General features: G+C 42.5%; 3 protein-coding genes across 4 annotated transcripts; 1 reads left to right on the top strand and 2 right to left on the bottom strand.

Annotated features, from left to right (window-relative positions):
* Window positions 1-1,816: 1,816 nt before the first annotated feature.
* SH3YL1 (SH3 and SYLF domain containing 1) lies at window positions 1,817-30,615 on the bottom strand. Its single transcript, XM_033143014.1, has 10 exons — window positions 30,587-30,615; window positions 23,225-23,335; window positions 22,084-22,197; window positions 19,594-19,658; window positions 15,562-15,674; window positions 13,856-13,984; window positions 11,825-11,984; window positions 10,980-11,040; window positions 9,228-9,284; window positions 1,817-2,597 (listed from the first exon to the last, which is right to left on the bottom strand). Coding segments are annotated over exons 1-10 (1,008 nt in total). The 5' UTR covers window positions 30,588-30,615; the 3' UTR covers window positions 1,817-2,400.
* Window positions 30,616-31,029: 414 nt separating this feature from the next.
* Window positions 31,030-40,385, top strand: ACP1 (acid phosphatase 1). Of its 2 annotated transcripts, none has more exons than XM_033143015.1 (6): window positions 31,030-31,135; window positions 36,842-36,915; window positions 37,463-37,576; window positions 39,168-39,229; window positions 39,985-40,090; window positions 40,218-40,385. In XM_033143015.1, exons 1-6 carry the CDS (start codon window positions 31,093-31,095, stop codon window positions 40,293-40,295), a joined length of 477 nt encoding a protein of 158 aa, XP_032998906.1. In that variant the 5' UTR covers window positions 31,030-31,092; the 3' UTR covers window positions 40,296-40,385. The 2 variants fall into 2 exon arrangements, with proteins under 2 accessions (XP_032998906.1, XP_032998907.1); XM_033143016.1 differs by lacking the exon at window positions 37,463-37,576 and adding an exon at window positions 37,633-37,746.
* Window positions 40,386-44,637: 4,252 nt separating this feature from the next.
* On the bottom strand, window positions 44,638-54,438 carry ALKAL2 (ALK and LTK ligand 2). The gene is made up of 5 exons (XM_033143017.1): window positions 54,099-54,438; window positions 48,664-48,717; window positions 48,487-48,567; window positions 46,430-46,495; window positions 44,638-45,269 (listed from the first exon to the last, which is right to left on the bottom strand). The coding sequence occupies exons 1-4, from the start codon at window positions 54,373-54,375 to the stop codon at window positions 46,431-46,433; spliced, it is 477 nt and encodes a 158-aa protein (XP_032998908.1). The 5' UTR covers window positions 54,376-54,438; the 3' UTR covers window positions 44,638-45,269; window position 46,430.
* Window positions 54,439-71,585: the final 17,147 nt, after the last annotated feature.

Consider the following 71,585-nt stretch of genomic DNA (forward strand, 5'->3'; position numbering starts at 1 on the left):
AAATGCTTTACAATAAGTAAGAATGTACAAACTTACTAGTTAATCAAGTTTTTGTTCTACAGGAATGTATAGTATCTATGGGCTGCTGGAAATATCCAAATTCTGAATTTTATAGCAACCAACACATCTCGGGTTCTTTGTGTGCTGAATTTCAACTTCCTGGGAGGCTTGCATACCGTAACCATTTGGGGATAACACTTTGGATGTCCTGTTATGAGTGAGAGGTATATACAAGGGACTCAATTTTTCTGGCAGTCAGGTAGCCAAAGAAAACCTCTTGGCTCTAGTTTATTGGGATTTACTCTTAACAAGTTCAGTGATACTGTCAGTCAGCGAGTGGGATTCAGTCATATGCATGGAGAAATGAATTTAAAATAAAATTAAAAACCCTCCCCATCTATCCAATGCTAAAATGTGTAAACGTATTATTCATTCATTTAATAAATTTATACATCACTTGGATGTAAAAAAAATCTCAAAGCAGTTTACAAAAAGATTTAAAAAATTAACATTTGTCTAGTGTTGCAGCTAATGTGGAAAGTGAAGGGTGATATTCTGCTGCACGGCAGTACACAAAGCTGAACAACCTGCCCCAGATACTCAATAACATCCGAGCAAATCCTTTCCCAAGGAAAACTTAAAACTTTGGTTGCCATCCATCTCTGAAAGGAAAATCTGAAACAACGAATGGTAAAATAAACCACAATCGACAGGCTGATTCTGAACATGCATGATTAAAAGGAATATACAATTCCTTAATGTCCTCCCTCTGAGAATTTCTTAGGAAAAATAAAATACGATTAACACTTGGTTTATACTCAAAATATGCCTGAGTACTGCCAGAGGAGATTAAAAAAAGGGACCACACTGTATAGAAGATGGGGAGAAAACAAGGGATTTATAGGAGTTAGAATTTGTCAAATAACCAAGGGTAGTAAGTTCCATGTGGGACGCAGGTGGCACTGTGGGTTAAACCACAAAGCCTAGGGCTTGCTGATCAGAAGGTCTGCGGTTCAAATCCCCGCGACGGGGTGAGCTCCCGTTGCTTGGTCCCAGCTCCTGCCCACCTAGCAGTTCGAAAGCACGTCAAAGTGCAAGTAGATAAATAGATACCGCTCCAGCGGGAAGGTAAACGGCGTTTCCGTGTGCTGCTCTGGTTCGCCAGAAGCGGCTTTGTCATGCTGGCCACATGACCCGGAAGCTGTACACCAGCTCCCTCGGCCAGTAACACGAGATGAGAGCCACAACCCCAGAGTCGGACACGACTGGACCTAATGGTCAGGGTTCCCTTTACCTTTACCTAACCAGTTCTATGGATAGGAAAAAAGACCACAAGGTTAATGATGCATGTCTTTGGTATGTAATGAAAGCTATACTTCTCGCGGATTTTTCTAGTTACTAGTTAAGGTCCTCTTTGGACGGTATGAAAGAGCAGAAAAGTAGGAGGCACAGGAGGATTTTACCACTTTGACTCATGGGTCTTCAATTGTGTACTGGGGCTTCCAGTGGAACGTCAAACTGCTGGAATCCAAGGAGCCACCTATGCTCATGAACCTGAGTAGCCTAAATACTTAGTTTGCCAAGGAACTGCTAACTTCAGGGCTAAGTCACCACACATGACAAAAAAACCCTGCCCCCCCTCTTTTTTATTCACCATGACTCTCCTGGAGCAAGTCACAGACAAGGGTGGTGATGGTGAAACAGCCAGAAGACAATTTCAAAACATGGAATGGCTTTGTAAACATTGTACACACTGTAGGTGCTTGTTGGTTTTAAGAGAATGCCGAAAAAAATCCAATTAGCAAGATTTTTTTAAAAAGAAGATTTTATTTGACATTATTAATGACAAGTGTTAAATGCAAAGCACGCAACGTTAAATCTAGCATCCCTGATGCAGCTCGTTGCGATTAGGTTCCATGATTTCACCCATTTAAAAATAAGTTACAAAAAAATATTATTAAAACACAAAATTTCTGAAAATATTAAATTAAAAACAAAATCTGTAAAAAAATATAGGGCTTGATCCAGCAGAAAGAAGGCACGGGCCCCTCACAAGGAGGAGCTGAATAAGGCTCAACAGAACCAGAGTGTAAGGCAGGGCAAGGAAGCACTGAAAGGAATGAGAAGCCCACAAACACCTCCCTTATCCACAGCCTAACCCTTCCAAGGTGCATCAATGGGCAACAGAGATGGCACACAGAGTTCACTCATTCTCTGCAATATCTGCAAGTACACCTGGGAGGGGAAGGGCAAGGACAGGTAAACAAGGCTCCCTACGGCATTTCTCTGCTTTGGCCAACACGCAACTGGATCAAGCCAAATATTTGCAATTAATATTTTTTTGTTGCATATTTAAGAGCAAGTAGTTAGACAAAAAGGGCAAGGCCGCTTGAATGTGCTTTAATTCATGGTCACATAATTAGCAGGGAAAATGCCAGTCCTGCCTTGCAAACTTCCTTCCCACCAATCAAACTGTGAGTCTGTTTTCGTCGTGATCTTGATCCTATCGCCCGCATTGAAAGTCAAGTCGCCTGGCTGCTGTCCTTCAAACGGATATAGCGCTGTAACGACTGTAGGGCTGGTGGCCTTTGAGTTTCCTAAGAAACAGAAGAAGAAGAAGAAGAAGAAGAAGAAGAAGAAGAAGAAGAAGAAGACAGTTCAGGACCTGGGTTTCACCTTGAACAATAAATTTCACAGAGTGCTGAAGTCCAAGGTGCCTTGATAACAAGTGAGCCACCATAAATCACCCCCAAACCACTCGACGAATGGAGACCAAATCCTGTTAGAAGTCAAAGCAGGAAGCCAAGCGTTTTCATGCAGGATTCTCCTCCAAGCCTTCTGGTCCAACTTCATTGTACAAAAGACAATCCACTCAATATGTTGGGAGATTGGAGCAATTGAGGGGGGGGGAGAAAAGGGGAATGTGGTACAGAGTAAGATATGGGGGAAGGTCTACACAGATCTTACTATGTTGGGTTAGAGGTACACACCCAAGATCTGTTGAGTTTCGTAAAATTCCAATACATATTGCATAAAACACAGATACAGTTTACAGAGATGGAGAGAGATAAAGTGTTCAGAGGCAATGGAATGCGATCGATAGGCAACCAATCCATAACTTGCTATCTAAACCAGTGTTTTTCAACCACTGTTCCGCGGCACACTAGTGTGCCGCGAGATGTTGCCTGGTGTGCCGTGGGAAAAATTGAAAAATTACTTTATATATAGTCAATATAGGCACAGAGTTAATTTTTTTAACATTTTCTAATGGTGGTGTGCCTCGTGATTTTTTTCATGAAACAAGTGTGCCTTTGCCCAAAAAAGGTTGAAAAACACTGATCTAAACAACAACTACAAGAGGAAGGCAGCCCATTTTCTTCATTCCCTTCTTGTATTTGGCTGGCTACTTCTGGGCAAGGTGGACCTTTGGTCTGAACCAACACTATAAGGCCTTTCTTGCATTCTCAAGACCTGGCAACATTTGTCTATCAAAATCCTTCCTGTGAACAAAATATTCAAGACACCTCCTATTGGCAGACTCAACATCTAAAAGAGGAAAATGTTGGCGTTGAATGGTTTGGGCACTTCCTACTTGTGTTGCAGGCAAAAGGGGCTAAACAGTAAAAAACAAACCAAAAAACCACTAGAAAGTTGAAATCTAAAGTCTTGCAGGAACTTAGATCTGAGCTATCTACCAGCCCAAGCATAACCAAATTATTTTTTAATTGGTGTGCAAGTAAGCCGCAAGGTTTTCTTCACAGCTTGCAGGAGAGAAGATATTGAACCCATTTTGCTCATACGAGAACTTACACGCACTTTACCTTACAGTTGAGGAAGCCAGAGAGAAGGCAAAAACTAAATAAAAAAACTGCAAACTTACAGGGCAAATTAGCCAAAGAATTGTGCACCTTTAATTCCAAACTAGAGTTGGTAAACCTATAGCTGGTTGTGTGTGGCATTTTGTTTATATTTAAGAAATCATTTAAAAATAAAATAAAATAAAGTGGCTTGGTTTACAAAAGCAGCATATCCGGACAACTCTTGTCAGCATTCCAGCCCTTTGAAAATACACAAGGACCATTTGTTTGCCTTTAGAGTATTTTAAGGTAGGTTTGTGGGAAACAAGGCCATGTAGTTGTTACATTGCAACTGTATTTCAAAAAGATTTAAAAAATGCTCAGTCTACACAAGATGGTGCTACAGTGCAACATTCAAATGACGAAAACACTACTAAGCCCTGTTCATCTGTTACTAGCAAACTCGTAGACCAAACATTTGATAATAATCTTGTCTTGTGTTTTTGTTATGCTATATCCATGTAGAATGGAGGAAGATGTTTGCTACTGAGAAAGTTCCTGTGAGCTGGGGGGTGGGGAGGAAGGCCTTCAACACATCTAGCAAATTTTTATCTTGGGAAACTGGCCAAGGTACTTACTCAAGAATGGCTAATCCGTTCAACATTGAGGCACTTGTAGCTTAGTTTTATAGGAGTCGGAAGCTCACCGGGCCAGCTTGTTGTGTTATGTGGCAATCCTAAATTACTGCTGCTCTGTTTGCTGCCTTGGGCACTTTGTGGTAAAAGCCAATTCCCGGGCTTGGATCCATACGGAAAGCCCTGCTGAATGATGCCAAGGTCCAGCACTCTCTTTTCACAGTGGCCAACCGGAGGCAACCACACCAATGTGAGCATTAAAGCAGTTGAGAAGGGGGGGGGGGTGAACCATCATCTGAGTTCACGTCCCTCATGCAGTGGGAGCCAAGGCAGAGAGAGAATTTCTCATGCAACCAGGAACCATGACTGTGCAGGTTCTCAACCGTGCCCATTAGACACGCAGAGGTGGAGCTGTGAAAACTGTATGGTGCATTTGTGTGCAGGCACACAGGCTTCCTTGCATCCATGTATGTGCAAGTGTGTGAGAAAGGCGGGTGGAGCCAGCTGTACTATCCCAAAGGTATTCATGGACACCCCTTCATGAAACAACATAGGGGAGTTTTCATATTTTACTTCAGTTCCATCAAGGGTGGAGATAGTTGCCAGATTTTTGCAACTATTGCTGAATTCTACGAGAGCCCTGCACTTACAAAGCAGAGAGCTACCCAGAGCTTTAAAAGCCCACTGTTCCCTGAGAAAGACGCGTACACCCCATCATTCGCTTGCCCGTCACTCTTGAAGATTACTCTTTTAATGCAGCTCTGAAGCAGGGCAAGATTGCACATGACTTACGGAGAAGCGTTGCAGAGAAGGGGTATGGTTGCGAAAGAAGCAAAATTCGCACTAACCAGTTTTGGGGGGGGGGGAGAGCTCTCAAAGCACCAACGTTGCCATTTACCCATTCCGTCGTTTCTATTAAGGAGACATGCCTATATTTTTGTGGCTTGCTCTGCACAATGGGTTGGCCCAGACTAACAAATCTTCCATGTGTTTACGGCGAAATGATTGCGAGAGTCAAGAACTAGAAGCGAGAGGTGCCCTTCCTCTATCCATTAGCTTTGGTAAGAACGTTCTGCCTCTGTTTCAAGCAATGCAACATTATTTAGGGAAAACAGTGTTCTGGGGCTCCTATGCACGGCACACACATTTTCCTGCCACACTACAAATGCTGATAAAGCCTGCTTACGTTGAGAAGTGACCTATAGTAAACCCAAAACATAAGCTTTGTCAAAGACCACATTTCTCTCCCTTTACCCTCTTACGAAACAGATGTTGGGAGAGAGGTTTAAATGGCCAGCAACAGTGACCTGGCAACTCCATGGCTATTAATCCAATTCATATAAAAAAGTATCTTTTTAATATATTTTTTATAGCTGTCTGTACCGGGAAAGTCTTACAGCGTCTGCCGTAACCGATCTGTCACAATCGCTAATCACGCTACCCACCCCTCCGTCAGAGGGCCGGGGGGAGGGATGTAGGGGTGGTAATATAATGCTCAGATCGTCTCCCACAGGATATTCGCTCCACAATAATAGCCTGCGACAAGGGGCTATTAGACCAACTCTCCCAGGTTGCAAAAGTTTGCTTACGGGCAGTTAATTATCCACCACTCTCTTAGACTCCAAGGTATGGAATCAAATTTTGAAACTAAAATTAGGATGAAGAAAACGAAGACATTAGGGGAGACGGCAGTGATGGGGATGTTTTTTGCACCATTTGTCAAGGCGGTGTGGTCTGCCACAGAGGGGAGACCAGAGGCATCTGATCCGAGTCCCCTACTTTGAGTCTGCTTTTCAGTGGCACATTTCAGATCCACATCAAGAGACCCGGTGGCTTTCTACTTTGGTAGCATGATTCATTTGGCTAAGAAGCTAGCCCTATAAAACCAGGCTGTCTCTGTCCCTGTGACATGCCCTGTTTAAAATCCATGTGCCTATTATAGCCTGGAGAAACTGAATACAACTGGATTTTGTATAGATTGATTCTTCTTACAAGTTCTTTCCAAGAAGCAAAATGAATTATATGCCTTTGTTCCTAGCCCCAAGCCTAGGGTGCTTTTGGATGGAGAAAGCTTAACTTAAAAAAAAATTCAGCCTTTAATTACTGCCAAAAAAACCTCCATTGTACACTAAATATTATGTGTTTCCTCTGTGAAAATGGCAAAGTTGCCATGTTGAGGATACTAAAAAGGCAGGCGCTCTTAGTGGCTGCCTATTACTCAAGTTAGTTTTTAACAAAATGGCATTGACCCAAAACACACATAAAACAAAGACCTCAATTTTCTAGTCCTAGCATGCACTGACCTCAATCTTTATGTGCCTTTGTAATCAGCTGGCTCAGCAGCAGGAGATGGAGTCGCCCCCCCCCCAAAATACAACCAGAATTCCACATGGTATTCTCTCTCTTTGCTCATTTCATGACAGCATAAGCCAAAAAAAGATGTTTGATCTAAAATGATGGCACAAAAGTGCCAGAAATAATATTATAACAGCAGAGCAATTTCAAAAATAGGAATTGTTTCCTGGGATTTCCTGTTTAATGATGAGCATTAAGACAGTTTATAACAACAGAGGGAGGTAAGCTGCTAGATGGATGTTTATTTTAGATGGAAATAAGCTACAAGCCTGACTAGAGAAACAGAACCACAAAAATAGGACTTTTGTTGCATTAAAACCCTTTAAAAGGGAGAGAGAATTCGCTCTAATGTTTCCAGTCTTGTACGTCACCGTGGCTTACGAATTTACAGAAACACATTATTCTCCTGCTTAAAGATCTGTTAATACAAATATCCATTAGTTAACCCTGATCTGATTTGCTGCTTTTTACAGTTTATAATCTGCTAAAGGTTTCTCTGTAACACAGCCTAGGCTCTTGCTGCCATTGCAGACATCTCCCTCCCCTGCTTAAAAAGAAAAAAAATACTTCAAGTCTTGCTTTAGTCTTGAGTTAACAACCAGCCATTACACATGCAGACTGTTTACATGCACGCTCAATATTATTTCTGTTACCAAAGAAATACAGTGGTACCTCGGTTTATGAACTTAATCCATTCCGGAAGTCCATTCTTAAACTAAAACCGTTCTTAAACCGAGGCGTGCTTTCCCTAATGAGGCCTCCTGTCGCCGGTGCCCTTCCACCGTTTGGATTCCGTTCTCAGACCAAGGTAAAGTTCACAAACCGGGACACTACTTCCGGTTTTGCAGAGTTCGTAAACCAAATCATTCGTAAACAGGACTGTTCTTAAACTGAGGTACCACTGTAGTCGAATATTCATTTCACTACTAAGCAGTGCTATCTCGCCATCTACAATAATCTCTTCTGAAGTCCCTTGAGAAAACAATCAATGGTTACAATTTTCTCTCGAGATATGCCATGCTATGTGCAGCAAGGCATTGCAATGCAGTCTTATCCATGTTTACTCATAAGTAGGCCCCATGGTGTTCAGTGGTTCTTAATTCCTAGTATACATGCATGTATGACTTCAGCCCAAATAGCGAATTTCATGCTAGGGACCATTAGGAAAGTAACTGAAAATCTGGTATCGTATACAAATCTATGGTGCAATCACCTTTGGAATACAGTTCTGGTTGCCTCAACTCAAAAAAGTTATAGACTGTTAAGAAAGTTTCAGGAAAAGGCAACAAGAAATTAAAAGGGAAAGGGGGTGGACCAACTCCTGTATGAGGAAAGATTGCAGCATTTGGCAATTTTTTTTTTAGTTTAGAGAGAAGTCAAATAAGAGGCGACATGATAGAAATTTATGAAAAATTATGGACGGTGTGAAGAAAGCAAATGGAGAAAAGTTTTTTTCTCGCTCTTTCGTAGCACTGGAACTCGTGAACATCCAACAAAGCTGAAAGTTGAAAGATTAAGGACAGTTTAAAAAGTACTTTTTTGCGCAGTGTGCAGTCAAACTATGGAACTCGGTCCCATGGGAAGCGGTGGTGGCCGCCATTTTGGATGGTTTAAAAAGAGGATCAGTTAAAGGCTATCAACGGCTACTAGCCACAATAGTTAAGTTGTGCCTTCACTGCTAAGAGGCAATATTCTCTGAATACCAGTCGCCGGGAATTGCAGGTGGACAGAGTGCTGCTGTGCTTGTGCCCTGCTTGTGGGCATCCCATGGGCATCTGGTGTGAGAACAGGATGAGCCATTGGCTTGCTTCAGCAGACTCTTCTTGTTCTTATGTTTTAGGACAAACTACTACATTACCATTGCAGTGTAGGAGCCTGTTCCATGTGGTCAAGCCCTGTTTTGCATCAGGAATGCAGGGACATTCAGGAACTAGCCATGCACATGCACACACAGCCATTCCTCACTCAGATCTGCAAAAGTGGAGATAATCTCCCTTGGAGCATTAACACTAATGGGACAATGTTCAAGTGTCTTCCTAACAAGTACCGCGATTTCTTAATTTGCTGTGGTTTGATCGGTGATCTAACAAAACCCAGTACAAAGAATTTATCTTTTTTTGGGATGCAGGACCTTTCAACGACAAGAAATGAACGCAAGATTACATTAGCCTGTTCCTTGGATCTGGCCTACAAAAGCTAAATTTTGTAAGCTTTATTCAACCATGTTAGGTACATTGTAAATAAATCTCTCTCTAAACATCTGAACCAAAATAAAGAGAGATGGAAACTCGTGCAAGGAGGGGGCTGGAATAAGAACAGAGTAGTGGCCCAATTTGGATTGTTAAGTATCAAGATTCAGTCTCGTGAAGAGATTTTGTGAATTCTCAAATGCTACTTTGACATTGATGATGAAGGGTAATATTATAATACCAACACTCACCCACTGCAGCAGAATAGCTGGGAAGTTCAGGGTAAAGTCTACTCGGTGCCCTTACAGCTGCAGAGGAATTCAGAATGTATTTTATTAGTTAATATGCCCACTTAATATCTTCTTAAATAGCCTCAGTTTGATTATCACGAAGCGATAGCTGCTTTTCCCAGAAATGACAGTCATAATTAAGCAGACCAAGAGAGAACAAATAATGAGCAAAACAGTCATAATAACAGTGAAAAGAACAAACTGTTTTGTTCCCAAGACAATACATACATATATCAAAGCAGACACGGTAGGTGTAAGGGGGGGGGAAAGAATGCCTCTTCTGTGAACCAAAGGATTTGTATTAAAGTTATTTCAACGAACACCTGAGTAAAACTGATGGCAGCTTCTAAAAATCAATTTTAAAAAAAGCATTTAATAACCCAGCTGATCTACCAGCTATGGCTACAATAATATCCCCACCTCCCTGGATACAAGTATCAGTGAAGCTAATGAGACTTACTGTATTTTTCCGTGTATAACACACACCCATGTATAAGACGACCTCAATTTTGGGGGACCCCAAATTAAGGAAATGGGGGGAGATTGCCCAGAGTTGTTAAGATTTTTTTGGGGGGGGGGTTGCCCAGAGCTCGCCATCAGCAGGCACCAATTGCCCGCACAATTGCCGCAGCAGCAGCAAATTACCAAATTGCCAAAGCCAGCAATCACCCGACCGATCGCCGCTGACAATCTCCTGCTCGTGGCTGTCAACAATCACACGCCCCACCTCTGCACTATCCGTGTATAAGATGACCCCCAATTTTTAACGTTTTCCTATAATATAAAAAGCTCGTCTTATACATGGAAAAATATGGTAGCTCTGAGAAGACCTGCGTAAGATCAGGGTTGAAGTGCCAGTGTTCAGCAGCGTGGCCCTTTCCCCTATATATGTCGCTTTGTATAGAGCTATGCCTCCCCATCCCTCCCCTCCTTTCCCCCCCCTACCCTTTCCCCACCCTCACTGATTCCCCTCCCCCCCATTACTTCTCAACCTCCCCATTACAGCATTAGTATCAATCTTTACTCTATCTGCATGCTCTTTTGTCCCTTATATCCATCGTTCTCTTTTGTATCAATTATTTGGGTCTTTAACATTCTGCCAGGAAGTCGGCCTTCTCAACATACAGTTTCATATACTCTTTAAATGATTTCCAATTTTCCTCTCTATCTCACTTATCCCTTTTAGCTCCTCATATTTAGATGCCAAATTGTAATTTGTCAACATTTTTAAATGCCAATCCTCTTTGTCTGGTACCCTTTGTGATTTCCAATTTTTAGCTATTAGTAGTCTTGCTGAAACGGTCGTGTACATGATTACAGTCCTATCTTTTGCTTGGATATCCCTGCCCATCATACCTAAGAGAAATATCTCCGCTTTTTTCTTAAATGAATATTTGATCATTTTCTTGAGTTTTGATTCCCATCCCTCCCCTCCTTGAAGTAAACAGGGAATGCACCAGGGACAGAAGAGCTCTGTAGGTACAGGTGGCAGGTGATGCAACAATGCGACACCCCAAGAACAAGGCAAAATCCTACCTGTACAAGACTTGTGCACGTACATAGAATCACACAACCCATCTCATGCCGGCAGTCAAGAAACTTAACCAATTTATGGAGAAAAACAGAACTCGGGGCACATAGAATCGGAATGTGTTTTTTTTTTGGGGGGGGGGGGTTTACTGCAAAAAGAGAAAGCTGATAGTTACACAATACCTTCAGGTGTAGTTTGCGCCGGAGTCCTGCGTGATTGTCGCTTCGGCGGTTGCCCATTAACCTGGCAGGGGAGGGGGGAAGAGAGATGTCAATATTTTTTACAAGTGCAAGAAACTCAAAGGTTGTGAGAATTTATTTTATTTTATTTTTAAAAAATAAACCTTCCACGTTGACTGAAGCCCTTATATGCCGAGTGATTCGGCTCAACGTAGCGCCATAATTGTTGGGCGTTGCTCTTCAAATACATTTAAATGTATTTAAACATTTGTTGGAAGCCGCCCAGGGTGGCTGGGGAAGCCCAGCCGGATGGGCAGGTTACAAATATTATTATTATTATTATTATTATTATTATTATTATTAATAATAATAATAATAATTCAAATGCCCGCACTTGGATGGAAAAGTGGTCCTGAGCTGTGCTATTGCCTCTCGCATGCAAAGAAACCACCAGCTTGCATGTGGCTGGAATGCAACATACTGTACAATAGCAAGAATCGTCTCCATTGCTCCCACCACCACACTTTTTTTGCCTTATTACCCCCCCCCCCCCGAGCCCCCCACTATTGCAAGGGCAAGGCTGCCTTGTTCTTGGCTCTTTAGAACATTGTTTTTCAACCTTTTTTGGCCAAAGGCACACTTGTTTCATGAAAAAAATCACGAGGCACACCACCATTAGAAAATGTTAAAATTTTTAACTCTGTGCCTATATTGACTATATATAAAGTAATTTTCCCACGGCACACCAGGCAACATCTCGTGGCACACTAGTGTGCCGCGGAACAGTGGTTGAAAAACACTGCTTTAGAAACAGAGCCAAACAGATTTTGCATGAGCCTGCCCCACACCTTCTTGGGTTCCCTTGTTACTGCCATCCAGCTTCTCCCCTCCTGAGTTTCATATTGCAGAGTGAAAGACTCGAGGATGTCGTAGAGGTCCTGCGCCAGAGGAGGAGGAGGGATGTCACCGTACAAAATGGCACTAGCACGGATCTCCCGACCGTAGAACCTGGGGAAAGATGCGTTTCATGTTTAGTCCACTAGGCGGAGAAGAGGGATTTCATGCAGTGCCCTCACCAGGGGTAGGCAACCTTCTTGGAGTTGAGGACTCCCTACCAGCAGTAGGTGAGGCCAAAGCCAAAAGTGGGTGGGGCATTCATTTCCCACCCACCCACCCACCCATTCATTCTCTATTTCACAGACATAGAACCCACCCAACCCATCCTTCTACACACAAGCACATCTACTACATTCATCTATTATTATTATTAATTATTATTAATTCAATTTATAGAATGCTCTTTTATCAGAAGATCTGAGGGCACTGCATGAAATCCCTCTTACAGAAAATCAGTGATAAAAACCTAAACACAGTCAAAAACATACTGACAGACAGCCTAATAAAAAAAAAATAGTCATCATAATAACAGTCCACTCCCCCACACTTTCACAGGCCATAGATGATTATAATAGTGTGTTTTTGCCTGGCGCCTAAAGACATGTAGTGATGGCGCCAGGCGAGCCTCTCTGGGGAGAGCATTCCACAATTGGGGAGCCACCACAGAAAAGGCCCATTCTCTATGTCTCTCTTCCTGGCCCACATATGCACGCAGATATGCGTGTCTGATTCTTCAGCTGTAGGAATAGCAGTAGGCCTAAGGAGCAAGGGATGCCCTGAACTAGAAAGCCATAGGCTGCTATCTCTCTGCTCAGTTTTTATCTCTATGCTCTGAAGACAATGTGTGCTTGATTCTCTTGCTAGCCAGGACTGAGTGTGAAACATCCCTGCCCGAAATCCTGGAGGAAGATGGGACCTTCCTATGTTCTACAATGTGTTTTATGTTCTTTCTTCACTTACAGCAGACATGTCCAAAGTCATTTTCAGGGGCCTAATCCAGCCTGCTGGTCGTTTAATCCGGCCCCTGTGGCAGTTTTATTTCCCGGGGTAAAACCCTAAAAAACCTTCAACCCGACAGTAGAAGAATGGCAAATGAAGTTGATGGACTTTATGGAACTTGCTGAACTGACCGCAAGACTCCGAGACCAGAGGGAGGAGAGAGTCCAACAAGATTGGAAGAAATTTAAGGATTATTTTAAAAATCGAGAAAAATTAGACATCTGAAGCAGAACCAGTTTGTTTAAATGGCTTTAGCTAGGTGATGTTATATAAAATAGTATATAAGAAGTGATGTTATAAATGGCTTAGATTTGTTTAGTAAAGTTTAAGGTTATGTAGTTTAAGAAATGAATTATATATGGTTAGCTGGTATGTTTATAGTATATTAAGAATGATGATGAATGTTTCAGAAAAATAGTTACAAAGTTACCAATTTAGATTAGTTTTGAACGCAGTTGAGAGAGCGGGGGAAGTCCCCCCAAAGAAGATTCAAAAGTAGTAGTAAATAATGATCTAGTGTGTGTTCCTGTTTTCGTTAGGTATGTATTTTTTCATTTATTATTTTTATTGCTGTTTTAATTTGTTTGATGTGTGTTTTTTTGTTTATTGTAATCGCTGTTATGGTTCTTTGTTTGTATTTGTTGTTTACTGTAGAAAATAAATTTTTTTATTAAAAAAATAAAAAAAAATAAAAAACCTTCAACAACTTCAATCCTAAAAAGTTTGGTTGGCCCTCTGGTTGGCCCTCACGGCCCTTCACTTCATCAAATCTGGCCCTCTTTGAAAAAAAGTTAGGGCAAGCTCCCTGGATGGGTGGGAATTTGAACATGGGTCTGCCCTGTCTCAATCAGACACTCTAGCCACCACAACTCCAATTATATTATTTCATAAATGTATACCCTGCCCTTGGTGGGGCTGTCACAGTGTTCTGACAACAGGAACTAATTTTTGAGAAGAACGATCTCAACTGCCCAGCTACTTACTTGCCGTTCGTCTCCTTCCTTTCAATTAAGCAGCTTCCTTCTAAAGACACCCCGGCGAACAGCCCTCGAGATTTGCAGTATGTATAGACAGCGGCAGAGCTTCTCAAGGCAACGTCACCTTCGAGATTTCTAAGTGAGAGGAAAAAGCAGAGGGTGGGATCCTAACTCGTGAGTCTCATCAATGGAAGCCCTGTGCGAGGACTTGCGCTTGTGCAACGGGGCTTCCCCTCCTCCTCGGGGTGGGGGGCAGGAGAATCCCTGGAACATTGTGGGGCTAGAAGGGAGAGAGGGGTGACTGTTCTGTCTGCCAAGCTGAAATGATTGCTCCGATGGAACAGTTGCCTTAGTGCAACACAGAATTCCTCCTATAACCACAGAATCATGGGCTTGGGAGAGTTGGAAGGGACCACGTGGGTAATCTAGTCCAACTCCCTGCCGCGCAGGAATCTTTTTGCCCAACATGGGGCTTGAACCCATGACCCTGAGACTGAGAGTCTCATCCTCTATCTGAGCTATCTCATCTCATGATCTGTTCTCAGCTTGTGATAAGTTTCCACATTTCACCACTACTTGAGTTCCTTTCATAGCTGTCAACTTTCTCTTTTTTTTGTGGGAAATTCCCTTATTCCAGCGCCGTTTCCCAATGCAAAAAAAAGGAAGGTTGACAGCTATGGTTCCTGTGTGTGTTTGCATTTCCACATTTTCCCTCTTGAATAAGGCTGGCAGAACAGTGTAGTGAACTACCAGTGGTGCCCCACTCCTTGGTGGTAATAGTAAGTCAACTACTCTATAGAAGAATAAACCATTACAAACCCATTTGTGTATGAAGATAAAAAAAAAACCTGATTACTTGTATATAGACAAATACGGGCGTTTTCAACAGAGATATTCACCCTAGGCTAAAGTCCTGCCCAGCCCACAGTGTACACTGTTGCAACCAAGAAACCTTATGCTGCAAGCTGCTTGCACCCACGTAGTGCTATTAAGATCTTTATGGATTCCGCAAAACAGTGCAATCCCCATGAAACAACTCTTGCTAAACAGAGTGGTGTCTCCCTTCTCCTTGCTTAGGAGCCAGGGAAGAAAGACCTGAAGGATCTCCAGCTGTTTGGGGACTACAACTCCCATGATCCCTAAACTAGCAAGGCCAGCGGTCAGGGATGATGGGAAATGTAGCCCAAAAAAACAGCTGGAGACACAGGTTTGGGAAACACCACCCTAGAGAAAGCATGCTCATGTATCCCTTTGAATTCTGTTTTCTTGGTACTAAAGGGAGAGAAAGGAAGTGGAAATCAGAGGCATGAGTCACATAAGTGGGTGGGAAGCAACAATCTACAGGATCTGGCCCAAAGGCTTCCTTGCACAGCACCCATTATTGTCAGGAGTGCTTAGTGCTGTTCCTGACGTGCTGACGTTTTGTGTTAACTGCCTTGGAGAAAGCCCTGCTAAAATCCTCCCGCCCACTCTGCCAGAAGGCACACTCCAGAGACTGGTTTTGATATGAGGAAACAAACATTCAGTCAGCCAACTCCTCAAGGCACCGTGAACTAGAACAAGTCCCTGGAGGACTATATTGCAGGCTTTCCCTCAACTCCACTCTCACTGGAGGATCAATAACACCGCTTTCAGCTTACCGAAGATAAATAAAGTTGTACGGTAACAGCTTTTGAGAGCTCAGTATCCTTTAGCATTTCAGTGACACTCACCTCCCCAAAGGCCCAATTGCTACTGTAAAATTTCCTCCCAGAGTAAGATTGCCACCTTTTGCAAAAGCTTCAACAGCTCTCTCGTGGTTCAGTATTACCACAAGGTCTGACACCTGGAGAGAGAAAATTAAAAAGCAGAATGTTGAATCTATTTCCAGAAGGAAAGAACAACTCAAATGGTTTCGTTTGCCTACAAGCAGAATAACATAGAAAAAGAGGCCCTATCGAAAGACTACTTTCGTGAAAACAAGCTGAACCAACAAATCTAGTAATCCCGGTGAATGTTTATCCTGGGAAACAAGAACTGAAGGTAGCTATTTATTTGTCTGACCAGGGCACACTGAAGGAGGTGGAAGGACACACACAGCCTGCAGGTTGCCCATCACCCCATTGGTGGATTTTTATTTTTATTTTAAATAGGCAACTGTTTAATACACTCTTGCATGTGTACACAGGGCACCCCAGTCACCCTCTTCCGAGCTATCCAAACAGATCAGCTCATGAGCGGGAAGTTACTGCCCAGCCTCTGCTCATCAAATGATCAAACTGGGTATACTCCACCCCTTCTTCTTTTTTTGCTGCTGCAAAAACCAGTGGGATCTGGAAAAGTTGCTTTCAAGTCATGCTCAAGCCCCCAAACTTGGGTGTGGGTTAACCACACTTGAGCGACTATGCATAAGTTTTTGGTTTTTCTAAGTGCTCTTGCCCTCATTTAGCTTGATAAACCCCTTGATCTTTTGGGAGACTGAAGGGAGTTAAGTAGCTGTCATCTCAGAAGGAGCAAAAATGTAAACAAGCCCCTAGGAAAGAACTGGAATACAGATGTTCGTTCTGAAAGCATCCCTTTGTCACCTTGACTCGCGTTGGCACAACCAGAACTGAATTAAGTGCACTGTCTTCAAACAATGCCTAAGAAATGTAGCATTTGTTTGAGTGAAGGGAAGCAACCAGGGTGACTTGCTGTAGAATGAACGAAAACCAGGATGTAATCGTTTTGGGGTGCGGGGTGAACATTAGGCTGAGAAAACTCTCCACACAAGCTTCTTGACATTTCATCATTTCAGGTTATCAGGGAGGGTAACAATACAGACCACGATCATTGGGCCAGTCCTTGGTGAAGTGTAACTGGAGGTTCAAGTGACAATTGTTTTGCCCTAGTTATGCCTGCTGTACAACGCAGGTAGTTGCATTGCTCCCAACTCAGACAAGTAGATAATAATAATAATAATAATAATAATAATAATAATAATTTATTATTTGTACTCCGCCCATCTGGCTGGGTCTCCCCAGCCACTCTGGGTGGCTTCCAACAAATATTAAAATACATTTAAAAATCACAGATTAAAAACTTCCCTAAACAGGGCTGCCTTCAGGTATCTTCTGAATGTCAGGTAGTTGTTTATACCCTTGACTTCTGATGGGAGGGCGTTCCACAGGGCGGGCGCCACTACCAAGAAGGCCCTCTGCCTGGTTCCCTGTAGTTTTGCTTCTTGCAGTGAGGGAACTGACAGAAGGCCCTCGGCACTGGATCTCAGGGTGTGGGCTGAATGATGGGGGTGGAGACGCTCCTTCAGGTATACAGGACTGAGGCTGTTTAGGGCTTTAAAGGTCAGCACCAACACTTTGAATTGTGCTTGGAAGGAGGGAGGAAGGAAGCCGGCTTTCCCGTTTGGCTTCTGTGGCAGCACCCTCAACATGGCAGCTGCTTCCAGCTTCCTTCCAAGTTGAAGTAGCTTTCAAAAGAATGGGCAGCAGCAGAGGGCAGAGCAGCTGCAAGAATGGATCAGCTACTACACCAACCACACCACCAGGGTTTTGTTTAGATTTCTTTTGGCTAGAGACAACGGGTGGTATACACTGCTAGTACTATTCAGAGTAGACCCACTGAAGTTAGTGGACATGACTAACTTAGGTTCATTATTTTCAACTACTCCAAGTAGGATTTAGCTGCGTACAACCCTCTGCTCTAGGACGTGGGTGGCGCTGTGGTCTAAACCACTGAGCCTAGGGCTTGCCAATCAGAAGGTCGGCGGTTCAAATCCCCGCAACGGGGTGAGCTCCCATTGCTCGGTCCCTGCTCCTGCCAACCTAGCAGTTCAAAAGCATGTCAAAGTGCATGTACAGGTGAAACTCAAAAAATTAGAGTATCATGGAAAAGTCCATTTATGTAAGCAATTGTTTTCATTAGCTACTGGAGTTTAATATATGAGATAGACTCATGACATGCAAAGCGAGATATGTCAAGCCTCTATTTGTTATAATTGTGATGATTATGGCGTACAACTGATGAAAACACCAAAGTTGAAATTGTTAATTTGAGGTTCTCATCAGCTGTACGCCATAATCACCACAATTATAACAAATAAAGGCTTGACATATCTCAATTTGCATGTCATGAGTTTATCTCATATATTAGTTTCACCTTTTAAGTTGAATTACTGAAAGAAATGAACCTTTCCACGATATTCTAATTTTTCGAGTTTCACCTGTAGATAAATAGGTACCGCTCCGTCGGGAAGGTAAATGGTGTTTCCGTGCGGTGCTCTGGTTTGCAAGAAGTGTCTTAGTCATGCTGGCCACATGACCCGGAAGCTGTATGCCAGCTCCCTCGGCCAGTAAAGCGAGATGAGCGCCGCAACCCCAGAGTCAGACACGACTGGACCTAACGGTCAGGGGTCCCTTTACCTTTAACCCTCTGCTCTAGTATTTTTTTTTTTACCTGCTTGGGCAAGAACTGGTTGGCAGTCAACAAAGCACAGAAGGTTATACAACACCCGCTGGCAGAATCTCAGGGCTCCGTAGCCATGCCAGTTATCCATTATCAGGAGTGGGCAGTTCTTTACTTACTTTATAGAAAAGCAAACAAACGGCATGCTTCCTGTTCAAGTTTCCTCTTTGGATGTAATTCTCAAGGAAGAGCATTATAGCTGTGCTTTAGTTTGGCAAATGAATGTACAAGATAGGCAAGCAAGCTCTTTTTTGTCTTCCATCACTAACACTTTTTAGACACAGGATGGGATACAAAAGTCCCTGCTAAGTTACCGTATCACAGGACTTTGACCCTCTAGCTCAGCGTTTCCCAACTTGGGTCTCGAGCTGTTTTTGGGCTACAACTCCCACCACCCCTAGCTAGCAAGACCAGTGGTGAGGGGGGTGGGAACTATAGCCCCAGCTGGAGACCCAAGTCCAACCCCCTGCAATGCAGGAATATGCAGCTGTCCCCAAATGGAGATCAAATTTGCAACTTGGGGATTATCAGCACCATGTTCTAACCAATGGAGCCATCCAGGCTACAACTCCAATCATTCCTAAGCATTGGCTATGCTAGCTGAAACTGATGGGAGTTGCAAGTCCAACACCATCTGGAAGTGAATGGGTCCTCCATCCCTGACTACAACAGAGCCTCTTGCAGTCTGGCTACCATAAAGAAGTACAGTCATACCTTGGAAGTCGAACGGAATCCGTTCCGAAAGTCCAATTGACTTCCAAAACGTTCAGAAACCAAAGCGCAGCTTCTGATTGGCTGCAGGACGTTCGGTTTCCAAAAACAGTTTGCAAACCAGAACAGTCACTTCCAGGGTTGCGGCATTCGGGAGCCAAAACATTCGAAAACTAGGCTGTTTGAAAACCAAGGTACGACTGTATCATAAATGTGAATGCAAACATGAATGCTTTAAAAAGAGCTGTTGCCCAATATAAAGAAAATCTTATTGAACCATATTTGAGTTTTAGTCAATCACGTACCAAATCTGCGCAAGTTTGCATGCAAGAGGGAAAAAATAGTCCTAAAGGAGGAAGGCATGCTCTCTGTGTTACTGTGTGATAAATACAACTGTTGCAGCAGGCACTGTCTTAAAAGAGAACCATTCTGCCCCTTTTCACACACAGGATCATCATCTGTAATTTTTACTACGTATAAAATCCTAATTTAAAAATTCTGCCCAATTAACTAGAGACATGGTTTTAGGAGTCAATCAAAATATGTGTGCGTGTTTTCTAACCATCTAACTAAACACTGCAGCATTAACTTACCTCGATTCCGATTTCAAATCCGCCACCAAGGCCAGCTATCCCGATGGCAGATGGAGCTGACCAGACTAGAAGAGAAACAGAAACACACTGTGAACATGTGGAGCATTTTACTTTAGAACTGAACGAGATAGGCAGGTGCAACAGGAAAAGACTCGCGCATTTGAAGTTTGTTTGCAAATAATCCAATGCCATTCTGCAACGCTTTATTCACAAAGAAAAAGAACTTCAAAGGAAATCACTTCATGATCATGCTACATACAGTTCAGGCATTTCTACAATGCTGAATTTTTTGTTCCAATGCTGACTTGCAAATGAAAGACTGCACGTTCAAACAAAATATGTATGTAATATAATACGTAGGTCGCTTTCAAAAGCATGGCACAAATGTCTATGTCAAAGTGTGCCGAGGAAAGCTGGAAGCTGTTCTTCAAAATGTTTTATTTTGCTCCCAGTTATGAATCTCACGCACAGCTGTAGAAACTACAAAATCCAGAAAAGCTTTGGTACAATTTAGGAGGCTCGGGTAAGGCAAGTCACATCATGTGCTACATACATCACTGAAAAATAAACAAGCCACAAACTATTGTCTGGGAATCTTAACAGGAACTAAATTCCATTCAAACCCTCCATTAGCTTCTGCCAGCCACTAATTGTCAGACTATCTGCCATGTCAATAGAAGGAAGTGTGGCAAGAGGAGAAAGACGCTACTGTCTCATTATCTAATGTCCTATTATTCTTTGTAAAATGTGTCCACGCTGGTTTTGTGACCGAGGTCCTGCGTTTGTGTCTTTGGGGCTGGCCACTGAGAGAACAAGATTGTGGACTCAGGCCTGCCCCAAGACATTTTGGCACCTGAGCGGGCCACAAAACAGCACATTCCACCAGGGAAGAAGGAGTGAGTGAAGATCTACCCATCAGGAATGAGGAGAGGAATAAAGATCTACACCGGGAACAAGGGTGGGAGGAGATCAGCAGCCCCTCCTATTCACCAAGAGGCCGCTGCAGAGGTGTCATTTGGGGCTGCCAAAGAGGTGGCAGATCCAGCCTCAAAGAAGAGCAGCGCAGCTGTTGCTGCAACTGCAGCAATGGGTGATGCATTCCTTGGAGGCTGGATCTACTGCTCTTGGGCATCCTGCCTCCTGAGGCAATTGCTTCGCCTTGCCTCACGGGCAGGCCGGCCCTAGCTGGACTAGGTGAGCCATTGGTTTGATCCAGCAAGATTTTCTTATGTTCTTAAGACAGTTCCAAGTATGTCACTAGGCATCTATTACAGGAAGAGGAAACTTGTAGCCCCTCTTGATGTTGTTAGATTTACAACTCCTATCCTCTCTCGCCACAGCTTATGCGACCTGGGGCTGATAAATATACTTCTTCGAAAACAAACATGGAGCTGCTCATTTGTAGTCACTGGAACTAACCGAACAGGACTCTCCTGTACAGGAATGCTCCCATTATGTAATCCGCAGTGTTTTCAAAACAGAGAATCGCAAGCTGCTTTTTACGACCAAGTATAAACTCAAGACAAAGGGAACATTTGTTTGCAAGCTGTTCTTCGGAGATTATGGAAGCTCTCAGTGCCTGCCAGCAAAAGGACACAGATATGTGCCTTTGAAAACATGATTCCACCAGTAAGACAATTCTGTCTCAGTTTTAGGATTTTTGTTTCTAACGATAGCCTTCACACAAACTGATTTCCTGGAGGGAGGGGAAAGCTCCAGGCTTCTTGTCTTGTTAATAAGAGGTTTGTGTGAATGGGTGTCAAGGTGCTTGTTGACCAGAGAAGCCTTTTCCAACCTGGTGCCCATACTATGTTGCTAAGGCTACAGCTCCCACTATCCCTGACAATTGGCCAAGAGGGCTAAACAGATAGAATCATAGAGCTGGAAGGGACCACAAGGGTCATCTAGTCCAACTCCTTGCAATGCAGGGATATTTTGCCCAATGTGGGCCTCCAACTTGACCCTGAACTTAAGAGACACATGCTCTATGAACTGAGCTGATTGGAAGGAGGAAAGTGAGATGTGTGTTAAGACTCCAGCAATATCTGGAGGGCACCAGGTTGGAAAACCTGGTCTAGGGAATAGGACACGGTTCTGTACTAACTTCGCTATTACGCTCCTGGACATCATGAGATTGATTTCTTTTTGTACAACTGAATAAACCCTGATAGGATGATCTAACCTTCTCTGCCCACCCCTATCTTCCCATTTTTATAATGCATAAATATACTCAGCCAGATAATCAAACAGATGAACAGACACATACTTCAAAGTAGTGAAATTTGTGGTGGGGGGCCTAAGACTCAACATCTTCTATGTTCAGCTGGGAGGGTAGTTGCCAGATGTGCCCGATTCATAATAGCTCACAATTTCATCCCAATGGACATGCAGGCCCTGTTAAAGCTTGAAAAACTCTCGGCATCTAGTTGCGCACGCAGAAGCATTTGCTCAGAGGTTGGACTGCTTTAAAATGAGGAAAGGCAAACTTACTTCCGTTCGGCAGGCGAGCCAGAACAATCCCACTGCCTCCTCGAGCCGTTACCAAAAACCCAGCCTTGATGACAGACAAGACTGCAAGACCTTTTGCTTTGGCAATTACATGGGCTGCAAATAATGAAATCAAATAGTTATATATTATGGAGGGAAAATAACAGCTATTTGGGTTGCCATATTTCCATAGGTAAAAATTCAGACCAAAAAAAAAAAGTTTTTGAGCTTTTTTGTGTGATTGCCCCCACCCTTTTATTAAGCTGCCGGCACCAGAGCCCAAGATAGAGACAGAGGCACAAACTTTTTTTTTATGAAACCACAAACACGGATATTTGCTTAAAATTGTAAAAATCCCCCCAGATAGGCATGTAGGCCCCCCAAAAGAGGACATGTCCAGGATTTCCCAGATGTATGGCAACCCTAACCAATCCCAATTAGGGGGAGAGCTTTTTTATTTTAATTAAGCTGTTATGCAGTGACATGACACTTTGAGGCAAAATTCTGCTTTGATACTCTTGATCAAGGAAGTCAATGAAGTCTGGGGGACAGACCTTAGTTTCACTTTCTAATCTGGGACAGATGGGCAAGTTAGTTTTGAAGCTTGCCCTTCTGTGTGTGATGCTGATTACTAAAAGCAGAGAGGCAGGAAAGGAATAACCAGATTGCCAATTAACTGGCATTTTACGGGGACCAAAACATTCGAAAACCAAATTGCGGCTTCTGAACGCCTGTCGGACGTTCAGGTTCCAAATGAACGTTCGCAAACTGGAGCAATGAGTTCCAGGTTTGCGGCGTTTGGGAGCCAAAACATCTGAGTTTCAGGGCGTTCGGGATACAAGGTACAACTGTACATTGCAAATAAATTTGCAGGACATGCATTGGGCCACTGCTTTTTCCTATACTGCGATAGCAGCTTCTTTCCGGGAAACAGTTTATAGAAAGCTGGGAATGCAAAAATGTAACAGGGGCTTTTAAAAAAGGAAAAAAATCCGCACACAATCCATTTCATGTTACCAAATGCAGGCCCCAGGCCTTTAATCAGGTGAACTCACAAAGACAAGAGTAGAGGGAAACTTAGCTCTAGAAAGAACAAACAAACTGAAGTTGTGATCAAAAAGAAGAAAAATTATCTTTTACTAACCAGGTATGATCTTGTCAGGGCCATTTCTAGAAGTGATTTCTGTAAATTCTCTTAAAATCTTAGCTGCCTTCTTTGCTTCCGACTTCAAATTGGAAGGTATAGGGTTATTCACTGAAAACGAGGGGAAATATAAAAGGAGTATTATAAGCAAAACATGAATATTTCAAAAGGGGGTAAGAAGCATCTGTTAGTTCCAAGAGCTGGTAACATTTGTTTCAGTCCGCTTATGTTGCATCCCTAACAATCTGGTACAAATGTCTTGCTTAGTAACACCATGTAATGCTACCACTATCTCCTCCATTATCAGCAAAAAGACATGACTGTGGAGAATCATTCCACAGTACAATTTGCTATTTTTGAGTATTGAGCCTATGGAGAAATGACACATTCTTTCACCAGCAGCTCTGAAGCCTGTGTCAAACTAAATAAAAAATTGATCCAATTTCATTCCACCAATGAGCAACCAAGAGATGCAGCAGGCAACGCTAAAATGCAGTTAAGTTCCAGCAAAGGGAATTACTAGCTGATGGCTTTGGAGTGATTATGCCACAGCTGATTCAAGAATGATGACATCGAACCCTACGTGAGTCAAGCATACGACAGAACAGGAAAACTGACAGGTTTCCAAAAGAAGCTTGAAGTCTCCAATTAGAAGTCTGACTAAACAGGGCTGTGTTGGTTGAATATCTCTGCAAAGTAGAAGCTTATTTCTCATTGCATTTCGAGGTGGATTAAATAAATAAGGTTCCACTGCAATCTCCATTAGCCCAAGGGGGGGGGGTCATTCTTTTGGGTCCTCTTGAAATGCTTTTTAAATACCTGTCCTTCATTGGTGTCACAAGAATAAAAATGTAAAGCACTATGCCTATGGGCCACAAAACCTATTGTCAGTAGCCAAATTGTTTACATTCCATCCACACTGGACCCGAGTAAAACATTAAGCCACTTAAAAGCATGGGCACTTAGGCTGAGCTGTAAAGGTTAAAACATTTTATCTGTATTACTGAGGTGTTAAATGTTACTGAGGAGCAAAAGTAAATATGTGAATAGCTTAGGTGGCAGAACCATTAGATTTCTGGAGTAGCCTTGAAATACTTTTCACCCAAGGAATTGTTGCAGAAACTTTATTCATTTAACACAGTGCCATCATATTGTGCATTGCGCTTGCAGCATAGGAAAGGACAAGAGTGTTTCTCAAGGAGCTTACAATCTAACAAGATACACAGCAGAGGCGCCACAGGGGAAGAATGTGCTATCATGAAGTGGCATGCATTTAAGGCGCAGTTTTAGTCACTAATGCACGAGCAGATTGCAACAAAGACTTCACCAAGGTGGCAGGTTTTGCAGGAGGGATTTGAAAAGAGGTGACCTCACAGAGAATAGTTTGTCATCAATACAACGCAAACGTCTGTCTTAGTTCTAGTCCTCAAGAGAAGTTATAAGGAATGACTGGTGGTAGCAGGATAATACAGGCAGTGCAAATGAAAGCTGCTAAAGATTTTTCAAGTACAGTATTTAACAGAAGCCCTGTTGAGTATAGGAATATTGAGTATAGGATATATGTGAAACAGTTGGGGGTTTTTAAACTCCTCTGACTTGGATCCAGATGAGAAACTCAAAACACTGCCAACCCTATACAATGGAGTAATAAATCCATAGACAAACACTGTGTAAGATATTATGAGTTAACAGAGATCCACCCAGTAAGATAACAGAAGGCAAAACTAATGTGCTCATCATTTCTCAGGTGAAATATTTCTCAAAATTAATATACAAACAAGCTATTAGACACAAGGTCAGCTGTGTCCAAAATAAGGGGCCAGAAAGATAGAAGAGCATGAGATATCAAGAAAGGAGAAAACTCGTTCCAATGAAATTGCTCAGTACAACTAAATCTGGAGCAAGGATTGGGTGGAAGATAGTCTTGTAAACGCACTGTGCCAATCAAGTTATCCTTTGAGTAACCTCTGAGGTCTCCCTTCTTTTTTTCATGAAGAAGGGGGGTGTCATCAAGAAGTCTTGCACAAAAACATGAACAGAGCAGATGGGAAAAAAATTATACCCCAGCGCAACAAACCTGACTTGCAAAACTCAAGAGAGAGAGAGGGGGGGGGAGTGCCATCAAGATTGTTTGATGGAAATCTGGCTACACATGGTTATCAGAGTTTTATTACATTTCCAATTATACTTTCAAACTGTACAACGCCACAATCATGGTATCGAGTAAATACACACCATTTTAAAACGTCACATACAAGGTACACAAAAGGCACATGTTTTAATCAGTTGTTGTAAGTTCAGTTTTATGTTTGCTATTGAAACGGCGCAACCTTGTCATTGGACACACAAAGTGATATCTAGAGGCAAAATTCACTGGTGATATAAACAGTAATGAAATGCAGCCCTGAATCTCTTTTCATGGAAGTCCATAGGGAATCTAACAATCCTACCTACCACTACTCAGAAAAAGTCACATTAAGTTCAGTGGGGCTTGCTCCTAGGTAAGTGGGTATAGGATTTCAGCCCAAATGACAAAATATTATCAGAAGGATTTTATGAATCTCATGGCAAATTACCTTCATATTTGAAACAGCTTGAAATGAGCTTCTAAATACGCACAGGCTGAACTCCCCATCCTCCCCCTAAGCAGGATAATCTTGCTGAACGAAAGCTAAAGGGTAAAATAATATAACAGCAGCTGAGCAGAAGAAGAGAATGAAAATATTTGCTTGAATTTACCTCTTTTAAAGTGGCTGCATACAGATACATAGATATTAGATGACTGCAATATTTTTGGGAAGCAAAACTGAAAAGGAAAGCAATGCTAGAGAACCATGTAACTTTCATGTAATTCAGGCTTTCAGACCATGTTTTTGTAGCAGTCAGGTGTCCACATACGCAACAGAGGACAACTGCAATCCTAGCTTCTGGTATCTCCAGGTAAACTGGAGGGAAAACCTTTCCTGAAACCCTTGCCAACTGCTGCTAGTCAGTGTAGACCAGGGGTCAGCAACATTTTTCAGCCGTGGGCCGGTCCACCGTCCCTCAGACCATTTTTGAAAAAAAAAAATATGGACGAATTCCTATGCCCCACAAATAACCCAGAGATGCATTTTAAATAAAAGGACACGTTCTTCTCATGTAAAAACACGCCGATTCCTGGACCGTCCACAGGCCGGATTGAGAAGGCGATTGGGCCCCTTCTGGCCCCCGGGCCTTAGGTTGCCTACCCCTGGTGTAGACAATACTGAGTTAGACAAAGCCAAAGGCCTGACTCAGTAAAATACGCTTTCTCTTTTAAAATTGTTTTTCATTGATTTACTAAACAGTTATCAAGCCACAATACAGAGCTTGGTAAGTGAGAAAAATATGTTATCAGCTAAAGACTGCAGTCGCTTTTGTTCCAACATAGGCAGTCAACTAAAGGTGTTGCTCCACAGTGCTGCATGTGATCTAACATATGGAAACAATAATCAACCAATTTTACCAAGCCAGTAAAGGCATACCATGCTTTGTAGAAAGTGTCTGGGGGTTTTGTTATGTTTTGGATGCAATGCTGCTCCTTTTGGATATGGTTAATTTGTCCCGAAGAATGAGGCCCCATACTTGTGAGATTCAAGCTTTGAAGAGGTTTGTATTTAGGGATTTCCAATAGTTTGCTATCACTAATTTAGCTCTGTAAGTGCAATGAAAAATGCTTACTAGTTATATCTTGGTTCTGTAGAGTAAAATAAGATACTAAAGCCAATTTTGGGTCTTGCTGCATGGACTGCCTAGTATGGATACAAACAGGCTTTTATTTATTGGATGTAGCTGAAACCATTACAAAACAAAATACACAAAGCAAAACAAAATACATTACACAATTATCAATAATTATTATAACCAGGCATTCTGTCAGATAAGAGTGGATGGTGGTGAGAGAGCTTGTTTTGAGCTTTGTGGTTTGTTTTTAGCTCGATTGTTTTAAAAATTGCAGTTCTAACTCTTTTTTGTAAACTGCTTTGAGGTTTTCTTCTACAACCAAGATATAAATAAATTTTATGAAATAAATAAATAAAATTGCATGGCCTCCGTATTTAAGGGGAAATGAATGCAGAAATACAGCTTTAGCATTATAAAACAGCATACTAACATTTAAAAAGCCCAGGTAGTATTTTTCCTGTGCTGCAGGGAAATGGGAAGTCAGGAAAAACGAGACAAGTGCCTCAGAACAAATCTTTGCATGATACTCCAACTCAAGGTTAGCTTTATCTGAAAACAGATCACAGGCATTTTAGCAAGAAGTGAAAACATACAGTAAGTGACCTACTCTTCAGAAAACAAGGACATGAGAAATGTCATATCTGACTGCTTTTAGTTTTCTTAACCTTGCAGACTGCATATCATACTTTGGGAGGGCAACTGATGCAAGTGTTGCCAATAGGATTTCACACGCAAAACCCCTTATTTGTATTATGATTTGGAATACACACATTTCAGTTTATTCAATGGAGTCAACATTATTACATTCCCTCCGCTCTCCTAGACAGAGTTTGAGGGCATATCCTGTCTTCTCAACAAAGTTTGTAAACCACTCTGCAATACTTACTTACTTAACGTATTTTTTGCTCCATAAGATGCACTTTTTTCCTCCTAAAAAATATCTGTGCATCTTATGGAGCGAATGGTGGTCCCTGTAGCCGAATTGCCCAGGGGCCAAAAGCAGATCGTGCTTTTTATTTTACAAATAGAAAAGGGGGTGTTGAAAGGACCCTGCTCAGCAGCTGATCAGCAAGAGATGGGGAGAGAGATAAGAGTCCCCGGCTCTCTTTCAGCCCCGCCCCCTTGCCCAGGCCTCCATTGTTGAATGTGCTGCAGAGGGAGGTTGTTTGTTTCCCCAGCGACATGTGACTGGCTGATTAGATTATCTGTCTGGAAACTGTAGAAACTGCTCCCTTTCCTTAAGAAGCTGTAGAAATGTGAGTTAAACCCCATAAAAACGGGGCTTTTCCTCTTTGCTTTTCCCCCTTTGCAAAAAAGCTGCGCAAATCTGAGCCGATCCTCAAAAAACAGGGCTTTTAGAGGAGGAAAACCAGGAAAATTTTTTGTTTCCTCCTCTAAAAATGAGGTGCGCCCCATGGTCCGGTGCGCCCTATGCAGCGAAAAATACGGCACTTGCCCTGCTCTTCAGCCAAAAAGGCTCCAAGAGAGGCTTACATTGAAACATTCTGAATTGCAATATCAAAACCACAGATTTCAGAGAAAAGCAGAGAACACTGACCACAGCTAGACGTGTTGGCTTTTGTAGGTTTATGATAGATACTTAGGATAAATTGATTTTTATTTTATTTTTTAAACTTCAGCAGCCAAGAACAACAATTACCAAAATTCACCAAGCAACAGTTCTTCACCATCACCCTTCCAGATCCTGAGGTACATGCAGAGGAAAATAAGTGAGTGCAGGCACAGTGATTTATAATAGTTCCTTTGAATTGGATTTCCAGGTTACTTTTGACACTATGGCAAACTCTTTTGTCATTGGCAAAAAAAACTACAGCTGTTCACAGCAGATGGAGAAATTCATGACTTTATTGTAGCAGTGATTTCACACCCCCATCCTCATTTGCATGCAAACAAGTCCTACTCAACCTTTTTCAGCCAAAGAGCAGGATAAAAGTATGTATGTCTGTGGTATCCTCTGAACCTTGTTCCCCATTGCAAAATTATGAGAGCATTAACCATTAATGCCAGGTGATAAGTAGTTTAAACCCCACCTTAGCCACATATTCACTAGGTGGTGAATTTCAGTCCCCACCCCTATCTGCAATTTGCGGATAACTACCAGTATATTAGTTAGATAACTACCAGTATATTGCGGATAACTACCAGTAATGTACGGAAGTGAGAGCTGGACCATAAAGAAGGCTGATCGCCGTAGAATTGATGCTTTTGAATTATGGTGCTGGAGGAGACTCTTGAGAGTCCCGTGGACTGCAAGAAGATCAAACCTATCCATTCTCAAAGAAATCAGCCCTGAGTACTCACTAGAAGGACAGATCCTGAAGTTGAGGCTCCAGTACTTTGGCCACCTCATGAGAAGAGAAGAATCCCTAGAAAAGACCCTGATGTTGGGAAAGATGGAGGGCACAAGGAGAAGGGGACGACAGAGGATGAGATGGTTGGACAGTGTTCTTGAAGCTACTAACATGAGTTTGGCCAAACTGCGAGAGGCAGTGAAGGATAGGCGTGCCTGGCGTACTCTGGTCCATGGGGTCACGAAGAGTCGGACACGACTGAACGACTGAACAACAACAACCAGTATATTGGCCTGGTTTACAGGGCTGTTGTATGGATTATTTTCGTAATTTACATTAACTCTTGAAAAACACATTCAAGCCACTATTATTATGAATGCATATCAAAGATACTGTTTCATTAGATGGGCATGCTACCGGTAAGTGCAACCATTCATTTCTCATTAAGTAGCTTTTATTATGCCACAAAAATGCAGAGCACAAAGTTAAAGGCATAAGAAAATTATAGAATACAATAAAAATAGGAATAACACACATGTTAAAATAAGATAAATGTGGATTTTGGCTAGTTTGCACCTATTCAGTCCAATAATATAATAATAATAATTATAATAATAATAATATTTGTACCCCACCAATCTGACTGGGAATAAAAATAGGAATATAATAACACACATGTTAATACAACATAAATGGGGATTCTGGCAAGTTTGCACCTATTCAGTCCAATAATAATAATAATAATAATAATAATAATATTTGTACCCCACCCATCTAACCGGGAATAAAAATAGGAATAACACACATATTAATACAACATAAACGGGGATTTTGGCTAGTTTGCACCTATTTAGTATGATGATGATGATGATGATAATACAGTATTTGTAGCCTGCCCACCTGACTGGGTTTTCTAGGGATACCATTACCCATTACAATCATCTTTTGACTGAACAAGGATCATAAAACAAACTCTCCAAGAACTGGACTCCAAGTCTGTAATTCTAAAAGTGTCTTACACTAGGGCAGTCCTATCAATTTATCAGTGGGCTTGTCTCAGTCTTTTTAAATAATAATTTAATAATGATTTATTGTTTTTACCCTACCCCACCCATCTGGCTGGGTTTCCCCAGCCACTCAGATTTGCAAGTCCCTCATATGGGGGGGGGGGGGAAACCCAAATGGACTTAGAACTAGACAGGGAAGAACCAGAGAAACTTGGGGAATAAATATGGGCAAGACACACCCCACGTATACTTTTTTCAAAAACTCCATCCCCCCCACCACCACCTTCCAATTCCCCCCCCCTCCCTCATATCCACACCAACCAAACATACTTACTTACTGCTTCCAGGACGGTACCATCCACATTCCACACCCACCCCTGGCTGGGAAAAGCCTCGGGAGTGTCTACAGCGACGCAGCCAACCACTCGGGACAGAAACTATCCCTGCGTTCCACTCTAAAGACCCCGCCTTGTAAGAGGCAGCAGCAAGCAGCTGCTGCTCACCTGGAGCAGGTGCATGGGCGGGCGTGAAGCGCGATAGTCGTCTAAACCACGCGCCTGATTTTATTTTTCTAACGTTGGAATCGAAGCCGCGAAAGAGAAGCGCGGCGGCGTCAACTCCTGAAAGGGAATTAATTTATATTTTTTTAAAAAAAAACTTTATTTCAACGTATCCTTCACATTTCGCTCCCCCTCCCCAATCAGGCATTATACGAGGACGTCCATCGGCTGCCGTAAAGCGGGAAGGGCGGCTTTTCGCGACCGTTGCGAGGGCCTCCGAACTGCTTCTTTCGCTGCTCCTTCCTGTTGGCGGTTCTTGAAAGAAAGAGAGAAAAAGAGAGAGCATGGCGGCAGGGGAAGCTAAGTCCGTTTTATTCGTTTGCCTGGGTGAGTGGAAAGTGGGGGTGGAGAATGGGGGAGGAAAAAAAGACACAGCTTTTTTAATGTATGGGGTTTTATTATTATGCTTTTCTATGTGTTGGAAGGCGCCCAGAGTAAAGCAAGAAGAAGAAGAAAATAATAATAATAATAGGTGTTATGCAAGCTAACAAAAGATGTTCATGGACTTGGAATTAAAAAAATGTGGTGCACATTCATATTATTCAGTTCTCTGTCTTTAAGCTGTCCTGTTTCCTCTCCCAAATATATCAGAAGAGCTAAGCCAGGAAGAAAGAGATGGGCAGCCAGAGTGGAATCCAGTGTTAACACTAAATCTCTTAAAACTTGTCCATACAAGAGCTGCCTAGAAGAGAGAAACATTTACATTTGGAGTAGGACGGAAGCTGCTGTGCTCTCTCTGGTGCTGGAAGGAGACTGCTTTACATAACACCCCCCTCCCCCCCCCCCCGGCTTTTTAATAATATATATATATAAGAAAACCACCGTGTTAACACTGCTGGTTCACATACCCCCACCTTCCTCTGGGGCACAGACAGGCCTACCTCAGTCCTAGTAATGGGAATTGGCCTTGGTGAGTTTTGTTTTAGTGGTTTCCCACCATCACCTACACACACACACACACACACACACACACGGCCCAGGGGAGGAATGGCTGAGTTGGGAAGTTAAGATACAACTTGGCTGCAGCCTTTAGAGGGGGTGGGTGGGTATAGGTCTGCTTAGAGCCAGCAAGGAGCCCCCTCAGCATCAGGCTTAAAAGCTTGCCCTGGTGCAGCATCCTGTTCTCATGGTGACGCCTCAAAGGAGCCCCTGGGTAAGGTTGCCACTTAAAAAAAAAAATCTTCAGATTGTGTTTTCTACAGATCAGTTGCATGTACATCAGTTACATTTGTTGCGAGACTTCGGTGTTATATGGTGTTGGGGAGAAGGGAACGGGAGAGAATGGGGTGGAGTGGTAAAGCATATGTTCTTTTACTTAGTGTTTATGATCTGGCAAAGTGCACTGCAGTGTGGTTGGGGGGCAGTTTGTTTTTTTAGTCACTTCAGCACCAACTGAAAAAAACGCCAATTACAATCCATTGCAGCCTAATAGGATGGCCTCTTTGGAATTTGTCACACTTGCACACACGTGCTCACACATACACATGAATTTGTAAATCTCTTTGTGCTTGGCTGTCAGGAGCTTAAATAGATTACCTTTCATGCACCCTTTCAAATTCATGCATTTGGAGGGGGTCTGTAACTTGGCAGAGAGAGAGTGAAGACCTGAAATACAGGACAAAACTCTTATCAATACAGGACGCAGCATTTTACATTGAAATGTGGGATAATCCTGTATTATACAGGACAGGTGGCAACCTTACTTTCTGACGATCTCCTGGTTCAGATCTTCCGCCTTCCTCTGTGGCACAGGCAGAACTACGTCTATCTTAGTAATGGGAAGGGGCACTGGTGAGTTTAGTGGTTTCCCACCACTATCACGTCCCCTAAGGAATGGCTGAGTTGGGAAGGTAAGATACAACTTGGATACTAGGGCTAGGCCATGTCTTGTTTTCGACATCACAATATATCACCAGCTAAATATGATATCTTGATATATCGCGATATATGTCTGTGGTGGTGGAGGGCCTTGCTGCCTGCCCCCTGCAAGGGCAAAGGGTCCCGCTATACCTCCCTGCAGTGGTGGAGGATGCATCACACTTCCTTGCAGCAGCAGAGAGCCTTGCTGGGCCTCCCTATGGCAGCAGAGGGTGCCACCGTATCTTCCTGCAGTAGCAGAGGGCCTTGCTGCGCCTCCCTGTGGTGGCAGAGGGTCCCGCTGAGCCTCCCCACAGTGGTGGATGCTGCAACGCACTTTGCAGCAGAGGGCCTTGCAGCACCTCCCTGCAGCAGCAGAAGGCCCCACCAGATTGTTAGCAGGCTGTGCAAAATTAGCTGAGCTGTAAGTGGAAAGATACATTTGAAGCTGAAAGAGTTTGCTGGTTTGTGTGAGGGCTTACCAGGTATCTTCATTTCTTATTGGTTAGGAGGGAAGAGGGAGAGAGCAAACAAAGCTGGAGACAATGTGCCTGCAAATTATCTGCAAAGTATCATTCAGCCACTTATCACGATGTTATTTCAATACTGGTATTTAAAGATATGGCAATTTATTGCACAGCGGTATTGGGTGATAGTCTGCAGAAAGTATATGAACAGCTCCTTCACATCAGACTTGAAGGCTCATCTGCTGCATCATCCTGTTCTCATGGTGACCCGCAAAGGAGCCTGTGGGAATCTGCCTGCAGCATACCGTGATCCCCAGCATACTGCCTCTGATGCAGGAGTTAATCTTGTCATTGCCATGAGTAGCCTCATCAGTTATACACATGCACACTGCCTGCCTATAAGGCTGCCAAAGTTGGTTATTGCATTGTGCAGCATATAAGTAAGTGCTGTGTGGGCAAAGTTTTGGTGTGTTTTGCCTGGAAATTACAGGCTGCTTATCTTAACGCCTGCCCCTGCAAAACTGGTGGAAAGCATTGTTAGATAAAACAACCAAACATATAGATGAGCAAGCCTTGCTGAAGGAGAGCCAGCATAGCTTCTGCAAATTTAAGACCTATATCACTAACTTGTCAAAGTTCTTTGAGAGCGTCAGCAAGCATATAGGTGGAGGCAATCTGATTGCCATAAATTTCAAATGGCTTTCAATAAGGCACCTCACCAAATACTCTTGAGTAAGCTTAGCAATTTTAGAATAAGAGGGGAAGGTTCTCTTGTGGATCAGGAATTGATTAAGTAGCAAGAAGCAGAGAGTAGGAGTAAACAGGCAGTTCTTCAAATGGAGGGATAGTTAAACTATGGAACTATGGAACTCACTCCCACATGAGGCAGTGTTGGCCACTGTGTATGGCTTTAAAAGAGGATTAGACAAATTCATGAAGGATGGCTACTAGCTGTGATGGCTATGCTGTGCCCCCCTCAGTTGTTGATAGTATGCTTCTGAAAAACAGTTGTTGGAAACCACAGGAGAGGAGAGTGGTCTTGTACTCATGTCCTGCATGCAAGTTTCCTGCAAGCATCTGGTTGGCCACTAAGAACTGGATATTGGATTAAATGGGCCATTGGCCGTGATGCAGCAAGCTCTTGTTGTAGTCTTGTGCTCTCAGCATGTGGGGATTTGACTTTGGTTGTAATTGTTGGTTTGAGGATTTCAGAGTTGCAGGTGCGTCTCTGTTTTTCATCTGTGAAATGTTAAAGGGTATATGCTACACCGCATGCCCTATGTTTACATTGATCTGCAAAATATAAAGCTGGTCAAATATCACTTAGCCTCTGCTTTTGGTTTGTAATAGGAGTAGTGGATATTCTTTACATAGCAGACTATAAGTTACTTAATACTTGAAGAGTAACATGTCTGTGGATCTCTTGTGTACAGCACAAGTGAGAAAGAAATGGGAAGAGTAACAACAGAAATGAAGGCTGTATGCTGTTAGGTTTGCCCTGAATTATGGATGGCTTACTCCAAAGTGCATAGCTTTGCTTTAATATTCCTGTTGCTCCCTAGGGCATCACTGGTGTAGGAAGGACTCAAAATGCCCCAGTGCTGCCCCGGGGAGCGAAAATAAAGCATCTTTATCTTGGCAAAAAATTCTCCCACCGGCATGCTGTCATTATTAGAAGGTCTTAGAGAGAGAAGATCTCTCTCTCTTTCTCCCCTCCTCTGGTGTGGCATTGTTTTGAGAATGCCCTGTTTCCTAAGTCTCTTGTGCTGACTTTCTAAAAAATAGTGCCATGCCAGAGCGAGAAAGAAAGAGAGGTTCTTTTACAAAGGTAAAAAGAGGTGACATTGGCCCTTCACCCTGTTTCTTAGATTGGCCGACAAGTTGAAACCTCTCCACTTAACCAGTGTAGTCCTGGGGTTCAACAGTGTCACCTGCTGAGAAAAATATTTAAATAATAATACTTCTGTTAAAAGAGGGAAGCAAAATGGTTTGGGGTTTCATGGGCCACCAGGTGTTGATAGGGGCCGATTACAGCCCAGGTTGACTACTCCTGGTATTCAGTCAAAAATCCTCTGGAAGAAATGGATGAACCTTTTCCCTGATAGCCAGCACTGAAACTGCCCTGCAGAATGAAAGCAGGAGAGGAATTTTATGGAAGCTACAGCCTGTTTATTAGATTGCTGTTACTCTGCCCAGCCTCATTGCTTCTGGGGCAGGAGAAACATGAAATGACTATTTTGAAACATGTATCAATTGGTAAAAATCAAATAAATGCATCTAAATATGGGCCCTGTCCATAGTTGTGCAGTCTGGACTATGTTTCAGTGAGGCATGCACAATAATCATTCAGTGGATTATGCCTGATATATCTCATTTCTTTCCCCACAAGTGAAGTAGAGATGAGATACCACTTTATGAAACCTTTTTGCTTGATTAAATTGTGATGATGGAGGTGCTGTAGCTGAGAGAGCGGATGACGTCTCTTCATATCTCTAAACAAATGATAGTGATACAGTTTTTCCTCTGTATACATTTAGAAATCTTGCTTTTAATCCTGGCTGGTTGCTTTTGGAAACTATGTTCAGCTAGGATTAGACTAGGGTCCGGCAGCATGGTGTGGAGACAGTAGATAGAGCTCTCTCTTACTCTCTCTCTCTCCTTCAACACTTGGAAGCAGTGTTAGAAATTGAGATATGGAAGCTAGGAGCTAAATGGCACCTTAAACCTAGGTTATGGATGCAACAACTGAATGTCTAGGAACAGAGGTCTGTTCTTAACCTGAAACCATTCTTAACCTGAGGTACCACTTTAGCTAATGTGACCTCCTGCTTCTGCCGTACGATTTCTGTTCTCATCCTGGGGCAAAGTTCTTAACCTGAGGTACTACTTCCAAGTTAGCGGAGTCTGTAACCCGAAGTGTTTGTAACCTGAGGTGTTTGTAACCCAAGGTACCACTGTGTCCATAATGTTGAGGTGCAAGGAGAAGGTTGGCCTGTAGTTCGTCTTGTAGCACAATTCTATCTGTTTCTACTGGGGGGCGGGAATCATATTAAATACAATATGACTTACTCCCATGTAAACAACTGCAGGGTTTCAGATATAAAATTTATTTTATAGGGAAAGGAGATGGGGCAGAAATGAGTTAATACCTCCCCCATGTAATTTCTTGTATCTCCTTGTTGAGGCCCAGCTTGTATTTTACTAGTATGAAGTTAAAGACTGCATTACAGTGTACTTGTAGCTTGATTCAAAGCAGGTAGTTGTTACTCAGTGGAAAATTCTGCAGGTCATAGGCTGTGATTTCACTAGGTGGCTTAGGAACTAGGCTTGAAACCTGGAAATGCTGGTGATTTCAGTGGAATGTGTTGGTGAAATTGTCTTTTGGGGATATAGAATTCAATCTGTCATAGTACATTGTCAGCAACGCTGCTGGAAACCAATAAAGCCCATAGAATACTGGTGTGTACTGACTTGCAACAATCCATCTCTGCTAAAAGTTGGTTGCTATTGGTGAACAATAATGGGCTCCTCACAAGTCAGGAAGTGAACACTGCTGTGAAAAACTAAACTGCATAGAAGGGAGAGCTGATGAACTCTGTGGCTTTCTTCAGTTCTTCACATCTACCTCCGCAGGTTCTGGAATGTTTCACCTTAAGAACACAGGTGTGAGAGATTGCATTTTAGAGACACTGAATCTTTATTTCCACAGGGAACATTTGCCGCTCTCCTATAGCCGAAGCTGTTTTTAGGAAACTTGTGACTGAAGGAAACATTGAAAACAAGGTAAGTTTAATTTTAGCCGCCAAAGCCACCATTCTGTTATGCAGGTAAGGTCAAAATATTTATATCTTGCTATCTTAGAAATCTGTCTGTACCAACTTATCGTCATCTCTTTACCAAAGCCAGATTAAATGTATTTCCATCAGAAGTGTTAAATGGCAGACTGAGAGGCATCCCTTAATCAGAATGGGCTCTGTGTATGCTCTCAGGACGTTGATTGTATGAGGCATATCCTACTGTGTTGCGGACAATATGAGCAAGCTAGGGATCTATTGATTAAACCCCAGTGGCAAATCGGCCGGGTGCCTAATATACTAAATATCTTCATGACGACAAGTCTAATGATATCCCAGTGGCCGTGGGAAAGTTTCTTTTGGTAGTCATACGTATCAAAGATCATCATACTTAACACTAAACAAATATTGTCTCGGTCTCCCTCTCCCGGGGGTGGGGGTTGTCTGTATGAATCTGCATTTTATTCTGAATGTATGTTTCGGGTTTTTGGACCGCAATAAAGATTATTATTGTATTTTGACTTGTTTTTCTGTAGTGGAGGATAGACAGTGCAGCAACATCTACGTATGAAGTAGGAAATCCTCCAGATTATCGAGGCCAGAATTGCATGAGGAAACATGGTGTTATCATGAATCATATTGCCAGGCAGGTACTGTACCCATATTGCTTTCAATGTATGTATGCATATGTTCTTGTTGTTCGCAGTGGATGATAGACAGCGGTGCTGTTTCTGACTGGAATGTGGGGCGCTCCCCAGATGCGAGGGCTTTAAGTTGTCTGAGAAATCATGTCATTCAGACGGGCCATAAAGCACGACAGGTAGAAAGAGTCTGTTTGTTGTGTTCTGGAAACTATGGATTGTGCAAAAGTCTTGATAACTGCTGTAGGTTGGATTGCGCATGGATTGGCAAAGTATTAAATGTTTTACTACTCAGTGTCATCATGGTTGGAGCAGTGGAAATTCTAACAGCATCTGTGTAAAGTGGATGGATGAAGCCGTGTTCCAGAGCCTGTTAACTCTGTTCCCCGACTGAAATGATTTCAGTGGTTAGGAATATTATTAATTTGTTTCTTTGCTAGCCAAGGTGAATGAACCTTGTTTGCCATTTTGTTGCCCATTCCTCCAGTTTAGAGAGATCCTTTTGAGTCGTATTGCGTTTGGCTTTTCATAGTGCTAAAGAATTTGGTGTTGATTGCAGACTTGGACTTCTCACCCCTGGCTGCAGTTCATTAATAAACAAGTTGAATCGCACCAGTCCCAATAGAGACCCGCTGTTAGCTTCCTTCCATTGTGAAAACTGTTCCTGGTTCAGAGCTTAAGCAACAGCTACAACTCTGCTTCAGTAGACAATTGTAGGATATAAGAGATGGCTAAATGATATTGATTTAAATGTCTCAGTTGTTAAAATAAATGCACATAATTTATCAAAATTCCTTTAAGGCCTGACCTTCTTTGGATGGATTCTTAACGGCAGCATTTCTGTTAGACAAAGGATGTGTCACATGTTCCCTGCTGACTTTTCATTTCCTTTCGTGAGGTCTTGCTTTAGTTGTTTTGCCCATTTACAGATCTTTTTAATATTGTTCCTTTAGCTTCACTGGTGCCCTTTTTGACCTTAAACTCCCTTTAATCCACTTCATGTAAAAACCCATAGAACTCAGCATAGATTAGAGCCTCTCAACACTCAAACAGTTCTGCCTGCCTTCTGCTTTTTCTTCTATTTCTTTTGATATCTTGATTCCCCCCCCCCCATTTTTAAAAGCTTAACAAGGAAAGCTTAAATGGTATAGTTCACATCTGTTGTTTTCAACACATTAAAATGTGCTCTGAATGTTATCACAGTTCAAAAGAAAAACGGATGCCATCTTTGGAAGAACGCATTGTTGAACAATACTTTTACGTCGTAATCATTACAGCCTTATCCCAGAATTTCTGAACAGTGTTTGATTTCTGAGAGATAATATGAACAGTAACTGGTGTAAATGTTCCCTGGCCAAATGCTAAAACACTAATTGTTCTGTCTCCAGTTTTATTTTTCTACAATTGATTTCTGAGCTGCTTACTTTGCAGCTGTCATTTAGCGTACATACCGTAAATGTTGTTTTAGAATTTTAAATATGTATTGCTAACTGCCATCACTGCAACACTGGCTTAACCTTATTTTGCATTTTTTTTTGTTAAGAATTGTTGTGACATGGATCTCTGTTAACAGTGTTTAAACATATTTGTTAAATTCTAGGTTACAAAAGATGATTTCCTGACGTTTGATTATATGCTTTGTATGGATGAAAGTAACTTACGGTAAGTTGTGAAAACTATGTGCTTTTTGCTTATAGATGATGATAGTTCTGATTATTCTAGCCTAAATGGGTTGTTTGCTACATTTAGTGCCTCCTAATAGAAGCTAAAGCCCTTAAAGAGTATTCCCACTACACCCTTCGTCTAAAACATGGGGAGGGAAACAGATTAAATTCCAGGTGTTATTGAACTACCCTCAGCTCTGGCCAGCATGGTCAACGCATAGAGATGATGGGGGTTTAATTCAAACACATCTGGAGGAGCACAGGTTCCCCATTCTGGGTCTAAAGGATGATGATCCCTAGGAATAGTCAGGGAACAGACAGAATAGCTTTGTACCTTTTGCATTGTAGTAATCTGTTCCTCATTTGAGCAAATGATTGCCAGGATTACTCTGCAAGTGGAGAACATGCTGCTGTATGAAATCTATATTTCTGGTGGATCCAGGTGTTATTTCAAGACAATGTTGTGAAACTGTTGTGTGCATTTCATTTCATTAGTATTTTTGGCTCCATAGTGTTGGTATTCCATAACTTATACTTGGGTACAACATTACATTAAAATATGTGTGTTAGATGCTGCCTACTAAATCACATCACACTGTTAAAAGTGTGTGGGGTTTTTTTCCTTTATACACTGTGATTTTTGTTTCCTTTATGCACTGCAAACTCTAAGGACATCCTAGTGTCAAATGAAAAAAAGAAAGAAAGACACGCCACACTTAATGACAAAAAGTTGCCTAAACTTTTGTCTTGTAGAGATCTGAAGAGAAAAAGCAATAGTGTTCCAAACTGCAAATCTCAAATTGAGCTGCTTGGGAGCTATGATCCACAAAACCAGCTTATTATTGAAGATCCATACTATGTAAGTATTCAATTCTATTAGTCCTTTTCAACTCAAAATCAGTGTTGTAGCAATCAGTGTTGTAATAAAGAAATCTGTTTAACTTAAATTGGTTCGTTTTATCTTTTGTCTCTGCTTCTTTCTATAGGGGACTGATGAAGATTTTGAAACTGTTTATCAACAGTGCCTTAGATGCTGTAAAGCATTTTTGGAGAAACCTCATTAATGGGGCAAGTGTTTCTGAAAGCAAATAATATTTAGCTGTTCTGTAAAATTATTCTCAATTGATATTAAATTGTAAAGATTCTAAAAATAAGTCCTTTTTTAGCATAATTAATTTCATGATGTTTACTGCACCTTGTACTTGAGGAACTGTAGGCTTATAAAATTAATATTGACCTTGATCAGGCATCTATATAAGGGGGAAAGCACCCAGTACTGACAGAATAAATGCGTGTCATTCTTGGTATACACATTCCACATGGTTTGTTAAAGAATTCCTGTATGCATACTCTAAATACACCCATGTCTGTTTTCCATTGCTACTTGTATGTATGGTAGTTTTTAACCTTAAACATCTTTCTTATAAGTATTTTTTTAGATGTTTTGTCACATGATTAAGAACTGAAGACTTAACAAAACAGTCTCTTTTTACTTTTTCCATTATTTGTGATTTGAAAGAGAGGGAAACTTTCAGCCATATAGAGTTGTAGAGCTGTATGAATTTCACAAGTCTGCATAACCACAGAATAAGTTCATAGTGTGGTCTCTTGATGCATAGTACAATCTCCTCTCTTTTTCTATTTATTAAAACAAAATCTAGCCTTTAGTACCTGCTGAGATGATGCTTGAAAGAGGATAAATGCCGCCTTGAGAAGTCTTGGAGCAGTGTGCATGGCACAAAGTGTTCTTTGCAGATCATAACAAAATAATAATAATAATAAATTCCTTCCAGTAGCACCTTAGAGACCAACTAAGTTTGTTCTTGGTATGAGCTCATACCAAGAACAAACTTAGTTGGTCTCTAAGGTGCTACTGGAAGGAATTTTTTAATTTTTTTATTTTGTTTTGACTATGGCAGACCAACACGGCTACCGACCTGTAACTGTTTGCAGATCATGTTTACTAACGGAAGCCGAGTAAACTAATTAAATATGCTTCACTTGCCCTAACATATACAAACTACAACCGTGTTAATTTTCACAAAACAGAATTTTGGCATTACCTTCTTTTTAATCATAAGTATACACAGCCCTGGCTATAGATGAGAAATGTCTGAAGAGAAGAGTTAAAACGCCAGTAATTGCCTCATTTGAATTATGGTGCTGGAGGAGACTCTTGAGAGTCCCATGGACTTCAAGAAGATCAAACCTATCCATTCTTAAGGAAATCAGCCCTGAGTGCTCACTGGAAGAACAGATCCTGAAGCTGAGGCTCCAATGCTTTGGCCACCTCATGAGAAGAGAAGACTCCCTGGAAAAGACCCTGATGTTGGGAAAGATGGAGGGCACAAGGAGAAACGGACGACAGAGGATGAGATGGTTGGACAGTGTTCTCGAAGCTACCAACATGAGTCTGATCAAACTGTGGGAGGCAGTGGAAGACAGGAGTGCCTGGTGCGCTCTGGTCCATGGGGTCACGAAGAGTTGGACACGACTAAACAACAAACAACAACAAAATTGCCTCATTAAGAACTAGGACTGCTCTCCTCTGCTTCATGGGAATTCCCTTACATGTCTATAAGCGAGATTTCCTTTTGAAATGCTCTTTTATCATTTTCATGGTAATCATAATCATTATAATTTTATACTGCCCATCTGGCTGGGTTTCCCCAGCCACTGGTAAACGTTCTATAGATCACAAACATATTCACCACTTTTAAAAAAGTTATATATTTTGTGTCTACACCCTCCTGTCTCTCATAACTGTGATGCCTTTCCTGAATATCCTCATGCTAGAACTTCTATGTGCCTCCATCATGCTCTTCTTTCCCATCATATCAAACACATCCTCCTTGGCTTTCAAGTAGCTTCACCAGATACTTATACTCCTGGAGCATTTCTTCCTAAATTGGTTATAGGGTGCCTTCAATACTCTTCTCCCATCTTCTTGTAAATAACTGTCTTTCGTGACTGTGTCCTTCTTATCACCTCTTTGAGGTTCAGTTCCTCATGGTGCAGAGCAGTACAGAGAGCATATGGGTAGAATCCTTTTATGGTGTGCCATACCTTTGCCTGCGTTGATTGCAACTTGGCTTAGAAGAGCTAGCTAGACCATGGGATGCGGAAAGATAACTAAATCCTTGATCCCAGCCTATTTCTTAAAATGTCTGGGCGTGATGACAATACGTGACTCCCGAGTTGGCATTGCTTAGCTTCTCTCTTGCCCTCCCCTTCCTTTTAAGAGCATTTCATTATTGCTGCTTCAAAACTGAGCCAAAGAAAAGCTTCTGCTACCCAGAAGCAAGCAGCAGAATCCATAGCGTGCCACAAGTGTGCTTTACTGCTTCTAGTAAAGGACGCTATTGAGTGCAAAACTCCTATGGGTAATAAATAGCTCAACATATAACATAAAGCACATGCTGAAGGGTGTTGACATGAATAAATGTCTATTTGTAAATAGTTGAATGTGTGCGCTATTCTTGGTCTGCTTGGTGTCAAACCATGCAGTGTAATAATGCATGGCAGGCTGTCTTATCTTTTAAACAGCCAATTATAAAAAAATGTTTGCCAAGATCTTTATCTTCCCACTTAGCAGAATTAATAAATACAAGCTGCAGACAAGAAAATAGGAAGTTGTCATAATAATTCCTTTGGCTGAGTGTTGCTGTAAACAGTGGTTATTGGAGTATTTTGCGCTGTGTGTACACATGAAGACACTAGCATTTCCCCTCTCGCCTATTGCTTCTCATGTCCCAAGCACATTTGCAGTATTTATTTATTAGTTTATCTTATTGATTAGATTTATATACCACCCGCCATCATACAATCTCAGGGCTGTTCATGAGATAAAAATGCAAATAAATAGTTAGAAACAGAAAAACAATACCCCCCCCTCCCACAGACACATTTAAAAGGCTGTAGAATATTAAAGAGCCAAAGGCCTGATTGAAGAGGAATGTTTTTCGCCTGGCACTTGAAGAAATATAAAGAGGATGCCAGACAAACCTCCCTGGGGAGAGCGTTCCACAAAAAGGGAAACCACTGCAGAAAAGGCCACTTCTCATGTTGCCACCCTCCGGACCTCATGTGGAGAAGGCACATGAATAAGGGCCTCAGATGATGAATGCAGAGTCCTGGTTGGTTTAAATGGGGAGAGGCTGTCCTTAAGGTATTGTGGGTCTTGAGCCTTCAAAGGGAAGCTGAGCTTGAATAGCCTGCATGCTGCAAACCCTGAAAGAAGTGAGGCTAGTAGATTTTGGAGCAGCACGAATCAACTTCCTGTTGATGCTGCTGGACTGGCATGTTGTGTTCAGGGTTAAGGACTAGCATGGGCAGTGAGGTTTAATGCTGCTACTAGATAATACTGCACCACTTTTACTGAGTGTTGAGGGCAAACTTTCTTTAAAGCATCTAGATTCAGGTAGGTATCCATGTTGGTCTGACGCCGTCAAAATAAAAAATTGTCCAGTGGCACCTTAGAGACCAACTAAGTTTGATCTGGGTATAAGCTTTCGTGTGCATGCACACTTCTTCAGATAAGGTATCTGAATTTAAAATGCACCCAGTTGAATTTCTTTGCATGCAAAACTCCATAGCTATTGATTTAAAATGTCATAGGAAATGCAGAGGCAAATAGCTATAATTTATTTTAATAGGCTATTCTCAAGTGTTGCTAGGAATATATTTTTGTTTTGATAAAAACGTTAAGTTTTATTCCTGTAAAGTTTACAGCCGTACTAAAATTAACTGTCATAGTAATTGACTTGAAAATACAAGAGCAAATAAAATAGGGAAAAGATCAGCTTAGCTATATTGATCCTTGTAATGTTTTCATTGCCTTAGTTTCATAATGTAGCTAATTACTTTGAGTACAGCTTGTTGTTATTTAAAAAAAAAAACTGCATGAAATACAAGTGGCTTCTTAATCTCCGATCCTGATACTCATGGAACACTTTTCTGTGGTTACTTTCAAACTTCCATTTAAAGGGAAAGCCTTCAGGTGTTGCAGGTATATGGAAATGAATGTTTCATATTGACTGGACCGCAAGGCAGCACTTAGAGAGGAGGGACAATAGCAACATTTACCTTATTTCCATTAATTATAGCTACAGTATTGAATTGGATAGAGATGACTGTTTTAATAAGCCCTGATAATGGTGACTTGGCAGGATGGGAAAGGTGGTGGCACAGGCAAGTAGAATCATGGGTGGGTTACCATTCTGAATGAACTGTTTGCAAGGATGCTGTTAGCCCACCTTGGGGCGTGTTCCATCTCTCATCACATGAAACATTACCACTTTGAAAAGGAATTTGATGTCTTTGGTCTAGTGCAATTCTTTCCCATCTTAAGTACTACAAGTAGTGCAATTCTACAAGTAGGAAGAAGAATAATGATGAAGAGCCAAGTTATAAACCCAACACTTTATTACGTATGTTATTTACAGTATTTACATATTGCACATTTAGCTGGAATGTTCATACCTCTATTGTACAGGAAACGGATGGCATTTGAGTGGATGCAGAATCCAAGTTTTACTTAAAACATGTTTGTCTCTTCCACATGGCATGCAGTTTGCACTCGGTAAGAGTACACCACAACAGATTTATGAAACATTTGTAACCAAACACTTCGAATTGCATAAGCAAGAAAGGTAACCTTCTCCACAGGAAGGCTTCCTTGAAAGTGTCCCATGACGTCTCTAAATGAAACATGTTCTTACTTGGGAGGTTGATAATTCACTGATTTTTTTTGGCAATGCAACACTTCTGATATAGGGTGGCTTCAAAGTATGAAACATTTTAAATTGTTATGGTAGGAAAAACTACCGGAAAAAAATTGTGTATCTGTAAACAGTGGTGACAGAATAGAAAACACATGTTTAAAGATTTTATGGGAAGTAGTCTATCAACTTGCAAAAATAAATCTCTTGTTCACAATGGAATATGTTACAAAGATGGTAAGTTCAATTTCCCTGTTGGTTTCCAAGGCACTTCTCTTGGTTCTTGATAATAGCTTTTTCCCTTGATAGTAGTAACATCTGAAGCAAAGACAAGACAACACCGCACACCACAAAATATTAGTTTCTCGGTTTTCAAGAGAGCAAAATATTTCACTTTTTGTTTTTGCTGCACAATCTGACATAATGGGTCGGTTACCATTTGCTATCAAGGGATGGGGATTTAGGTAAGTGAGAGAAAGCCTTCACAGTTCATGAGCACCAGCTTTTGGATACTCCAAGGACTACACTATATTTTTACTTCTTAAATACACTGATTTCCCTACTTGTGGCAATCATTCTTATATGACAGGCATCCCCAAACCCGGCCCTCCAGATGTTTTGGGACTACAATTCCCATCATCCCTGACCACTGGTCCTATTAGCTAGAGATGATGGGGGTTGTAGTCCCAAAACATCTGGAGGGCCGAGTTTGGGGATGCCTGCTATATGAGATGTTGGTGGTTCTAATGTTTGAGGACTGACTACAACATAATTTTTTTTAATGGCTTTATCATAAAAAGTAAGAAAAGTCAAGTAAAGTGTAAATAATATTGAGCTTCACCCCCAAAGTACAATTTGTTTTGTTCTACAATATTTTATTCACAAGGGCTGAAAAGGATCTTAATCTCAGTGTTGATTCCAAGAGAAATGAATTGGTTTTAATTCCTGATATTGCTTACTGTTGTTAAGTTGGTATTTCAGTGAAATATAAATGTGCAGTTTTGGAGACAGATTCAGCTGAATGCGCATAATGTTTGTTCATGCTTCAACTACATTCTAACTGTATCATAGATACATTAATCACTCCTACATGTATATTTTTAAGCTGCATTCAAATATAGCATAATTAACCTGTAACTTTAAATAGAGACCCAGTGTCAATACATAGAAACGGATGCTGACTCAGCCCCTGAAAATTGGCTGTGCCTGATGTGCTTTGTTTCACTATCTGCTAACTGCATACAGCTATGAATTCACCCTTGATGTCTGAGAGTCTTTATGCTGCTTTCCGGTAGGGGTATCCTTTTATTTATGGCTGGTATTTTGCCGAGTGAAGGGCGTTGTGTCATTCTCTCTGAAAGGGGAATACCTTCTCCAAAGAGCTATTGCGCAATGCTCATTAATTGTATCTAATCCACAATTGTGATGTTGCCATGCATATACAGGCAGTGTGCAATTGGTCCTTTCAAAAAGCTTACCTTATCCTTCCGAGCACATTGGACTTACTGCCAACCGAGTAAGAAGTCTGGCACATCTTTTATAGTCTAGTGAAAAGATCATAAATAGAAGTTAACAAACAACGCAGCAAAACTTGAGGTTTTTTTTTTTAAAGTTTCTTATTGTAAGGTTACACAAGGAACTGCAAGCCTACTGCAATTCATTTTGAAACCATTCATTTTTAAGTTATAAGTTTGAATTCTTTGCTTAAAAAGTTGGCTGTATAAATGAGATTTTTTTAAAAAATAGTTTTTAAATGGATTTTATTTGCTGTTGCATGTATAATGCTATGCAGACTGGCCTGGAAGAAAGCACCTCTCAAGAAGAAATGGATGTGCACGTGTAAACAGCTAGCTACCGTGGCTATGAATACGTGCAGGAGAAATAGTTGCAATGCATGCCTGGACAGGTTAGGTATGCAGGATAGCAAATAAAATTGTGGTGTTCATTCCATAAAATTAAAATTCTCATTTTCTACTAACAATGAACTAGCAAAGACTGATAATAATCTGAAGCTGAAAACTGGAAGGGGATAAAAACTAGAGCACTGTTCATCTTCAGTTTGAATTTCTTGCCCTTTCTTTGAGCCACAGATTACATTTTAGTTGTGTGTACAAAAATGTAATGTGAATATTGCCAACTTGTACCTGCCATTATACCTGTGCAGTATATATATCAGTCAGGATTGGTCCCAGCTCATATGACATGTACACTTGGTGGAAAGCTTGAATATGGGACAATGAAATGGCCACAGTAAGATAATCGTATCTCTAGGTTAATAAATCAAGATATGAGCAAGGATTTGATCTGTGCCTACAGGCCCTTTGCTCCTCCCTTTCGGATGTGAGCAAGCAAATCAGAAAGTCTTAATTGCAGTTTCTCATTTCATCTGAGCTATGATATCTCAGCTTTAAACCATGGCTTAATATCATGACTTGTTCCAAAGTTGGTGAGCATAGTATGAAATGGAAAACTGGTTAATTCTTCAGTGTATCTGAAGAAGTGTGCATGCACACGAAAGCTCATACCAAGAACAAACTCAGTTGGTCTCTAAGGTGCTACTGGAAAGAATTTTCTATTTTGTTTTGGTTAATTAGAACCTTGCATCCAGAAACTGCATGTGCAGAGAAAAGGCTTGTTCATATTACTGTCTGAAGGTGAGCAATGTGTGAAACCTCTGGACTTCGTAAAATCGAATGACAAGGATCAAACTTTTAGGCTGCTTATCAAACTACTAAGCTTATGGAAGATGTATACCTGCAAAATTTATTCAGGTAGTCAATTTTAGCTTGAAAAACTATTTCAGGAGCCTTCACATTTGAGTTAAATCGTTCTGCAACCAATTTGAAGGCCAAAACATTAACGTGTGTGTAAAAGCCCTGCTTTTATGGTTTTTGGACACTACAAAAACAAAGTTAATCTAGTAAGGGAATTAATTATTCTGTGATTGGCAGCAGAATTAGTAATTTTCTCTAATACAGCAAGTGACATGTGTCTGACTTGCACATGCAAGTAGTTTTTTTATGCTCAGTTGCCAAGAATAAACAATCAAAATGTGAGTCAAGATTTTTAATTGCTGCCAAGTCAGGCTAAGGCTACTGGGAGAACAGACATTAAAGATGCACCATTAAGTACTCCTCCCTATATCACACTAATATAATCTATCAGCTATCTGTTGAGAAACTAATCAGCAGCCCAAGCAGTGATGTGCAACAGGATAAAACCAGCTGGGTGGGAACTGTTTAATTGCTTGGTCCCACTTATAGGTACTGCTGGTTGTCTTCAACTAACCCATTGAAATTAATAACCATGACTAGCTTATGTCCATTACTTCAGTGCATATACTCTTGAGTAAAAGCAAGTTGAGTACATCCCTGAATATTTACATTTGAGTCTCTCTGTACAGCAGTCTGTTTAATTACTGTAATTCCACAAACTCCTTAAATAAACCAAATAATAATTACATTGGAAGATGGCTCTTTATTAAATGCAACTAAATTAAATGTCTGGCAATGGATTCTTGGGTGACAGCACTTACATGCAGGAATGGTGCAGTCTCTTGTATGATGGTAAAGTCTATGAAAGTGTTTAGTGCATTTTGGACCAAAATAAAGATGACCTGGGGGAGAAAAGAAGCAGTGGGTCAGTTGAATTAGTACCATAAGAGGATAATTACGGGCAAAAATACCATGTTAGAATGTTAAATTCTGCTTACCTGTTAAATGGTTTAAAAACTTGTCTTTCATTCTCAGATCTCTAGGAACTATTTCTGTTAAAAGGAATGAAGGACACTGTAACATAATCATCACTCATGTTCTGTACATTTAGCTTCTAGAGGTTTTTCATTTTAAGATGTTAAGCTGGTTGAAAAGGGCAATGACATTTTCATGGATCTTAAAAACCAAGTGTAGGCTCATTATTTGCCCTTTGTAAAGTTCTCATGTTCTAAAATTCTCATGTTCTTAAAAAAAAAACCCACCTAGATACACCTAAGCAAGTGTTTATAGCATTTAACGCCCACTGAAACCAGTAACATTTTGAGTAAAGACAGCTGGGATTGAATTTAATTTTGTTCACAATTCTGGGAAGCAAGTGCCATTGGAAACAAGTGGGGTGGCTTTTGAGCAAAAGCAGTCAGCTTCTATCCTACTCCAAATGTAAATGTTTCTCGCTTCTAGGCAGCTCTTGTATGTACAAGTTTTAAGAGATTTAGTGGTATATTGGATTCCACTCTGGCTGCCCATCTCTTTCTTCACAAGAAAGAATGCCATGGCTCTTCTAGCTGCTCCTGGCTTAGCTCTTCTGATGTAATTGGGGGAGGAAACAGGGCAGCTTAACTGAATAATATGAATTTGCCCTACATTTTGGAATTCCAAGCCCATGAACATCTTTTGTTAGTTTGCATAACACCTAATATTATTATTATTATCATTATTATTCTTCCACCCATCTGACTGGGTTGCCCCAGCCACTCAGGGCAGTTTCCAGCAGAATATAAAAACACAATAAAACACCAAATATTTAAAACTTCCCTATACAGGGCTGCCTTCAGATGTGTTCTTAAAAATCATATAGTTGTTTATCTGTTTGACATCTGACAGGAGGGAGTTCCACAGGGCGGGTGCCACTACCGAGTAGGCCTTCTGCCTGGTTCCCTGTAACTTCTTGCAGTGAGGGAACCGCCAGAAGGCCCCCGGAGCTGGACAATGGGAGTGGAGGCGCTCCCTCAGGTATACAGGGCTGAGGCCGTGTAGGGCTTTAAAGGTCTGAACCAACAGTTGGAAATGTGCTCGGAAACATACTGGGAGCCAATGAAGATCCTTTAGGACCAGAGTGATATGGTCCTGGCAGCCACTCCCAGTCACCAGTCTAGCTGCTGCATTCTGGTTTAGTTGTCGTTTCCGAGTCAACTTCCTAGACATTCAAACTGCACCATGTTTGTGCATCTGAGTTGAGCTGTTGAAACACAGGTGCCACTGCTTAGGTATGTGATGATTAATGGGAGTGTCAGGAAAACATGCAAATCTGCTGACATCTGAGAGGCTAGCTGTTGTTCCATGTTCATGTTAACAAATAATTTTGCATTATATGGTTTTACACACACACATATATATGTGGCTTCACACATATACTTACTTATACAGAAGTATAGACACCAATAATGAAGAACCTGGAGTTTGGAATAACAGAATCTGTAGTGTTCTATTTAGTTCCTAAGCTCAATTCCTCTCAAATAATTGCATTTCATTATCCAGGACAGGAGCATATTTTCAGGAAATGTAGTCACAGTATTGTAAGGGAGAACAACATAATCTAATTGCTTCTTACTCATGTGGTTTGCTTTTCCCACGTCTTGTATTAAACGGAGGGGAATGCAACTAGTTTATTTAAATCCTCTTTAGCTTCTTGTGGCTGTCTCCTTGATTTAGTGTCATCTTTTATTGCTTTTTGTTACTTAACTTGTTGATTGCACATGAAACGCTGCACTTTTTTCTTACCAAAAATGAATGCCTAAGTGGCCTTTGAATCCCCTTGGGACCTCTTTATTGCATTTAAAGTCAGAACTACCATACTTCCAACCAGATCTGATTCACTGGTAAGTTTTAGACATTCTCGAAATGCACCACTTATTTACTTCTAAGCATAGTCAAGCTCAGTTGAATTGACCTTATAATACTTGACCTAATTGTGCCATATGCCACATTAAAAGCTTAGATGTTTCTTTCAAACATCCCTCAGGGGACAGTCAGGCAGTTAGATGATTGATAGGAAGAGTTGTGGCCAGTAGTTCCTTGCAATGATAGCGAGACTGCTGGGAAAAAGCCTTTCAGAAGTTGGCAAGTTGCTTCAGCACAGTTTTATTTTGATTAGAACAGGTTCTACTTCAGCTGTTGTGCTCCCATAAAGTGCTGCACAGTGGTTCTACATCAAGCTCAAGCCATTAGTTAGGCAGGTTTTCAGTGTGAAATCTGTTTCTAACACATTCCTCACAAAAGTTGTCCAAAACATGAATAGCACCATGTTAGGGAAGGCTGATGCAGACTGATTTCAAACTGCAGCTGGAGTCATATTTTTGAGTGCTCCTCTATATAGTTAAACTCATTTATCTGCCTGCATGCCAAAAGAAAAGAAAAATCTTGTAGAGGGAGAAATTTAGATGACTGTTCTTGATGTGCCAGCTTACTGTGTGAAGGGGTGTTTTCCATGTAGCAGAGAGACCAACGCTCTGACCTATATCCAGCACAATAAGCAATAAATCCTAGAATTTTACAGGCTTCTTCTACATAATAGGCCGGATTCAGCTAACTGATTCAGTTAACAAGTCTACATCCAGCACACTTGGTCAGATGCTGGAGCTTATACACTCTGAGAGAGACCAGTGGTGCTGATGTTTACCTTGCCTGGACCTCCTGCAGTAGCTGCCACCGATTAGGTTGTATTAGTGCCAATGCCACTTAAGCGATTGTATGGGTGATTGTGGGTTTCCTAGGAGAGGTGAGCATTTGTTTGATTCTGATCAGTACTGGACAGCTGCCATTTTATATTTCTCATAATGCAATGATGCAGAATTTGCCAGGTGCTCTGGAGCGTTGCACTGTAGGGAATTTTAAATGGTGACCACCAGGCACAAATTCAAACTAGTAGCCACTTTTGCTTCACAGGCATGCGGAACACTTGCAAGTGAAATTTCACTTTCTGAAAATTTTAGCGCCCACTGCCTGGTTATTATTTCTCAATAGCAATGGTATACTTGAGTACTGCGCTTAGTGAGAACTCTCTGTAGGAACTCGCACTTTGTCAACAACAATTACTCTTTCAAGGAAAACTTCCCAAGTTCTAGATGCATCAGAACTTGGGGTGTTTTTCAGTACATAACTTTTTTCAGCCTTTTGGAATCTTCCCCCTTTCTTTTCCTGTTGTGCTTTATAGCCATTTACTTGCAGAGGGGGAGCAATTCAGTGCCACCCATGGGGGGTGGTCTAAATCTTCCGCATTCCTTTAAGGTGCCTCCTAAACAGGATCCAGCAGATCAACTATATTTGCTCTAATTGGCAGGTATTTATGATAAGCCTAAATTCCCACTTTCAAGTGACTTCCATGTACAATCTGCAAATCTTTTATTATTACACATAAGATTTCACAGTGCAATCCTGTGAATTCAATGGCACTTACCCCCAGGAAAGTACACACAGAACTGTAGCCTAATTATCTAAAGCCAAATTTCTGAAATAATTTACTGCAAAATTAATCCCCTACAAAGAATTGCTGTTTCGGAGTAACTAGCAGCCAGCTAAGCCAAATAGTATGATTTTAAACAATTAAAGTTCCAGTGATATAAACACTACTAAAATTGGCTATTTTTTTAGTCTGCAACTAGTCCTGATTTCTGGTCCAGGAAACAGATAGTTCTTAAAGTGAAATTTTGCCATTGGTAAGACCTTTCCCCAGAAACATGTTTATGGTGTCAAAAACACAGGCATGGAAATATAGCATTTCTCAATACCCAACAGAGACAAACCCAGCCAGTACAAGCACTATCAAACCCCACTGATTTCTGAAGAGTAGCAGGCAAGAGAAAGAACTGCTTACATTTCAGCAATGAGTATGCTGCCACATATTTTCTGCATACCTTATGTATATACACAGCCTTGTTCGGAGAATTGGGGCGGAGTAGCTGCTGTTCTGGTTTAGAGCATAAATCAATTTTGGGCAGCACTGATGGGCTGGCCCTTGTATCAATCATGAAGCAACTCCCTCTTAAGGGCTGGACTATGTGCAATGCTGATTGGTTGGCCCTTATGCCAGTCATAAAGCTATCTCCCCTATCTGAGCAGATTTCAGAGTTGAACAATGTACAACCACAGCAAATAAACAAGTTGGATACCTAGAGGGGACTAAAAAAAACTCAACAACAACAACAAAAAACAGTTGGCTGTCTCAAAGCCAGGGAAGGGTACTTGCAAGCTGGAGGTTGTTTTCTGGTTGATAAATCAAAGCATGAGGAGTGGAGTACAGCTTGCATTGCAGCTGAAAAACCTGTCATGCCACTCTTTCAAGGTATGTCTACAAGTAGCCTTAATAAGTTTACAAAAAAATGACAAAATATTCTAATTGCAAAGTGTTCATTTCAGTGAAGCTTACAAAGAATTGCATAGCACAAACACTGTTGTACTGAAGACTGTTCTAAACAACTGATAGCAGACGTGCTTCAAAGATCTCCCTCAGATAACTTCAAAAAAAAAAATCCCCATGAAAAACTGACAAATATTCATTCAACCAATGCAATTTAGTTGCTAAGGGAGTTTTCCAGGTGTCAACCAAAAACTCACCTGCAGTCAGCTGTTTATACAATACAATACAATACAATACTTTGCATTTGTAATTATATTTTTTCCTGCTTTATTGTAAATTTCTCCTCATTAATATATTGTTACAGTCCTGTGCTTTTCAGGCCCCTTTTCTCGGTTGTTATACAGAACTGTATAACTACTTCACTCATCTATTAAAATCAATGCAATTTAAATTTGCTTAACCTTCAAGATAAAATCTAGAAAAAAAAGAAACATTAAAGAAGGAGAAAACCTGTGGGAGACATCCGAGTGACTAGCAGTAATCAAATGTAGATTTGCATAGAAGTTGCCTTATACTGATGCAAACCAGTCTATTGAGGCGGGAACCCTCGAACTATGGAAAACTTTTAAAAAGAAACTTCTGAGAGTTTCAGATTTGCAATTGACTAGACTATAGTAACAGACAAGGAACTGTTAGCGAGCCTCGGACTCGGAGCACACACATCGCAAAGTGATCTCCTTTAGACGATGCTTCTCGGATTTCAACCTACTGAATGCTGTAACTTGCTCTTCAGCGCCATCGATCGGCGAAGGAGGACGTAGCATGGTTATTCCTCGTTCAACGGGAGGGGAGCTTTGCTAGTCTGGCGTTTGCCTTCAGAGCGGTTATTGAGGAATCCGCTGTAATTAAGGACTGGAGCAATTTGCAAGCCCCCACCCCACCCCGAGATTTCTCAGATGCAAACTAGCAGCTTGATGACCGAACTCTCCGTTTTGTAAAGTTTAACGCAAAAAGAAAAATGAACGTTACAGGTTGCAGACTTGTCTTCTCTAACACAATGTAGTATTTTTGACTTACCAACTCTCTGTTCTTCTGAGTAAGATCCATAATCGGGTACTACCGGTACTTCCCTTCTTCGGTCCAAAAGATAGTCTTGTTTGTAGTGAACCCCGTTCTCCTCGTCCTCCTCCAGGTGGTATTTTTTCAGTTCCTGAATGATCTCCATGATCAGGTTTAAGAGGTTCTGCCTTTCCTTCAGCCCTGCGCTAGATTCGGGTCTCTCTTCGCAATGTCCCGCTGAAAGCATCGCCAGCACCAGCCCAACCAACGCAGGGGATCTCAGGAATCTGCCCATGGCGCTTCCGAGGGCAAACGAGGGATAGATGGAGCCACCTTCCGAGTCCACTACCTGAAACCAGCTGTGAGAAGGAGATATGTGTCACTGCCAGGTGTCACATCAACGCGAACAGTGAGTGGCAAGTTAAAGCAATTGTTCTCCCTTCAAGTTGAGAGTGCCCAGATTTTCTAACACCTCTGCCTTCTCTCGCCCCCCTTCCCCCCTTTTTTTACTTAAAAGAGGGGGAGGACCCAGATCCTCTGCTGGCTGTGTGCAGCTCTCTCTGCTCTTTAGCCAAGTAGGATTCTAGTAGCAAGAAGAAGGCAACTGAGTTTCCCAGCGGCATTCACGTCTCACTCGCTTGATACTGAGCTCACTGCCCTGCTCTTGGTGCCAAGGAGTTAAAGAGCGCTTGTTTAGGACAGAAGATGGATGTCGAATACCTTTTAACACATGGTGTTTGGGTTTTGTTTTGGTTTTAAAAGTAGTGGCTGGGACCTGGAGATCAATCAATCAATAAACTTTTCACTTCGAAAACAAGGAAGAAGCATAGCCCTATCCCCTCATTGAGTCCATAAACAGCAGAGGGCTAGGAGAGATTTGCAGAGGAGCTGCTTTCTGGAGTGTTCAGATCAGCTTGGCAGAAAACACCCTTCTGAGCGCACGGCTTCCAATGCAGGACCTGAGCGCCAGCGATGAAACTCCTCCTTGCTTGTTTGGCACGCGAGGGAGCCTTGCACGAAGGGGAAAGGCTTACTCACCCCTCTCTCTAACTGGGAAGCCCCAAAAGTGGGAATCAATGCTTCTCAGCCAGAGGCAGTGCCACCGAGTGGTGAAAGGGCGCCTTGAGACGCCACTGCTGGTGCCACTTTACTCCGGAGCCTTTATACCAGGGATGAGGAGGTCCAGCGTGGACCCTTGAGATACTGTCGGATTCCAACTCCCATCAGTCACACAGACAGCATGTCCAATGATCAGGGGGTGATGGGGGATGAAGTCCAGCAACTGGGGCCGCATGGGTTCCTCCCGCCCGCCTAGCACCAAAGCCTCTCCCAAGTCAGCAGCCTGCCCCACAGCCTTGTTTGCCCCCCCCCCCCTTTACTGGAGATCGGAGTGGCTTTATATGAAAAGCAAACTAGGCGCAGGAGAAGCAAAGGACCTGAGGGATTTCGCCGCCCCCCCCCCTTTCTCCCTCCTCTTTTCCTTTTGGAAACTTGGAAACCTGTTTTTGCGTAAGGAGAGGCAGGCGGGGGGGGGGAGCAAGAAGCAAGTGCAAAATGCCAGGCAGGTAAATAGAGTCATGCCTAGAAAAGTTTGGCAAGCTTTCACGGCATTCTGCAAGGGGGGGGGGCGCAAGTGACGACTGTCTAAGCGCTTGGCTAACCAGCACGCTGCTTTCATCCGAGAAGAACTTGGCCGCTTCTTTGCTCCCCCTAATTTGTAATCTGATGAGGAAATGTGGCGGGGTTTTCCCTCTTCGCTCTGCAAGTAATTTATCAAGTGTTTACATGCTTACATCCGAGGGCATGCATAGAGAATCCAAAGTGGCGCGCGCAGGCTCAGATGCTCTGGTCCAGCGGAGTGGGAACTTGTGGTCCTCCAGATGTTGCTGAACCCTCGACCCATCATCCCTGGGGCTAATAGGAGCTGGAGTGCAACATCCGGAGGGCCACAGGTCCCCCAGCCTCGACCCAGTCTAAACCAGGCATAGGCAACCTCTGCCCTCCAGATGCTTTGGGACTACAATTCCCATCATCCCTGACCACTGGTCCTGTTAACTAGGGATCATGGGAGTTGTAGTCCCAAAACACCTGGAGGGCCGAAGTTGCCTATGCCTGGTCTAAACCCCCTCTCTCCGCGGAAGCCAAACCCTACGCAGGCACATCGGCGGATGTGGGAAGCGCCTGCCTCTTCGGTCCTCCTATGTCCGGCGCGCCTTCCTCCTCCTCCACGTGGCTTGCGGATGCTCGAGGAAGAGCAGCCTTCTCTAGCCTGGTGCCTCCCAGGTGTCTTAGGTCTGCGAGCGACTCTCTGCAGCCAGCGCATCTGGAAGGCACCAGACTGAGCAAGACCGGCGTGGAGAAAGCGAGAGAGGTATGAACATCTGGCTGGCTGAGAGCGACCCATTCATTCGAAAAAGGCGGCTCAGTCCAGCCAGAGCTGTCGCTGCACTTCTCAGCCCTGTCGATTTCCCGAAGAGAAGAGCCGAGATTCCATCCGTCGAAATCAAGGCGGTTTCAACGAAGCGCTTTAACTTTGGCTAGGACTTTCCTCTCTCTCTCCGTTCCAAGAGCGGCTGCTGCGCTCGGCTTCTCCTCTTCCTCCTCCCTTCCCCACCCCCGAGAAAGACGGCGTGCAAAGACTCGGTAGGCGAGCGGGGCACCACAGCCCTCTCAGCTCGACCATCCTCCTTGCCGGGCGGCGGCTTGGTGCCTCGGGCTCCCTCCCCTCGCTTCACTCGCCGCTCAGCAAGTGAATCGGCTGGATGTGCCTGCGAGTCGAGCCAGTCGAGCGACACCTTCCGGAGATGCCCGAGCGCAAGTACGCCGCCGCCGCCGCCTCCTCCTCTGGCCAGAGAGCGGCTGAATTTGGCGCGTCCGCCCTGTCGTCTCCTGCTCCTTGAGCGCTCGGGAGCATTACCTGCCTCCGTTTGCCCTTTGAGGCGGTGTGCGTGTGTGCCTGACGGGGTGTCCCTCGCCGGCCGGAGCCTTGCTTCTCCCGCCGCGCTCTGCCTCCTTTCCCCGGCGCGTACGCCGTCCGGTCTCCCTCCACCTACTCCATGTCCGCGCTTTTATAGAGGCTTATATAGGGTATCCGCGAGGTGGCTGCCGCCTCAGACGGTATCGACTTGCAAGTGGGTGGACGGTCGGCTCCCTCAAAGTCCCGCTCTGCAGCCCCTCGAGCGCCGCCGCTTTCTCGCCTCGCAGCCACTGAAGTTCTCCCCTCACGGTTCCCCCGCCCGGGTCCCTTCTTATGCTGCCTCCCCGCAGACGTAAAATGAGCAGTCCCGGCTCAAGCGGGGAGGGGGGGGGGGAGGAGGGAGGGAAGGAAGGAAAGGGGGGGGGGTCAGCAGCCCGAGTTTCTTTAATTAGAAACTCCGCCTGAAATATTCATTTCGCCCCTCTTCCCAACCACCCACCCCAACCCCGGCCCGCTCGCTCGATTCCCGCCGTTTCCTCGGGGCGCGCAGCCTCCCTCGCGCACTTCTCGTCTCGGCCCGCCCGGCCGGCTGCATCTCTCTGGCATCACTGCCCGCCAGCTGAGGGGGGGATTACCAGCAGCGGCTCGTGGACTTGGCCGCTCGCCCCGGGCTGGCGCGCTTTGCGTTCGGTGGGGCGGGAAAGGGCGGGGTGCGAAGACGAGGAGCCGCGGGTTTGGTTTACATTATCTAATCTTCCGGAGCGAGAAGTGGGAGATCGATGCCGTTCCCACTCGTCGGAGAGAAGAAGAGAGACTTTCCCTTCCTTCCTTCCTTCCTTCCCCTACCGTACTTGTGGCAGGAGCTGTCATGCGGGCGGCGGCCGTGGGATTGGGGGTCCCTCATAGGCCGACGGATGGAACGAGGACACCACGCTAGAGAGCCTTTGCCACTTAAAATGTCGCATGAGACAGTTCTTCTGACTGGATTCTACCAAGCATAGGAGCCAACTCCTAGGGGCAGAGGTCCATTCAGCCCCCCCCCCAAAAAAAAAATATTTGAGGGGCCCCACCCCCCAAGTTGATGGGCGTTGCCGTTTCAATGGCGTTTGTGCAAAGTGTCATGGATTGATTATGTGGGGTGGGGCTTACCTGCCCTCCCCACCCCTCACCCCAATATTTTATTCAAGTTGGCACCCACTGCCACCAAGGGACCCTGGGTGCCCACTGGCCTGTCTTCAGAAGTGACAGGCCAGACTGGGCTTGGTTCTGGGAAGCCCACAAGCAGGGCAAGAAGTAGACAGCGCACAAACCCCAGCAGTTTTGTTCAGCGGCTGCGATCAGTTGGAAACATAAGACAATAATCCAGAAACAAGTGAAGTAATAATCAACCAAAGTGATTCAGAGCATTTGCAGAGTGGCGCTGTGGGTTAAACCACAGAGTCTAGGGCTTGTTGATCAGAAGGTCGGCGGTTCAAATCCCCGCCACGGGGTGAGCTCCCGTTGCTCGGTCCCAGCTCCTGCCCACCTAGCAGTTCGAAAGCACATCAAAGTGCAACTAGATAAATAGGGACCACTCCAGCGGGAAGGTAAACGGCGTTTCCGTGCGCTGCTCTGGTTCGCCAGAAGCGGCTTTGTCATGCTGGCCACATGACCCGGAAGCTGTCTGTGGACAAACGCCGGCTCCCTTGGCCTATAGAGCGAGATGAGCGCCGCAACCCCAGAGTCGGACACGACTGGACCTGATGGTCAGGGGTCCCTTTACCTCTTTACCTTTCTCTCTTCAAACAAATCACAACAGGCCATCCTCAGACAATAAGGGTACTATTAGAAGACAGCAATTCCTTGATTGGTATTGTCCTCCTGCCTCCTCAGGGTACCATTTGGATGGGTAATATTATTATTTGCCTCAGGCTCCCAATTATTTCATGTTGTCCTTGACCCACACACCTGTCTACACAACCTAATGATAAAAATAAGAGCTTAAAGGACTTTGAAACCCGACACACATTTCCTTTCCTAAAAAATTAAGCATCTTTGGATGAAGGGTGGCATAGAAATCTCATTAATAGTAATAGTAGTAGCAATAATAATATATCATGGTTCAGGCCCAATGCTTTGGCACAATGGCACCACAGACGCAAGTTGCACTACTGACCTGGGAAAACTAGCACCTCATCGTTTGGGACACGTACTGACTGAACTGTATGAAAATCTTCACTTCTCTCACGAGCATTTATTTATTCTCTACTTTTTAGGAGAATCTCGCAAAGCAGCAGTCATGGCATAGGATAGCAATAGAAAACCCAGTTTTAAAAGTTGAAATTTTAAAACACCACAAAATTTTAAGACAGTTTTAAAAAGCAACCGTTTGCACAGCGCACCATAAAACACAAACGTAAACAGTATAAAACAGCATGAAAAGTCCAGCATGCAAAGGCTGGCCTTGTTTATTGACTTGACTACAAGTGAATTAAGCTGGCTAAAGGGTATGGAATATGTAACTCTCCCCCTCCCCCATTTTTACCTTCACAAGAACCCTACAAAATAAGTTAAGGTGTGAGAGGTTGAATGGCTTAAGGTCACCCAGTGAGCTTCATGGCTGAGTAGGATTTGAACCTGGCTCTTTCCAAGACTAGTCCTATTTCATATCAGCTGTAGCTTGTATTAGGCAACCACAGTCATTGGTGTGTGTGTGTGTGTGTGTGTGTGTGTACAGACATGCATGGGTCCTTTAAATGTGATCGTGTAAATCATGGGTACATATGGTGTACACTCAAGGTGTGAAGTGGACGTCAAATCAAGTACTAGTTCTGAATCTGAACAGGTGAGTTGCTCAGAAGTAGCTTACAGTCACTTGGAACTATTACAAAGTGGCAAGCTTTTAAAAACTGCTTACAATGTCAGGGGTCAGCAAACTTTTTAAAGAGGGGGCCGGTCCACTGTCCCTCAGACCTTGTGGGGGGGGGGCAGACTATATTTGGGGGGGGGGTGAACAAATTCCTATGCCCACAAATAACCCAGAGATGCATTTTAAATAAAGGGACACATTCTACTCGTGTAAAAACACGGTGATTCATGGACCGTCCGCGGGCCGGATTGAGAAGGTGATTGGTCCAGATCTGGCCCCCGGGCCTTAGTTTGCCTACCCATGGCTTACATGAATGGTCTATTCACCTGTACAGTCAAACATTCACACAGGATTACAGTTCTTCAATGAAATGGAAAGAAAGCAAAGCCACCTCAATGTGGACACACCGGATTCTCCTAATTATTTGCTTCCAGGCTCATTTTGCCACCTGTAAAATGGAACTAGCAGGTATTCCACACACCCTCCCCCGGAAATAAAGGAATGTTAAAGTATTTTGTGCTCAGAATCATATTATTACGATTAATAACAAAGAACAATGGTTGTGTTTGTATGTTTGTTGTAAAGAGGGGGGGGGGGAAACCCTGTACCCCTGAAATCCATTAATTTTCCTACAGGGAAAAAACATTTCCTTTAAGGTGCCTCCTAAGCAATATAATATGTGACTAAATGCTACTGAAACAGGATCCAGTGGAACAACTCTATTTGCTCTAATTGTGTGTATATAAACCTCTCCCTTTTCTGCTAATAAAGTAAATAGAAAGTTGGATCAGACAATGTGACCCTTTCCCAACCTGCGTGAAATGGATAGGGAGGGGGAAGAAGCAGTAGAGATAATCAAGATGCACTCTGGTTGACTTAGGTAAATAACCAAGTACTTACCAATGCAAATAATGTTTCAGGTGCAAAGGACAAGATATTTAGAAGCACCCTGTCCAGGCGAGGAGAGCAGCGACCCATGGTGTTGCTGCTGCCGCTGCTGGTGGTGCTGAAGTCCAGCATTTGCAGCATGGGCTGAGATGAGCAAGAAAAGGAAACGACCAGGAAAGAAAAGGAAGTATCCAATGAGCTCCCTTTAGGAAACAGCAAGCCACTGAACCCACTGCTAGGCTTAAATTCCTAACTCATGTGCTTAATCTTGTGCAAAACTTTAAAGAACCGGTAGAGATTTGTTGCTCTTAGCCAGGGGTCGGCAACCTAAGGCCCATGGGCCACAAGCGGCCCACGGGGATTGTTTAACCAGCCCACAAGCCTCCCCCAAACCAAGCTGCCTGCTTGGCGAGTCCCTGCATGCTGCACTAAACCAGCGCGGCATGGGAAATCCTGTCTGCACAGATGCAGATGCCAAAAATTGTGTCTGCGCAGGCGCTGGAAATCGCAATCCGGCCCACAGAGGGATCTCCGCTAGAGTGAACCGGCCCAGGCCAGGTAAACCTTGTCGACTCCTGCTCTTAGCCATTGTTTTCGAGAGCCAGCTCACTTTTGGGGGAACTTTGCAGCCTGTTAGCAATGGTCTTTCCAAGCTAGCAAATTGACAGATCGTACACATTGTTAGATCCAAGTATACATAAAAACTCTTTCTGAGCTATACAATGAAATCAGGACTAGATGTCTATTTCAAACAAACACATGTGGGTATTTCCCTGTTTTGTGTCATCTGTCTGTACAATAGAGGCACAAAGCTTGTGTTCTGCAAGTCAAGATATATTCCTGGCTCTCCCTGGGAATTATTTCTCTCCCAGTGCCAAGATTGTTAAAGCAAGTGAAGGGGGAAGTGTCACACTATTGCATTATATGACATGTATAGGTTGTCCCATTTTCAGACTTGCATTCCTGCCTGCCACTGCAAATTTCTTTCCTCCCAATCCTAGGCTGTTTTGGAACTCCTGCAGCCCAGCATTCAGCCCCATGTATGGCTTGACTTGCTCTGTGTTGGAGGGCCAGCTGTTATTACGAGCTAAAAACTGTTGTGCATTTCAGCTTGTAGACGTAAAAATGCCGTGTTTTCAGAACTGCTTAATCAGGGTTTCTTGGACTATGTGTGAGCCAAATTTCAGCTTTCCAGCTGTTGGGGAAGTTCCTCAACAAATCTGATACTCCTCTCAGTGATGTTCAAGTGACATGTCTGCAACATATCATTGCAGTGAAGCACAAAGATTTTACCAGCATTCCTCTCTGCACGTAAAAGGGCAGTTTGAATGATGGTTATAGAAGACTTAACATTTTTAAAGTCTTGGGCAAACGTCTACTGGCAAGTCTGTTGATGATGGAGGTGGTGGTAATGTTGGATCGTCACGCAGACGGAAAGACAGACAGATGGCTAAAATGTTGTTTGGAGGTTGCTTCATAATCTAGGACTTACTGAAGCTGAAGTAAGTCTAGGTCTTTCTAAAGAAAATGGCTAAGCATTCAAGATTTCTATAAGTATATTCTATGTTCTTGTGGTGGTTTGGGACACACTGGTTTTGATCAACTCAACCTGATATTCTTATACATCAGCTATCGCAAGACAACTGTATTGGCTGCCAAGTGATTTCAGGACCTAATTTAAGATGCTACTTTTGACCTTTGAACCCTTAAGCCACCTGGGTCCCAATTATCTCAGAGGACATTTCCTCCCAGTAAGCATTGAAGATTTACTGAGGACCTTTTTGAAGATTCCAACATGCATTTGGAAGCTAGATTGACGCCCAGCAAACCATTTCAGTCATCTTGAGTGACTGCAAGCCAGGAGGGATTGCAGTGTAACATGTAGTCCTTTAGAATCTATGCACCTCAAAAGGAAAAGGAAAAGGGATAGGTAGGTTGGAAAGAGGTCACTCTTCAATTTATGAACAAAACTCATTTGTTTCAAAAATGACTTGCAGAAATTGGAGACAGAAAAACACAGTCTTCACCTGTCCCTCTGGTAGGGGCTAGATATTTTTACATCTAGAATAATATGAAAAATGTGCTTATGAGGAACTCCAGATACTAGCAGGGCAGCTTGTTGTTGTGGATGCTGCTTCTTACCCTACTGTGCTAATGCACAGTACCAACAGCATTTCAATATAGTGGACACACCTTTAGGCTGGGAAACAAATAAATGCTAAGTTGTGATATTTTCTTTTCTGGAGATTTTTGAGGAAAGGCTGGTTAAACGCCTGTGAGAGATGGTTTAGTGCAGGGGAAGTTGTTATTATGCCGAGGAGGGAAATGGGCCAATTTGCACTTTCTGAAATAATACACAAACAGAAATGCAGCCACTCTTTAAAATTTGCACTGCCCTGAATTTTGTAATGCAATTTTCCCGTTAAGTAACGTGTACGAAAGTGCTCTCCATTTTTAAGCAAGACCACCCAATTCATACCTCACAGACAAGATACCTATGTTAAGCTTCAGATTTCCCACATCAGCAAATGATGTGGTAGAATTCTTTGCTCAGAAGACGTACCGAAACAGGCTAAAATTTTACATATTCAAATACTAGTTTTGTACAGTTTAGAAACAAAACAAACAAACCAACAAACAAACAACCCACAGCTTACTGCAGGAATAAGACTGAACAGACTTCTTTTTATATAAATCATTTTTATTAAATTTTCCACTTTGACAATCCAATCAAATAACATTAAATATTCCAAGTTATTACATATTACAAATAGTCCAAATATTCTGCCAAATTATGAATTTTTGGGACTTCCCATGCTTCAGGTTTGGAGGGTCTAATCAACATCAAACTTCTGTTGCATTCCATAATCATTGGGACTGAACAGACTTCTGAAGGAACACATGCAAAGCTAGCATGGACCCAAAGTAGAAGCGCCATTCCATTCCTACCTGCCAATAAATGAATAAAAATAAATAAACAATAGAAAAGTCACTCCTCAAACAAAAGACTACCTAAGTTACCAGGCCACTTAATTCACAGCCAGCAATAAGAGTTTTGTCAAGAGCTACTGCTCATGAGCCTACAAAGCAGCTGCCTTTGTAGTTTGCAGAACAACCAATAGTTTTGATGAAGGGGGTTGACTGACATTAAAGTACTTGTGCATCTGTACCTACAATTCAGCTGGTTTGGAGCAGCTGGTCTGCTCAATGATGACAGAATTTGCTCTGAAGCTAGAGAAAACTGGGCTAGAGAAAACTCAGGGGAGTATGGGGGTAACCCATGGGGGATTATTTTGGGGGGGGGCTTTGTTGGGGGGCAGGACTTTTGTCGGAGGGGCAGAACTGATGTGATTGGTCAGTTAGTTAAGTATTTCTATTGTTTTACTTGATGGGGGGGGCAACTGCTCCCTGCCCCCCTTGGTTACGCCCATGCAGGGAAGTGGTACTTGATTTGTAATACAGCTGAACATCACAAGGAGACAAAGTTGATACCAACTAAGATCAATAGCAAAAAGACAGTAATCATTTGAAATTATAAAATTTCCTCTGCCTAAACATAGTCCTGGTAGCCACAGATTCACTCTGTGGGTACCACTTCAAAGGTAAAGATGTTTTGACTTTAAGATTTAGTTGGCCTATATAAAAACAATGGCAAAACATGCTCCATTTGAGTCTGCCCATGGAAGATTGGTGAAATTTTCATGCTAAGAGGCTCAGTGTTTCAATTGCATTCTTGTTTTGGCTGATTAAAACAGACATAGGATTCCCATCTATATTTAATAAAAGAAAGTACTATAACTTTCTTCAGTTGTGGAGCAGAGTTGACTGTTAAATGTAACTGCAATGCAAACAACATCCAGACAGCATCTAGGCTTGGAAAAAAGATCGCTGACAACATTCCTGAATGTGGATGATAAAAAAGTATTATTGAATCAAATATATTTTTTTATTTTAAAACCCATAGATCTTAAAACAATACTTTGTTTGAATCTTCTTTTCCTAAAACATCAGAACGGAACAGGAGGTTTTATTTTTAAGACCAAAACAGAAAAGTATACTTCCTCCAAGCAAATGAGAAGTGCTGTGTGAAACTCTCAGACTGACTGAGGCAAGAGGTGCTGGTAATTCTGCCTGGTTCATTGAATGGATATCAGCTGGCTGACAGGACAACTGGACTTGCCAATCAATGCCCCCATCTATCATTCAAAAGGACTGACAGAGGTACATTATAAAATTCAAATTTCATGTCAAATATAAAGCTTAACCATTAAAGAATATCTCCACTGGTGACATCTGTTGTTTTCTGTTGTCTATGCAATGCAATTCATTCACTCATTCTTCATACTATTTCCCCACAATTGGCTCCAGAAAGTGGGCAACTGTGGCTTGGGTACAGTAGTGTTCTGCACAAGTGGAAAAACACCTCCCATTGCCCAAGGGATGAGCCCCCAATTTCTGACTTCTCCCTCCCTCCCCCACCAAGCTGTGCTACATGCAATACTATTCTAGAAGATCCAACTTTGAGCACTTGCATTTCAGGTGGGGATATGGGCAGGAATGGGAAGGGAAGAGACAGAGAAAACCCATTTCATGAGCAGACATTTCAGAGTTCATAAGGGTCAACCCAGTAGATTTTGAAATGCAAAAATAAAAATAAAACAAATTAACACAAAGGGTGGTGCTAGGTTTTTGGGTTGTTGTTTTTTTACTCCATGAATGGTCTGTGGAGGGAAGTTTCTTCCATTCACAGAGCATAAGATACCACCACTTGTATCTTTAACATAGGAGCACTTGGTATTTGCTTTTGAGGTCTACCACTGCTACCAATACTTAATTTTCAGAGTTGTAGACTGCATCCTGTTGTAGAACTGCCATATGTCTGTGGAGGTAGAATTCAACCTTGAAATTTCATTTTGTAAAAATTTCTTGTGTGCATCTCAGTATGCCTTCCCTCCCTCATATGTATTGCATTGTTAGACACAAGTAATACAGTTTTGTATTTTTTTGTGTATAATTTTATTAAGTTTTCTGTTTTACAATTTAAAATACTCATTATCCTTAAGATATCAATGACTTCCCTTCTTCCCTTTCCATGGTTCATTTTACATATCATAAATCCCTGCATATTTTACAAAAAACTGTATCATTCAGTATTCCATTATTGCATCCATCAAAACTTGTTTACACTGTTGAATTTATCTTAATGCTGCCAGTGTTTTCATCTGTACCCAATTATTTCCCATATATTCAATAAACGTTTTCCAATCTTCTTTAAACGTATGTTCTTCTTCTTCTCTTATTCTACATGTTAAGTCTGCGAGTTGTGCATATTCTGTCAACTTAAGTTGTCATCCTTCTTAAGTTGGGACTTTGCTCGTTTTCCATTTTTGGGAAGTAATAAAGTTTCGTAGCTCAGATTCGACATCCACTGAGTGTATCCACTCCACCTTATACAACTGCAAAGTTGCATGGTATGTTCCCAGCAGGATTCATTTTGCATAAGTGTAAAATAATATTTGTATGCCGAGCTCATCTCACGAAGCACTTGACTCCCAAGCTAACGTTTGCTGCAACAACAGCTGCTGGCGAGGGCGAAGGACTGAGAATTCCTCCAGAGCTGAAGTCAGCTGGGGAACATTTACGACTCCAGCAGATGTAGAAATTCTTAAGGTAACCAAACATATTGAGCACTTACCCCCGTTTTCCTACATGGTGCACATGCCAAGAAGATTAAAATCCCATCAATCACCATTGGACCCAAAACCCGAGGAATCCTCACAGAGTGTCACCACCACTGTTAGTTAAATGTTGCAGTGAAACTTTGTAAATCAGATTTCTGTGCATCTCAGGCAGAACATAGGAACATATAGGACCAAAGCAAAAAAGAACATTACTGATATTTTCTGCTTCGTTCTCACCTGCCCACTACATCACTGGCCAGGTAACTGCAAATTTGGAATATTTGACTAACTCACAAATCTCCTGTCTTTCATGTGTGTCTTCCATTTGTTTTGCATGATCACTGAGCACCCACATATATGCTCAGAACTCCCCTGTCCTAGTACTGTTCTGGGGAGCAAAGACAAATTCATGCATTTTTTGTGTCCTATGTAGTTTAGCAATGTAAGGCAAGAATGAATGAACAGACCAATGAACGAACAAACGTGGCTGTTCTACAGTTGTAGAACTCCCTTCTCCTGGGAGAAAAAGCCTGCTGTTTTAAAGACACACACAGTGAAAGTTACGTTCCTTTCCATTATGTGGGGACAGGATATTGTGCTATTGGCAGGCGATTGGAGCTTGCAAGTTCACCCTAAGGATAAAATGCAGTTAGGAAACACTTTTTTATATAATTGTACAGAAATGCCCTAAGTGGACACCTGATGAGTACTGTAAATTCTGAGTCCATATCAACCGTTCCCAGGGCAATTTGCCAGGCTACAGAGATTTCCTGTGTTGAAGAAAATCCCACGGTTAAAACCATATGGATAATATAAAACTGGTCCCAACTCATTTGCTGAAAAAGGAAAAACAATATGTGACCACCTAATAGGACATGGAATGGTGGGGGACGGGGACTAGCTTGATTTGAAGAAAACCTTGAAATGTAAATATTAACAAGGACTGGTGTTTTAGGTTGTGCTTCTTCATCTGACATTTATTCCATTTCACCATCCTCTAGATTAGTATGGATCTTTGTAGGGACTCGTACAGTATCTTGGAACTGCAAAGCATTCCTTATATTCATTCACAGGGTGGCAGGATAGCTGAATTAAATGGATTTCCTTTTTCTTTTTTAAGTACAGTCGTAACTTGGTTGATGAACGCCTTGTGAGTTGAACATTTTGGCTTCTGAACGCAGCAAACCCGGAAGTGAGTGTTCCGGTTTGCGAATGTTCTTTGGAACCTGAACGTTTGACGCGGCTTCTGTGGCTTCCGATTGGCTGCAGGAGCTTCCTGCAGCCAATCAGAAGTTGTGCCTTGGTTTCCAAACATTTTGGAAGTAGAACGGACTTCCGGACCGGAACAGATTCTGCTTGACGTCCAAGGTACGACTGTACTCCTAACTCTAGTGAATTTCAAAGGATCCTGACTGATGTAGGGTCAGCAAGGGAACCTCTTGGTATGCAATCTATCTGCATCCAATTAAGACTGTGACTTTAAAAGTTGAATGATACTATGTTCACTTAAGAGCACATACACACAACTGTGTAGAGGGTCTGTTGACTGGCTGACTATGTGAAGACATTTGTGAAGCACACAGACCCCATTTTACTTCACACAAATAGTGGGTTAGAGGCATGCTTAATCAAGGATAGTTACATAGAGGATTGACAAATTGATTGCTTTAGCAAGCCAGATTGATGAAGTTGCCGAGGGTGGTGAATATTCACCAGAAGTGCTTGTGTGAATTGGTTCTTAAAAGTTGTAAGTGAGGAAGCCAGTGATGGAGGTTGGAGTCAATGCTGAGATTTGATTCAAGACTGCATAGCAGTGCCAGATTATATCCCTAGGGAGGCCGCTAGGCAGTCAAAATCTCAGGGGTGGGGGGTGGGGGTGGGGGCTCATGTGCGAGCTTTAGTGGGATAACATTGAACTAAGAAAGCTTGGTTGTAATTTTCTTCCAAGATTAAATCAATATTATTTTGATCTGTTGTCATGGGCCCTCTAAAAGTTGTGGGGCTCCTAGGCTTATGCCTACTCTGCCTATTTGGTAATCTAGCACTGGTGCATGGTAATAATATTACGCAGCAGTTATGAATCACTTCTCGTACATTATCTCTGTAATCCTTACCACAACCCGATAAGGTAGATCACTGATCATCCTCTAAATATGCATATGGGGTGCTTGATATGGGCATGTGAGTCTGAGATAGTTGTCTAAAAGCCACTTGGAGAATTTCTGTACTCACAGCTTGCATGCTTAACCAATACACCAATACAACTTTTGAAAGACATGGAAATATTCATGGTTTGAAGCGGTTGGGGGGGGGTCTTAATCTCTTCAATTAATCTCTAATTGGTCATCCATCCCAAAGTTTTAACCAAAAGAATGGGAACATTTCTGGTTGGGTGAGATCCAGTGCAGTGTAATTGGGCACCCATTCATGCAAAGGAGTTCTCCTTCCTCTCCTCTCCGTTATAGTCCTATAGAAGATTTTGGGGGCACATAGGAGGCAGGAGGGGAGGGGAACAGAGAAACCAGAAGTCCTGTTGTGCAAGTGGATTTCCATTGCACAAGGAGTCTTCCACAACCGGATTTCCCCCTAAGATTCTCCCCTCCTGAACCAGTATATGAATATGAATGTATATATGTAGATGAATCAACATGTGCATATACTCTACTATGTGCTAGGTTTTGTGCAGAGCATGTGTGCAAGTAGGGCTACCCAAGTTTCATAATGTGGTGGTTGAAAGGACTGATCCGTTACTCACAATGCCCTTAAATAATCCTTTCCTTTCTCTTCTTTGAGTTGTAAAGGCTGAACAGCAATGTCACTTTGCATTATTTATAAAAAGACACAACATGTTTATTGTACATCTGGATCACAGCCGTCTCTCCGTACATAACTCTGCCATGATGCAATGACATGATCCTTCAGCTCAAAATTCTTACCATCATGAAGCACAGCCACACTCACACATAGCGCAGTTTGCATGTTGGATTGTGTTTTGGAGCCAGTTTATCCTAAGGCTTGTGTTTATAATGATTATAAAACACCATCTTTTGTAGTTCTTTTTGGCGAGTTTGCTAGTCCCGAATATGGCATTTGCTTTTTATTTCTAATACTTCTCTTGGCTTGCTCCAGTTTACTTTATTTGATGCCCTTTAGTGTGCAGCAATGGCGAAAGAGGCAAATCCCTTCCATTTTAGGAACTATTAGGAAAGCAATTGAAAATAAAACCACCGGCGTCGTAATGCCTTTATACTAATCTATGGCGGGGTGGTAATGTTTGGAATTCTGTGTACAGATCCGCCGACCTCATCTCAAAAAGTATATTGTAGGGCTGGAAAAGATGCCAAAAGCAAAGAGGGGAGAAGGGCAGCAGAACAATCAGGTGGGGTGGAGAGCCTTCTGTACAAGGAAAAGTCAATGCCTTTGGAGGTTTTAGTTCAGAGGGCAGAAAATCTGATTTACGGGAGGAATATGGCAGAGTTTTATAGGATGGTGTGGAGAAAATGGACATACTGTATATGTATTTTTCTCCTCCTGCACCACTGGAACCAATAAAATGGATTAGCAGTAGATTCAAGATTAAAAACAAACAAAAGTACTCACAAATTCACCACCATGGTGATGGGTTGTGATTCCGATGGCCTTAAAAGGTGATTATTCACAAGGGAAATGGCTGTGAGAGCTCAGTGGGATCTCCAAATTGAGAGTCAATTTATGCTTCTGAATGCCAATTGCTGGGAGGCAAATCATGAAGGAGAATTGATTGTCTTCATTATCTACTTGTGGGATTTCTGGAATCATCTGAATGGCCCCTCTGCTGCCGGAACAACCCAACAGTGAAAACTAAAGACATTTCCCTCCTCTTGTGTCTCTCTTTTCTGCCTGCTACAACCACTCTTTCTCTTCCATTATTATGATGATAATGCTTGGATACATCCTCCCACTCTATCTGTCAAAACTTGCTTCTTGTCATTCTCTATGCATCACAGGCTGTGAAACTGGACTCCAGTCTGATTGGGAGCTCAGGACACCAGTGCAGCCAACCTTCATCCAAGTTCTTTCAAAGTTCTGTCCATGGTCAGATTCGCTTAGCTTGGAAGTCTGAACATTATCAGACCCTTCAGCCCATTCTCTGAGGCCTGACTAGTCTTGGCTTTCTTTCACGAGAGGTTGGTACACTGTTGAAACCTATCATTTGACTTGTCACTCATGACCAGGGACCTTGAGAAACTGCGCACTGCTACACACGACTTCCATCCTTCGTTAGGATCTTCTAGTATCCTCTAGGTTTAGGGTTCTTCCTGCCCAGTGCTGTTTTTTCTTGGAAAAGAGGTCCCGGAACTGACCATGAACAGCTCCATCGTTCTCTTAGAATGGTAAACATATCCACCTGAAAGGTGCTGGAACTGAGTTCCTGTGAGTTCCTGCTGAAAAAAGCCCTGTTCCTGCCAAATCTGGTCAATACCACTGTGCTTTACAGCCCTGGAGAGGAGTAACTCAGCTATCCTGGTCTGTTCAGAAGGGAAAACAGCCACACAGCAACGTAGATGCCCACCCTCCCCCCCAAAAAAAATCACTGCATGTATGTTTAAGCAATCAAGTATGTATTGTATTTCACCTACAGCAGGGGACGACGACATTTTTTTGTCACCAAGGGCTACGTGCAACATTGGGTGATTGCTTAGGGTCTATATGTCATCGATGGAGTGGCAGGACCTCACCTGGAAGTATGACTAGCTATAAAAATTCAGTGCACAGATACACACTCAGTGATGCACATATACTCAGCATACCAATATACACTATTTTAAAACACACACACACACACACAGGCTGCACTGGATCACTGGGTAGGCTTTAACTCTACCCCTCTCCCTTTCTCCAGTGATCTCCATGCTGCCAAGATCGCCGCCTGCCTGCAGGACATTAGCAGTGTGGAGACAGAGACTTGGGCTGCATCAGGATCGCTGCAGGTGGGAGACTTTAAACTTCTCATGGCAGCAATCCTGACAGGGAGTAGCCATCCTGGTGCAGCCAAGTGTCTTTGTTCTGCTTGGGGCTTTAACCTCAGTCACCCTATTTCCCCTGCTGCCCAGTTGTTCAGCAGTGGGAAGCGGATGGGGCTTCTGAGGCCTTGGCAGGCTTCCCACACTTGTACACCCACTTAGTCAGGA

Source organism: Lacerta agilis, chromosome 3, assembly GCF_009819535.1.
Source record: "Lacerta agilis isolate rLacAgi1 chromosome 3, rLacAgi1.pri, whole genome shotgun sequence".
In the NCBI taxonomy this organism is placed as follows: domain Eukaryota; kingdom Metazoa; phylum Chordata; class Lepidosauria; order Squamata; family Lacertidae; genus Lacerta; species Lacerta agilis.

Bases quoted from the DNA above. Each gene is read 5' to 3' on its own strand.
- ACP1 (XM_033143015.1), top strand. From the start codon at position 31,093: ATGGCGGCAGGGGAAGCTAAGTCCGTTTTATTCGTTTGCCTGG. The intron at 36,916-37,462 runs GTAAGTTTAATT...GTTTTTCTGTAG, and splicing joins AAGGAAACATTGAAAACAAG to TGGAGGATAGACAGTGCAGC. The intron at 37,577-39,167 runs GTACTGTACCCA...GTTAAATTCTAG, and splicing joins TGAATCATATTGCCAGGCAG to GTTACAAAAGATGATTTCCT.
- ALKAL2 (XM_033143017.1), bottom strand. From the start codon at position 54,375: ATGGGCAGATTCCTGAGATCCCCTGCGTTGGTTGGGCTGGTGCTGGCG. The intron at 48,568-48,663 runs GTAAGCAGAATT...TTTCTCCCCCAG, and splicing joins GTTTTTAAACCATTTAACAG to GTCATCTTTATTTTGGTCCA. The intron at 46,496-48,486 runs GTAAGTGCTGTC...TCTTTTCACTAG, and splicing joins AGACTGCACCATTCCTGCAT to ACTATAAAAGATGTGCCAGA.
- SH3YL1 (XM_033143014.1), bottom strand. The intron at 11,985-13,855 runs GTAAGTAGCTGG...ATCTTTCCCCAG, and splicing joins AGGAAGGAGACGAACGGCAA to GTTCTACGGTCGGGAGATCC. The intron at 2,598-9,227 runs GTGAGTGTTGGT...TCTGTTTCTTAG, and splicing joins CAGCTATTCTGCTGCAGTGG to GAAACTCAAAGGCCACCAGC.